This window comes from Styela clava, chromosome 2 (genome assembly GCF_964204865.1).
Source record: "Styela clava chromosome 2, kaStyClav1.hap1.2, whole genome shotgun sequence".
Classification (NCBI taxonomy): domain Eukaryota; kingdom Metazoa; phylum Chordata; class Ascidiacea; order Stolidobranchia; family Styelidae; genus Styela; species Styela clava.
In genome coordinates this window covers 471042-531472 of record NC_135251.1, presented here as the reverse complement: position 1 = coordinate 531472, position 60431 = coordinate 471042, and the positions used below count along the sequence as shown (strand labels likewise).

The 60431-nt window shown below is 37.3% G+C and overlaps 4 protein-coding genes across 4 annotated transcripts; 2 read left to right on the top strand and 2 right to left on the bottom strand.

The window, feature by feature from the left end:
* Positions 1-10032: 10032 nt before the first annotated feature.
* On the bottom strand, positions 10033-16307 carry LOC120335778 (uncharacterized). The gene is made up of 7 exons (XM_039403399.2): positions 16170-16307; positions 15518-15618; positions 14221-14302; positions 13019-13235; positions 12460-12511; positions 11710-11852; positions 10033-11121 (listed from the first exon to the last, which is right to left on the bottom strand). Exons 1-7 carry the CDS (start codon positions 16260-16262, stop codon positions 10982-10984), a joined length of 828 nt encoding a protein of 275 aa, XP_039259333.2. The 5' UTR covers positions 16263-16307; the 3' UTR covers positions 10033-10981.
* A 2872-nt stretch (positions 16308-19179) lies between these two features.
* LOC120335754 (uncharacterized) lies at positions 19180-26183 on the bottom strand. The gene is made up of 10 exons (XM_039403373.2): positions 26048-26183; positions 25684-25804; positions 24215-24395; positions 23617-23719; positions 23283-23522; positions 22841-22980; positions 21847-21979; positions 20816-20992; positions 19723-19828; positions 19180-19486 (listed from the first exon to the last, which is right to left on the bottom strand). The coding sequence occupies exons 1-10, from the start codon at positions 26119-26121 to the stop codon at positions 19283-19285; spliced, it is 1479 nt and encodes a 492-aa protein (XP_039259307.2). The 5' UTR covers positions 26122-26183; the 3' UTR covers positions 19180-19282.
* A 9857-nt stretch (positions 26184-36040) lies between these two features.
* Positions 36041-48261, top strand: LOC120335756 (tryptophan 5-hydroxylase 1-like). Its single transcript, XM_039403375.2, has 12 exons — positions 36041-36196; positions 37670-37750; positions 38073-38244; positions 39574-39680; positions 40189-40256; positions 41367-41417; positions 41915-42032; positions 43726-43856; positions 44147-44306; positions 44753-44848; positions 46425-46558; positions 47289-48261. Exons 1-12 carry the CDS (start codon positions 36104-36106, stop codon positions 47455-47457), a joined length of 1380 nt encoding a protein of 459 aa, XP_039259309.2. The 5' UTR covers positions 36041-36103; the 3' UTR covers positions 47458-48261.
* Positions 48262-51698: 3437 nt separating this feature from the next.
* LOC144420000 (uncharacterized) lies at positions 51699-57562 on the top strand. Its single transcript, XM_078110292.1, has 3 exons — positions 51699-51815; positions 56464-56534; positions 56786-57562. The coding sequence occupies exons 1-3, from the start codon at positions 51733-51735 to the stop codon at positions 57508-57510; spliced, it is 879 nt and encodes a 292-aa protein (XP_077966418.1). The 5' UTR covers positions 51699-51732; the 3' UTR covers positions 57511-57562.
* Positions 57563-60431: the final 2869 nt, after the last annotated feature.

Sequence of the window (60431 nt, the reverse complement as noted above, 5' to 3'; positions counted from 1 at the left end):
TTTCTATTGCTCCATTGCAGATAAGATAAACCGGAAGTCAGCTGATATCCAACTTCCTGTGAGTATGACGTCATAAAAATTATTTGGCACACGCTTAAATAATTAAATCCTGATAAAACATAAAATATTACCGGGTTTTTGTGGTAAAACTCTCAAATAATGCAATGGTGCTGTAGCAAGAGTGGAGATGACTATTGCTTGTGCACTATGGATGTTTCCCCGCGCATCGATTTCCTTATTTACGTTCGTAACATTGGCCAATCAGCAAAATTATAAATGTGACGTAACAATGGACTTTTTCGAATCCGCTCAGACACTTTTGTCACTCAGACAGATTTTCAGTCGTGGTTGTAAACATTACCCCGTTTTTGGAATTCTGTTTGTTAGTTTTCAGTTGTGTTTCGGAAATTTAAGTATGGATCAAATAATTCAATGATTATTTGTCTTCTTGGGAGTCTCGGTTTAATTGCAGTAATCAAAAATTAGTGTAGATATATATAGCTGTGACTAGGCTAGAATTTTCTACCGATACTTTCAAAAACAGGTTGTTGAATGTTTTGAATCAAAATGAACATATACCCAGTTTACAGGCGCCAACTCGCGAAGCCACTGATAAAACAAAGTACTAAATTTTTTGCAATGGTAAAGCATAGGGAGAGTTTTCCGGGGGTCAAAGGTCGGGAAAACGTCCATACTGGGGGATTCGAGAGTCTTGCTGCACACTAACATAAATAAAAATATTTTTCAATAACTCTGCAAACCTAACTATTTCATACTTCTATTCTTTTGCGCCTGCAAATCCACATGCGTATAATGTTAGGTTACTGTAGCAAGAGTAATGATTACTATACCAAGGGAGAGTTATGCTGCAAACTAACACAAATGTAATTATATATCACTGCGGTTCCAACTGTAGGTGTATTTATTCGCTTATTAGGCGAAGATTTTATAACAAAAATGAATATGTCCTCCTGTGTGATTCAAGAGTCTTGCTACACACTAACATAAATATATTTCCGCGGAATAAACTTCTTAACCTTTATGAATCAATATGTATATAGTGCGAAGATGATGTAGCAAGAATAAGCATGAATATAATCCAAGAGTCGCTGCACACATACACGAATGTATTTTTATTAGATCTCGTGTCAGGCATTTCACATTTGAGAATCAGTTGGCTGTTTGTCTGCAGCCTTGCTCAAAGTGATGGCGTTTAATGCCCATAATAGATTAATAGCATAATAAAACAAGTCACTGTGATAATGATAGCTTTGCCGAATAACAGCTCAATTAACGCAGACGACACCATAGAATGATCGTATTATGATATAATAATATGATTAAATCGGTTTAAATGATGTCATAAACAACGAAAGGTACTAACAAAGGTCTCGTGCATAAATCAAAATGTCGTCTGAATGAAAAACATTCGGGGATCGAAATTTGGGTTGATGGCATTATCAATCAATTTTATTATTGAGTCTTCCCACTCAGAATAAGGCTCTTGTTACAACCTTGCTATTTCGAGAACGAATCGATTTTTAATGCTTCGCGCAAAAAACTCTGTACGTGCAGCCAAGGGGGTTGTTGGCTCTTCTATCGGAACTCTTTTCAATTTTAGTTGAGGAATCGGAACCTTGCTCTGGGCAAATTTGCAACCCTTCTATCAGTACTCTTTCCACTTTTAGTTGAGGGCTCGTACCTTGCTATGAACAAACTTCGAATGATATATCGTAACAACCAGTGAAAGTCTAATAATCTTCCGATCGATACCGTCAACGCGATGGGACCAATAATTCCGCGAGTGAACAATAACATTGATTTTCAATACGATAGATATTAAAAATGTTGGGTTTTCAACTCGCATTTATGTGTTACTTGCGTCAATATATTTATGTACTGGTAACGGATATATACACGGTGTAGACAGACGGTGTAAACAGGCAATCTTACATTGTGACATAGAAAATAAATGAAAAAAAACACAATAAGATACTTCCTAATCGGTGTTCCGGCTCGTACGGGAATACGAGTGAAAAAAAATAAACGATGCGACTTTAATTTAGAGACGAAATGTGTACATAAGACCATGTCAACCTTAAACACAAAGGTACGATTCCAAACTGCCTCGATCACACTTACTCAAACAAGCAGATTTCAACCTATACCGGTATCAAATACCTCAAAATAATGGTTTGCAACTAAGACCTTCAATACTGCTCAGTGCTCCAAACATTGCAGTAACTGTCGTCAACTAAGTCCAACTGCCTCGACCTAAATTTTTTATCTAGTGAAAAATCAAATTAAGCGTCTGGAGAGATATGGTAACAATAGTTCGTTTCTACCTACGTGATTGCGAGCAGGTGTTCTGCATGGCTTGGTGGTTCGCCAGAGGATTGAGCCGTCTCATGAGTTTCTATTTCTTTGTAATACTTTCAAATACCGAAAAAAAATTGTAAAATGTCAACATCCGCTCTTTTGTCTCGAATTTCACGAAGTGTGGTCTCATGTAAAAGAAACCTTGTGACAGCTCTAACTACCTGCTAGCTTTCTGCAATCAAATACGTCATTCTGCGTTCAGAAGCCCAACCCGGTATCTATCACTTTGAAACAAAGACTGACAAGCGAGAAAAACCATGAATAAATAAGCAGTCTGTATCACCTTAACCCTTAACGCACCGATCGAATATATACAGACTTTGCGTGAGCGGAACGTATTTCATCAGTGATGAAAGGGTTATCATCGACGTTTCAATTGAACATCTGCCGACGAAATATGACGACGACATAAAGGTAATTGAACAAAGAATTGAAAGCAAAAATATTTTTTAGTTCTGGATTTAGCGGGGTCCAAGTCCGATCCATACATGATCGAAGAAAGCATTTATAATTTCTCATTTTATAGAAATGTACGATTTACTGCGAACTTCCATTGGGGAATTAATGTATATTTTCTCGGCCAGGAATGGCGTTGCCTAGAACAGGATTTCTCTCCCTGTCCGCGGTGGGCTCTAAGGACAAAGGTACCGATCGCGATGATTACTATGTGAACCGACGGTGTTTTTTTACAGTGGTGCGATATACTTTTACTTTCGTTTATTGACTTTTTAATATTAAACGTGGCGCATAAAATAACCAATGAAAACGCGTTAAAAGCAAAACTAGATTTTTTGTTATAAAAGACCGAGTGTTTCGAATCTTCATAATTGGACTACGTTTAATTAAAGTTAGATGAAAATGGTTAGATCATGAATTCTCATTTTAGGTTAAGTAACCACATGTCAGATGAATAAATTATGCGGTATTTCCTCGCCGTGGCTATATTCCAATTAAGCGAGAGTACCAATAACCACAGTCTAAATAAACGCGCCTTACAATATTTCGAAAGTTGACTCATATTATTGTACTTGAGAGCTTTGTTCTGATTGAATTTCGATAATCGACGTTTATTAATTGACAAGAACATTTCCAAGGATAATTTTTCTAAATTGTGTTTTCGCTGATGTTGTTGCTGTTGGAACAATCGATTTTTAATCCGCTTTATTTGAGGATGGAAGAAGCTCTACGGGACCCGATATCACCAATAATTAGTTGCTGTTTCATTTTAAATCATGGGAACACGTTTTAGGGGTACTTTTAATTGGCTTTCATGTCCGTATCTTCAAGCATTTTGCTCTTGTCATATTTATAATGCTAGTTCAGTGCCTTGTTTTCTTATTCTTCTCAATGTTATTATATTTCAAATTTCCTCTGAATCGCACGAGTCCACTATTTCACCTAAAATTTTGCGGTTTCATTTGAAGTCACGCAAATTCTTTTATTCGGGTTTCGTGTCCATATATTTGAGTATTAATCACAATGCTAATGTTGTGAAAAAAATCTTCGGAGCATCGAAAATGGGAGAATCACTCGAAGGCCTTTTTCAATTTCCTTTGAATTCCGATATTTTACCCAGAATTTCGCTGTTTTATTTTAAACACTTTTATTCGACTTTCGTGTCGATAGCTTTGTGCATCGATATCTTGCTATACTTTATAATGCTGGTTTGGAGCCATGTTCGTAGCAATGTGTTGCGCAATCGATAAAAGTATCTCGAATCAAAATAGCCTCGGTTTTATGTCGCGGCTCTCATGGTCATTACTGCTAGTTTGAAGGTCATCTAGCGCGATGTTTGCAAAATAGCGTTATGACGCATAAATATAAAACACATTGATTCATTATGTCGTCAACAATTCGTTAATCAAATTGTCATCAGCAAAATAGAATGTCATTCCGATGCGTTCGTGATTCTTCTAAATTCTGAAGATTGTATAATTGAATAATTCATATTATTTAGAATAGTTTATTGTGCTTGGAGTGGACTTTTTCTGTGGTTAAAGATGTTCAAATTCTTAGATAGATTTTGCGCAAAAGTACTTTTACAACAAAGTTTTGAAAGTTAATTGATCCCAATACATATCCCAACCCAAAAGACAGCATCAATATCAATTTACTGACAAGAACTATGCTTCAAATTTAGCTATTCCCGTAGAAGTACTGCTCCTGAATTGATAGTATGTTAAACCACCCGTTTTATGTCTTAGCGAAAATGACTTCTATCACAGAAATTGGAAGATTACTAAAGCCATTATATCGAGTTTTATATCTATTCTAACACTGAATACATTAAAACCAATTTACCAACATCCGTACTGCGAATCGGTAATTTTTCTGCGAAGTTGGGAAAAACTTACAATCGACTCCGAATCAAAACAGCCCTGTCCTGGTCATGTTATTGAATACGATATATCCAGCAAAGATGTTTTAGGACCTGTGAGTTTCACTTGACCATGCTTGGCAAGAGCCAAAGTGACTATAACACTTTGGCAAGAGCTATGCTCACGTACTACTCCGGCTCTCACTTTGTATACCGGATCAAAACAACACTTAAAAGTTTATGGCCAGCACATATATTTAACCAGAACATATCACCGTAATAGCGTAATCATCAAACAAGTTTCTCCCATGGCCATTGCCTGTATCGAACTATGACATCGCTCAACAGTTTACGGTATATATTACTACTATAGTAAACCACAACAATGCAGCATACCCTTCCCATATGTCACTGAATTTAATTGCCCGATACTGCCATACTGGGTACGTATACTAAAGCATAACGGCTCATGCTATATATTACTATCATAGAAAGCTATAACAGTGGTAAGGTTATACGTATACCAAATCATAATTGATCATTACTATGATGAGAATTAAGCTATAACTGTGTTATACTACACATCCCAACGCAGCACAAACCAAATTTTTTTGGTACAATTAATATGCTCCAAATCAGCCGTTAGCACACAAGCACTGCGATCGTTATTATTACCAATAGCAAAGCATAACAGGGCTGAACGATAACTTTGACGCTTGTACCGACCTTCATACCAAGTTCACAGCAGTTATAAACAACAACAACAACACCTCGTTAACGACTTTCTCCTTCGCTTCCGTACGAGTTTTACATCAAACTGATTGAATAGCCTAGCGCATAAAACTTAAGCATCATAGATTACACATCTCTGTTTCAAATCTCATGACTGCTTGTATTGTACGGAACCGAAAAGCGCAAATAAGCGTCACATAAAAATCTCAATCAGGGAGCAATAGATCGAGTTAATTTTAATTGAACTGGGGTGATGCCAGACATACCAAAATCGCGGTAGCACCCGTTTGAGTATAACCTCATTACCAACATCTTGTCGTAGACCAGATTCATAGCGTGGCGTTTGGCAAATAGGTTTAAACTGTCTCAGCGTCGTGTCAGGGGTCTCGTTAAACCCTGAAACTACTGAAAGACTACTTTAGATCTAAAACACATCGATACAGGGGTCGCAATGGCTACGTGGCTGTATTGTGGAGAAAAATTTTATCCCAGCTAGACTCCGGTTCATTCGGGATCCGGTGATGGGTAGCAAGTATTTTGACTCCGATTCTCTATGTACATAGGAATAAAAATAATATTTTTCTAACTCAATATTAGAAGGTGCCAGAATCGTTTGATAGTTGTAAAGAGTCGCAAAAAGTTAAGAAACGCATCAATATGCTATCACATCTGCAAATAAGCTTCGGAAAATTTTATATTGATTGAGCATTATATAAAAACTCATTAAATCACCAATATAAAGGTTCATCCGCCTAATTGCCAACGCTAAGTTCAACTCATGGTTCAACCACGTAACCTATGATTAAGCGAAATAATCCGACATCACGGCGTCGTTAGGTATTCAATTACTATTCTCGGGATAATTTGCTTGAAATGTGGGAATAAAAATAAAACTCGACTTTTTTTAGCATTACGAGTACATAAGGAACTGATATATTTGGAATTACCGGAATCTTTCCGTTTGGCATTGTCTAGTCGATTAAACTATTCTCATTCCCGATATGGACTAGTAACCGGACGAGAGGCCGTAGTTTGCTATATGATTCATTTCATATTACATCATTTTTAAATAAGGGAAAGCATGCCAACAATGCCTCATGGTTAGTTCGATATGCCGTCTTATCGGCTTTTCTCTCAGCCAGATTCCATCACACAGTAGATAACTGTTCTACCACCTGCACTTACATCCTACCTCACACCAAAAATAATCATCTTATCGGCGTCTTATCTCTCCACAGAACTATAGAAAAGTATATACCAGATTCAAAATAACCGCATTATCAACTTACGCGACACATATGTATAATATCGCTTAGTATACCGTTCTATCAGCATTCCTCTACCTAACATACATACTACTTAACCCACACAATGTATGGGGGTTCTTGGCTTTGGCTTTTCTCGCCCCAATACATATATATATATAGAGAGAGAGAGAAAGTGGGCCTGATTATTATTGCATATGAAAAATCACCTCATTCACACAATAAATAACAGTCCTAACCGTTTTCCTTTTCTAAACCAACACATATACGAACTGAAAAACATCCAACCTAAAAACAACAGGCCTGAACCCTGGCATTTATAAAAACATCCATATTAATGTATCCATATCCATTCTAGATGCTTAGACGGCAGTAACCGTTGCCCGGGGCTATTTTAGAAACTTTCCTATAAATGACGCTCATCACGCGATCGTGATGTATCGTATTACGATTAAAAATACGCGGGTGCGCCGGTATAAAGTACTCTGCGTATAGCCGCCGCTGTATTATATATTCTATTTTTACGATGCGTTTTCTCTCCAAAGAAAGTCCAGTACAAACAGCCACTATTATGCGTAATGGATTGAATATCTTCTCTGTGGCCAGTGGTCGCGCTTAGTGCAACACTCCTAACAAGGCACTGTACAACTGACAAGCTGATAAGCACTTTTTTCGGACCTCCGGAAGTATGCGCACCAATATGGCGCACAACCTGAACATAGTATGTGCGTACCGGTTAGGATTCAGGCTGTGCGACATCTTCTGTATCATACATAGCAGATTTCCATAGCTTGAAACGTTCTTTAGACCCCAAGTCTCTTAGAAACCCACGTTTTCCGGACCCGCTAGCTGTTAACTTGGCAATTAGAAATTGTTGGCTTCTTCCCTGGTTACGCCCTGGCACTGATATGTCTCCCGCTTATACAAAATTTTGCCTGACTTTTCCATGGTATGAATTTCGCCGTTTATTTTAGTACAGGTCACAATGAAATGGACTTGTTACTCTAGGCCAGGGTAAGGAATACAAATTCTACTGGAAATTCAAATTTTCAAATCAGTTCAACCTTAGCTGGATATTTACTAACTTTTTATTTTAAAACGTGGCGGTTGTGCTTTCGCGAATCTCACTTTTTTGAATTAGTGGCGAGGCCTTTCTATAAAATACCCATTGACTGCACGTATGGTTTTGATGCCGGATGTTACATTGTTCTTGTCGCATTTGTCTATTTCATTTCTACACGCCGAAAATTTCCCAACATTGTTTGTTTATCCCATTTACGTCACTGGTATGTTTTTAACCAGCGCTTCTGAGTCATCGATTTTAATAAACGAAAACAGAAAGTGCGGTTTCACAAATACGCGACAAATAAAAATGATGGACAGAAAATTGGTTAGCTTATTGGGTATAAATTTGTAGATTAGATATCGGGTTCGAACCCCGTGCGAACCGCCTCACTCTGGGTGTAAAAAATTGGAGAGGGAATGCTGACAAGAAAGATTTCAGTATTTTCAAAAATATCGTCTTCTTAGACATGAACGAATATCAGTGGCCGCTTGTATAAGGCATTGTACAGAGCGGAAGGCGTGAATAGGCGTTGCATGAAAAAATATTGATACTCCCGTAGTATGCGAAACAAGACGGCTGACACCGGAACGTAGTATGTGTATCAGATTAGGGTTAGGCCATAATTTCAGGTACACATACTATGGGAGTCACTTGGCTTGTCCCCGAACTCCTAATAGAACTAAAAAAAGGGAAATTGGAATAAAATTATGGTCTAACCTTAACCTGGTACACGTACTACGTTCTCGTATCCGCCATCTTGGTTCGCATGATACAGGACTACCAAGTTATTTGATTTCCATTATTTTTCGGCAATCGGCATAGATGTTTGGGTATAAGTGTTCAAATCTATGATTTATAGGTTTTATATAATTCTTGTTCAGAGCCTTGTTCTGAGAGAAGCCCGTTCTCGCGACTTTTTGCCTTTTCTAAAATCTCGGATGTCAGTGATTTCTAATCTGTACGTCCCAAGATATCGTCGAATGCGTCACGATTAGTAAAATTATCGAATCCATAAATTAACGTTAAGAGGGGAGTACGATGGCATATATCAGATTTAGCCAATATTGATGGTTTGTATGCAAATAAACAAGCGCTTGTATTAAATACGCGCACGTTATATAACTTTTCGACGTAATAAATTGTAATGAAGGCAAATATTCGGATCTTTTGTACCAAGCACCCGCTATTATTGCAAAATGTGTGAGATTTGAGAAAAGCATCCCCGCCACGTTCATAACAAAATAACAAATTAGTGATTATCCAGTTCGGGTACGATTAGGAATGATTTGATGGGGGATCTGTACAAATGATACCCAACCTCCAACCCAGTGTGTCACAAACACGATAGCCCATTCCGACCCGAAACATTTGGATGTTTCCAGAAACATGCTTCCGCATATCAGTGGTGTCTTGTCTTTCATTCCAATGAATTCTAGCTCAAGCCCATTATTGAGTGATGAGTGGGAATTTCAACAATTTCTCTTTTTTGTATCGCAATAAGTTGGACAGGAAATGAATGTATCTCACTGAAGAACGGGTTCGTTGAATATCCCAGGTTCGCACGCTAGGCTGAGCCGTAAATTGCCCACCTCTGTTTTTGAGAGTCACCGGTTGATATCACTTTTTATCAGTAATGCATTTACCTTTATTGATAGCTCGCTAGATTGCTCCAGGAAAATTACATGAAATCAGTATAAATACTGTTAAAACCGTGATTCAATAGGGATAGTAAAAGGTTCATGTCGAATCTACTCCTTTTTAGAACTCGGATTCGCAATCGCGTTCATACTGAGTTCATACTCAATTCTGATTTCGCAAACTTTATGATTACTCCCTCTATTGCTATATTTCGCTGAATTCTATCGCCGGTCTCGTCCCATCTCTAGTATTTTATTACAAATTTCGGACCTTCTGAAGTATGCACACCAAGATGGCGCACAACCTGAACTCAGGTTGTGTACCAGGTTAGGGTTCAGGTTATGCGACATCTTGGTGCGCATACTTCAGGAGTACCCGAATTTCTGTATTTTAGAATGACTAATTTTGGCAGCGAAAGTTACTTTTATTTTCGAAGCCAAATACTCGGTATTCTACAGTTTTAGTCGAATACTAATACAATATATTACAGTGTTAGTATTGAGAAGTTCCGAATTGGAATTATAGAGTTGGAGAAATTTGAATTCGTGAATTTCCTTTCGCTCAGTTCTATGAACTTTGCTCCCCAAAAAAGAATTTTGTTGGTTTTGGTGAGAAAACACAAAGACTTCTTCGTAATCGGTGCAGTTTTATTATTTATTTTATTATCATCAGTGCAAAACATATTTATACACGCAATATAAATTCTTCAGAAGCCAGAGTGCAAATGCGTAACACTCTTGAAAGGTTGGAAAATTAAAAAAAGTTTATATGCATAGTTGGGGAGAAAAAACAGTTTGAAAACAATGGGCAAAGGAAGGAATATATATCGAAAAAGATTGAGAAACGCCTGCTGTTTTCCTGACAGTCTTTCCTCGAATTGTGTCCAGTCCTGAGTCAGCCTCTTGGCATTTTGTTTAAAGATTACCATCTCGAGATTACCACCTCGCCTAGTTGGTAAATCGTTTGACTCGAATACACCAGACCCATGCTCACCACCTCACGCAGGGTGTAATAAAGTAGACTAGCAATCCGGTTCCGGTCCTTCCAAAGAATAGTAGATACTCAGTGGCCGCCTATGGGAGTTGATCATGAAAGATATCCTAAGTAAGCAGTGTCGAAACAGATCTTTTTAGAAATAGCAACTTCTTACGTATTAGTGTGAGATTTTACAGGGCCTTGTGCTGAGTGAAACGCGCGATAAAGTGTCGCATTGAAAATAATCTTAATAAGTGTTATCGACTCATAAATTAAATAAATACTTGTAGTGGAAGATTAATACAGTGTGTATGTTCCTCCCATTTTAGTGAAGTGCAATTATTGTCATGTATAGTTGCTGGCGGGAGGTGTCAACATAAAATAAAAAATCAACGTCATATATTCTAAATACCAAAAATATTTGACATCATCAAACAAAGGGCTAGGTCACAATACTCATTTAAATCGTGGCTCATTTTCACTGATCAGCTGTAAACTGGTGGACGCAATTTTCACACAGTAAAGAATTGATTCTCATACAATCCTCATTTCGCATGTCTTTGCTAATAATTTTCATGAATATTCACATGACGTCATACATTTGTGACGTCATTCCTTTTGCAACAATAACACAGTCAATATAACAATAATTGTAAGAGCGACAGCAGTTCCAACAACAGCTCCTATTATAACGTACTTCCGCTTTATTCCTGATTCCCGGACAGGTTGAGAGCCTCTCTTCAATGTTCCTGAAATCAGAAATTGAGTTCAAATATTTTCCATATCATTCTAAGATAGGTGACCACAAAATTTTTTGTCAGTGGGCCATATAATCAACCTCAGACATTTATCTGATCCACACAAAAAATCTGTTTTTTCATGTACGAATTAATATAATAAAGGCACCGGACAAAACGGCGGAAGGTTTAACGCAGCGACAAGAGCAAAATACATTATGTACTCTACCCACGTGAGTAATTTAAAGCTGTCAGATTAGGATTTTATGCTTGAAAGAGAAAAAAAGAGTGTTGACACGGGACACACACTGAATGGCTTAGGTGTCCGGGTTTTGGCCTGCGGGCTGCCTGTTTCACACCGTTCTACTTCGGTTTCCAACTCATGTTCGAAATTTTTTTGACTTCAACTACTGATCCCGTCTCCGATTGAGAAGAAATTACGACTCCAGCCGGTGATTGGCGTATTTGCTGGTATTGGAGCCGAATTAATACTATTTATATTTCAAACCCAGAGTCGAAAATTGTCAATCCGGAGTTGGAGTCGATTATTCCATGAGATCGTATCCGGAGTACGGCACCTCACACAAATTGCTCATATACCTGCTAAACTGACAGCCGTATAAACCTCGCTATTCTCCTCGTCGGATATCAAGTCTATCGCTGAATCTCTCAGAGCTGTTGCTTGTTTTATAACGTCATCGCCGGTTGAATGACGTCGTTTCACGATGACGTCAGCTGATGTTCTGTTGGAATATTAAACAAAATTGTAATATCAGTATTAATTATTAGTGGCATTGGTGACCTTTATTGTCTTTCGACATTATTCTCTAGTCTAGTTCACAAAACAGCGCTATGCGCAAAAAACGCGACGCGGAAAATTGCGATACTTCCAAAATTATAGTTGCTCCTTCTAAAAACAAAAAAAGCCGGAAAAGACGAAGTCCAATAAATAGAATACTACTACGTACCATAGTCTATGCTAAGGTTTCTGCCTTAAAAAACAGTAGCATCTCACGTATCGTATCGGTGTCTGTCTATACAAAGACATTGTCCATGCCAAGGTCCCTTTATATTAAAAAACAGTGGCACCCTTACGTATCAGTGCTTGTCTATAGCTGTCTATCATTCAAGAGTGGAAAAACACAGTATAAAAAATAAACGTGTGCTCTATGGCCTAGCTGGTAAAGCGTCAGACTCTACTGTGTTGCCATGGTAGAGTAAGATGTTGAGTTCAAATATCACGCTCCACACCTCACTCAGGGTGCACATGACCTCATTCGCAGCGAGAATGAACGTCGTATAAAAAAAGTCAAAATTCGTTGAATTTCAAATGCTGTATCAAAAACTCACTTTCTTGTGGCTCTCAGTGATTTGCTCTTGTTCATCGCTGCGACCCGAGAAGCTGAAATTGAGAAAATTAGAAGAGTGAGATATAGAATCCTGGATATATAGGTTTATATATACGGGGCTCAGTCTTGTCTTTTGCTCCGAACTAGGCTCTACACACGCAGCAATGATATCTAACGCTTGATGTGGAGATACTTATTAATAACCCTAACCCGATTTATTACACCACGGAAGAAGGGGTGGCATGTCATTTCAATCCGATATGTGTAATCCGAGACGCCTCAACCGCTAGGTCATCGCGTCGCTCTTAAAACGCCACGTTTAATAATAAAAAAAATTTACAAAGGCAAAACAATAAATGCAAAACAGTCAAAGAAAGAAACAAATAGCGATTAATGTACTTCCAATTAATGTTGTCAGCAATCGTGAATGGTGCCCAGTGAAGGTTTCCGTGGCTCGTGCCCCCAAAGAATCCCCCCCCCCCCTTTTAGGGGGCAGAGTGTGAAAAAACGTGAAGTGCAAGGCGTGAAAAATCATCGAGTAGAATATTGCAAACACTTACCAGATTTTTGTCTTTGTGTAGCGGATTCTTTCTTTAGTGGCGTCATTTTTATAGTGACGCCATCTCTGGAGTCTGACTGCTGGTTGATTACAAGGTTATGTTCAGTCAACTCGGAATCACTTTCCGATTCTGACGTAGACCATCGCGACGACGTAAACAGATTACGTAACGAGTCGCTTTTTGAAGGCTCAACAGTGACATCCGGTTTCGAATATTGCTGTTGAAAAAAATCAAACCTATTTTATATAATTTTGTCGCATAACTGAACCTTATTTGATGTTTAAGCCACTTCTCTGTCCTGTGTGTTTGTCCATTTTGTGCCATAGGATATAATTCACATATTTATCCCGGGGGAGAGGAAAGTTGATAAGACGGCTTAATCATATAGCGAACCACGGCCTCTCGTCTGGTCACCAGTCCATGTCGAGTATGGGATTAGTTAACTAAATATTTTGTTTTCAGATGCATGAACTTGATGGTGGAAGAGCCCGTAACCGACCAGCGGTTACGTGAACCACCCTACGGCGGCGAGGAGTCCAGCAATCCTCTCGCACATAATTATCCCCGCATGAAATTCAAACCTGCAAACCCAGGCATGGTAATCAGAGGTGCGGTGGCGAGAGTATTCCTAACGCTTAGCACGATGCGCCACACCTTTGTGGAGATCAAAGTAAGTTATCTAATCTCTAACTTTAGAAAAGATCGCAAGATCATTTATTTAGAGCAGATAATGATCACTTCTTAGTTAAACATTAGAGTTAATTATCTCTTGTTCATATCCCATACCCAACGCCTCATTTAGAGTGTAATGAATTAGTTAGGTGATGCCGAACCTGGAATATTTTGTGGCGCTCCAGAAGTATGTGCACCAATATGGAGGGAACTAATTTCGTTTGCCTATATAATATCTAGTTGCATAAAGGGACTGAAACTTATGGGCACGGGTATATTCACCTGGCTAACAAGGACAGTCCCCGAACTCGTAGTAGAGCTAAAATAAGGAAAATCGAAATAAAATTATAGCCTAACCCTAACTTGGTACATATACTACGGGAGTACCTGCTTCCTACAATGTCGTTTTTCCGTACATATCGTTACGTATCTTTGCTTACTTTTACAATCCCTTGTTCGAAGCGAAAGGCGTGAATAAGCGTCGTATAAACTAAAAAACCGAGTTCAAAAGTCAAAGGTCATGTACTTACGTCATGGAGGTCAAATGATATGGTTCGCTTCCTTCCTTCTTCTTCATCTTTTAGGCGAGTCAAAGAAGACTTCAACGAAGATCTGGAATTTAATTTTATGCGTTAGTTTTAAACTCTCCGGAGTTGAATTTAATATTCCAATTTTTGGAGGAATTTCAGACTCTTTACACGATAATATGGTTAAATTTTGAAGCTCCCGAAGTAAAAACTGGCGCAAAGACTGTTTGCTTGACTAAGCATTTCTAACAGTAAATTAGATTGGTTCTCAAACTTTCTAGGCCGCACACCTTTTTTACAATTTGTCAAGTCTCGCGCCGCAACTTAAAAATAACTAGCCAACATTAAGCTACAAATAATAGAGGTGAGAGTATGTTTTATTCAAAAACACGTTAAAAATACCTGGATGGAAAGTAATTAATTAATGAAATAAATGAAAAGTTTTAAAAACATGGCGGGTAAGATTAAATGTTTTTATTTTTAATTGCACTACACCCCGTCTAAAAATTTCCTACGCCCATTAGGAGGCGCGCCCCAGCGTTCGAATACCACCAAATTAAAGCTCTCACATAAGTTTTATTTTATCATGATTTGGTTTTCTCAGAATCGGAATTAAAATTTCCCTTAATTTCAATCGTAATTTTTGGCAATCCAAGGGGGAGCCAAAGTTTTCTTCTATGCGGTGGTATTTTGAATTCTCTATGCAGTGGTTGTCGAGTGGGGTTCCGCCAGTACAGTCAAGGGGTTACGCAAGTTTCAATTTGAATCCGAGATTCTATATTATTAAATGTGAATTGTTCAAATAAAAAGGCTATCAGGTTTGCCACTATTATTAAACTTGCTACATTTGACAAACATTGTATTTTGCCATAATTGCCACGGAGCGGTTTGTGGACACTAATAGCGTGAATGAATGCGCGATGAATACAATGAATTAATTAAAGTAAGTTGATTGTGATTTATTTGTCTGCAAAACTTTATTTTTCGTTTTTTTGTGTTTTTTAATATTTATTGGTCGCAGGATGGTTCACGCAACCGCTCGCTCGTTGGTTACGGCTTCCCCTACAATCAAGTCCATGCGTCTGGAACGAATAACTGGCTAACTAACCCCATGCCCGACATAGAATGGTAACCGGACGAGAGGCCATGGTTCGCCATATGATTAAGCCGTCTTATAGGCGGCTCCCCCACGGGTTAAATGTGTGAGCCCTATCCTAATGAGGCGCATAAAATAACTGATGGATGGATACCTGTTTAGGTTTTTTAAAAATAGTTCGGGAATCACTGACTATAATATCACCTTCCTGTTTCGCTTCGTTTGGTTTGGCTTATTTCGTCACAATCGAGTAATTTGACTGGAACGTTGTTGACACATATTTCCGGTGTTTGTGACGTTGTTACCTGCGTGAGAAAGATTATGCGATTTTAAATGATAATGATGCGACATGCATTTCAAAAATGTATTTAAAATTTTCGGATGAAAGATATATTGCTCCAGAGTCGGATACCCGTTCACAAGCTCCGACTTCATAGCCAGGGTTTAAAAAATTGCATGTTCTGCGTGCGACTTTCAGACATTTTTCGAAATTAAATATTTGAATATAGCCCCGGAGTCCGACTCCGGTTCACAAATTTTTCATAACTCCAACACCGGAGGATGAAATAATGACGATTACTGCTATTCTCATCCGCAGTCCGAATCCGGTAAACAATCTTCGTCTCACACTCCGGAGTACAAAAATTGACGTCAATTACTCTTAGTCATTATTTGAAACTGAATCGTAAAATCATGGACGACAAAAAACATATCTCTAGAGTTGAAAAAATTTCCGTCCAAACCGGAATGGCTAGTTTAGGAAAACAAATGATTTACGGATCCGGATTGAAAAGCTTCGACTCCAACATTTAGGTTAGCAAACCTAGCGAGCAGGCAAAAATCTTTGAATAGTTACCATGGTTTTTGATGACGTTTTAATTTCTCTGACGTCAATAAAATCAGGTTCAGAATCTTCTGTGAGGTCATTAGTTTCGCCACCATTAAACATTTTATATATATTTATTCATTAAGGTAATGTTACTATAATGGTGGTTTTATACATAGTTAAAAGATAATAAAACGTGTAAAGACCAGTTGCTTTTCAGTTACAAAATCTCAATTCTCAGCTAAAATTCTTATTTCGATTCAATCGACAGGCTTCGCCATAGGTAACCGGGGAGAAATTTCTCCCCAGCGAGGTTTTTGCCGTTATAAAAGAGGAAGTTTGCTTTGTATTCGATGTAGTATTACTAGTATTCTTTAGTTTTTATATTATTATCATAATACTAATCTTGCAATCAGAATAAAAGAATCGACCCCGACTCCAATTCAGCCAAATTTTGTCGACAATAGGTTTGGCGTTTGCATACCTTCTTACATTATTTTATTCTCGTAAATTCCGAAACCGACTCTCACTTACTAAAACTCGTAACCTTGACTTCTTCGGTTTGGTTCAAATTGCGAATCCGACGATAATTCTAAGAGAATATAACTTTGGCTTAACCTCTAGGCCAGTTTTGTCAAACTGGGCCCATGTCCATCCTATCCCAACTAAGCCATCGTTTGAGGACCACGATCACTAAGTACCATTCGCCATAAGTACATTAATTAGGTTAATTGACCACGGGTTGTTAATTCCTTGACCGTAATGCATTCATTTTTAATACTCCCGTAGTATGTGAACCAAGATGGCGGACACCGGAACGTAGTATGTGTACAAGGTTAGGGTTAGGCCATAATTCCAGGTACAAAGACTACGGAAGTCACTTGGCTAGCCCCGAACTCGTAATAGAACTAAAATAAGGAAAATTGAAATAAAATTATGGCTTAACCCTAACCTGGTACACATACTAGATTCCGGGATTCTCCATCTTGGTTCACATACTACGGGAGTACCCATTTTTTCGATTTCAAGTGTTTACTTCTTATTATTAAACATAGCGACTAAAATAACCGATCAGACATCAAAAAAATCTGGCGTAAAAGTATCAGGGTTTCAGTTGACAATCAACCTAACGCAACCTGACAATCAGCCTAACAAAGCCTTGTACAGAAGCTACCATAATTCCATAATCTTTTCACATCGGCTTTGCTTACTCAATTTATTACATCATAAGTGAGGTGGTTGGCATGGGATTTGGACTCGAACCTACGACGACAACTCAGTTAAGTCGAACGAACGCTTCAATCACCAGGCAAACACACCTAACTTATAAACCTGACATGGGCTAATTACTGAATCTGGCCTGTTGGGTAATTCAATCCGACCCACCTGATGCGCCACGACCAAACTGAAACTAAATTTTGATGGAGGCTTATCGTTTACTACTTTTTGCTTTTGTAACATTGTAAATATTGTTCATAAAATGTAACTTTTACGTCACACTCACATGGCACGCCAGTCTAGGTGGAACAATTCTTGGCCCCTGCTCCAAAAACCTTGTCCACCCCTGTTCTAAAGCCTAACATCTGCAAGCTGCGAGGCCACTACGTAACCACCACCGGGCCCTACTCTGCAGTACTAGGCCATAAGCCACTTCCTACCTTCCAGCCCTTTAAAATAGCTTTTCGACGCTTCAACTGTCTGCGCGAAAGTTATGAGTAATAACTGCTATGCTTGCTCATGATTTCGGAAATTACGTCATTTTATTGAATTCCCAGACGATTATTCACGGCCTCATAGCGCCACCTTGCGGAAGCACAGTCTGCAATGCCGCAACAGGTCTGTAAAGTTGAATCGGACTCGACATTATGAATCGGAATTTATGAATTTAAAGATGATAAAACAAAACTTTCTATTAAAACTTAAAAAACATTAATTTTATTGAGCAGTCCATTTAAAGAGGCATGTGCGCCCCAAAATGACTCGAATAAGTGCACGTCGCTTTACTATTCCCAAATGCTATACGATTTCTCCATTTAATTTCAGTATCTCTCGAAATTTTCGTTGTCGTCTGTGACTATTCTTTTTTCTCTCCGAGTACATGTAACTCACCACCATAACTACGTTTTGTTCTAGTAACTCCTTGCAATTCAATGGTCGCCCCCTGACTTTACTCAGAGATGAGTCTTTTCTACTTCTGAGTGAGTGCGCGTGATACAACGCCAATATTCAATATAATTTCAGTGCCTCTTGGCATTTCAAAGTTATAAAGCGTAACTCATATTCGACATAAACATAACTTTTGTGCAAAAGGTCCTGGATCACTCGAACTAATGGGTACAATCATACACGAACAGAAATTAATGGGTTCTGATTTGGGTTCACTCGGTATATATAGGTTGTAAACCTAATATATAGGAATAAATAGGTTTTTTACACAAATCGTGAATATAAATTCGTAGAAACAAGATGGCGGGTTTCCTAGCTCAAATGACCTTTGCCCCCATCCTAACCAATCATAGATCCCGAATGTTTTTTTTTTCCTTTTATTTACAAATTATTACTGGTGGTTGAAAAACAATTAAAACATAACTGTTAATTCAATTAAATTTTTAGGTAACTTGAAATTCGCGGCAAATTGAATTTTGACATATCAGGACTTTTTAATTGTTGGAGTTTGGAGTCAAAATTTTGTTCTTTCCGGAGTTGGAATTTCAAACTCCACAAAGCAGTCAAAATATAGTTTTAAAATTTGAAATGAAATTGCTAAAATTATAATTTGGAGATCATAATTGTGAAATTGAGGTCTAAATTTTGGTCTCTCCAGGGTTTGAATTTTGAATTTTTAAAAGTGGACTACGAATTTTCCATCAACCAGGGATTGAGAGTGAAACTATCGCAAGGAGGATTGGACAAGTTTTAATAGGTAGTATAGTGACTTGGTTGATAATATGCCGTGTCCAGATGTTGAAGGTTTCTTAGGCAGAAAAATTTAAAAATCAAAACCCGACCAGAAGGAAGGAAAAGGACAAAACTTTGGGGGTTTTTATGCAAATTTCTAGCACGCAAATTGAAGGGTAGGGAACCAAATAAATTTAATATTGCAACATTCTTCGAAAACGTGGAACGAGAGATCGGATAAAGTTTTAAAAATTGAAGTCGGTGTCAACGGGAATCGAACCCATCTTCCTGGTTTCATCAACAAAGTACTCGGGTCCTATCTCGGCTGGTTCGTAGGTGAAGATCATCAACTTATTGGATGCGACCACTGGGACAACGATCTCGTTGAAGCCATCGTGGTTCAGATCTTCGATTGATATGGCGCCAACAGCTCCTCTTGACTTGTAGATCTAGAGATATGGGAAATGATTAGCACTGTGGTTAAAATTTCTGAACGCCAAGTTTTTTTTACTTCTGTGTAATTGAAGAGTCTCGCAACACAAATGCATTTACATTCGTTTCAGTGCGCATCAATACTCTCGAAGTAAAGAAAACTTGTTTCTGAAAGAAATTGCTAGCGAACGCTGACACTATTGGAACTATATACAGTTATAGTCGGATAAAACGGACAAAGAGTTATACTCACGGTGTGCTTGGTGTATTTCCAATCATTAGTCTTTGGCGAGTCAGGCACAAGAACATAGACTTGTCCGTCGTCGTCACCCGACACCATGATGAACGGTTTCTTCTTTCTAAATGAGGAAAGGAACAGGTATTACGGCCTAACACAGTAAAATTCCGGTGAAATTTTTTTTTAATCCATTTACAAATTAATACTGACGGTTTAAAAACTATCAAAACATAACTGATACTTCAATTAAATTAGTAATTCATTTTCCGCCATATTAAAATACACTTTATGAATGAACAATACAAAAAACAGAAAAATTTTCATCAAGGTAAAGGGAGGCGCAATAAACAATGAGGAAAATACTAGTTATTAGTGTTCAACCGATTCCAGTCTCACCCAGTTGTTCGCTGATTTTTGGACACAAAGACAAAGTGCTCCTAAATGTCATACAAAATTGTTCCCGTGGATTAAAAATCGCAAAACTTCGGGTCAAATACCAGGCATTCAGAATAAATTTTGTCTTCCCCTTTTACCCGTCTAATTTAATGAAAGAATGGAAAGCTTCGATCTTGAAATTGTTATATTTATTAGATTTTTGAGTCATACTATTTGAAAATCACAAATTGCCTCATTTTTAATATTATTTTTGTTTCACTACACCCGGAATAAAATAAATGTTCTTTTTTTTTATTACCAGGATTCCATGTCTACTAACAGGATAAAAAGCGGTGGACATAAAACTTGTATAATAGTCAATTCCAAGTCATACTGTTTGGAAAAATATATTATTTTTTCCATTTTACAACATTCAAGATAAAATTATTGTTGAACTTTACTCTCCCAAACTTTTAAGTCTGATAACAGGCTGAAAAGCATTAGAATTGAAATTCCTCAACAATTTTCAAACAAAATTTATCTCATTTTTTTGTTATACTACCCCCGAAATAAAACAATATACCCCATTTACCCGTCCAGGCTTCCATGTCTAATAATAATATAAAAAGCTTTGCGATCGAAGTTTCGATTTTTAAGATGTACTGTTTGATAAAGCACAATTCCCCGCTTTTGCTTTATCTACACGCGGAATAAAAGCAATGTTCTCCTTTACCTGTCCAGGCTTCCATGTCTAATAACAGGATGGAAAGCGTTAATTTTTCCTCCAGATCCAAGGTCGGGAAGATCAGATGCAAGTCCGCCATCTATGAGGATGTGCTTCCTCCACTCGTCCCGTATGAAGTCACACGGAATCTCGTAGGCGATCACAGACCCTTGTTTCGAGCCGTGGCTGAAATAGGAAAGATTTGGATTAATAGGTATCTAGCAGGGGTGTGCAATCTTTAATACCGGAGGGCCAAATAGAAATAACTACTAATGAAACCGCGGGCCGCAACATTATTCAACATAGGTAATCTAGTAGTTGCACGCACGTAACCATAACCTGGTACACATACTACGTTCCGGTGTCCACCATCTGGATTCGCATACTTCAGATGCACCTCAGACTCAGGTATACTCAGGCCGCGCATCATTCGAAATTGGCACAATTCCGCGGGACGCAAAAATTTTCTTTGAGGGCCGTATTTGGGCCGCAGGTAGCACACCCCTGAACTAGAACTTCAGTTAGTAGTTTATTTAACACATGCCAAAACACATTGTACATACATTGTACATAAGTAGGAGAAATACAAAATGCATTTCAGTGTGAGGGAGACTCGATAAACCAGTGATAGGTATCGAGCAGCAGGGGTTCTCAAACTTCAGTGTCCGTGGTCCCCTTTCAAAGACTCTCAACTTTGAATAATTTTATTTCGTAACGTTCTGCTGTGTTTTAGTACAGAGTAATCAACTAATACTCTAGTATCAATCACTTCAAATCAAATCTATGCTTCTGAAAAACAAATACCTAACTAACCCAATACCCGACATTGACTGATAATCGGGCGAGAGACCGTGGTTCGCCATATTATTAAGCCGCCCTAACGGCATTCCTCTATTCCGGGATACATATGTAAATTCTATCCTAAATCACACTTGCATATTTTGTCTTTTGGAATAGTCTGACTTTGGTCAAATAAATGTACTGCTTTGAGCAAACACTTGTTATGAAAATATCATATTTCCCAAAATGACAGCGGTTACCTCCACGTGGATACAAGAATGTCATCTCTTCCATCTGCGTTAATATCAGCGAGTTGCAAATCAAAGAACCATCCATGGTTGTCAATGACCCTTTCCTTAACTTGTTCCGGGTCAGTCCAATCTTCTTCCGGGTCTAAAAGTAGAGGGTAAAGTTCATAGGATTATCATTTTTAATGAACTTTTTTTGAGATAATTTTCTCATAGTAAAGTGGCGCGTAATCTCTCAGGAGTAAAAAAAGCTCATTTCTAAGACAAATCGAGGCCGACCACCAAAACGCCAAGAACTATTGAAACTATATAGATTTATGGTCGGAAGAAACTGTGGGCTACCACCAAGAGGTAATATGTAAAATTACGACAAAGCAGTGTGCACCAGTGAATACTGTTTAACTCGAGCAATTCAGATATGTTCGGGATAACAGGTATGACGTACAAGCAAGGTTCCCTCTAATGTGCGCTATTGCGCAATACCACCAGGCCATTTGCGCAGTAAAATCTCATTCTCGCGCAACATCACGTTTTCGAAGCATGGCTCGTCAAATTTTTAGCGCCAATCTAGAATGCCCGTTTCGTGTTTCACATGTAGTTTAATTGCTACTGTTCATTGTGATGTCACACAGGTGTCTGTTGCGTTCACATACAGCACCTTGTTATCTCTGGAATCATCTGTAACGCGCTATTATTAGTCGATCATACAATGCCATCGCTGTCCGATGTCGTATTTCAAGGAGCTATTAGAGTTAAATTTGTACTTTGTTCGCATTCTTATAACTTATTCTACTGTTGTAATATTTCACAAATTTTGTAAATTATTTAGAACTCTGTTCAGCCTTAGAATATCCATGCTCATTGAAACAAACATTTGCTCAGTGTAACTTTTCCTTAGAGGGAACACTGGTACGAGTTTCCAGTTCAATCTCTCACATAACATTGTCGAAAACAACAACAATTTAGCAACAAACTCCATTTTGTATTCAATAGGACTCGTACATACCGTCGGTCCAGACAACGTACAGCTTGTTATCCCAGTACCCAGCTCCGATCAGAACTTGTCTGCTTTCGCCACTAGGTAGCGGTATACGGAGAACTTCAAAAGCGACATCTGGTCCGTGAGTAATGGGGTGAGAGCGCCAACTAGAGGAAACAAAATATGGATATTAATTTATTGACAAATGTTATAATAAGGAACATAGTGGAAACCTTTTGCAGAGCGGTGATCCATGTATTAAATCACTTACACTTATTAAGTCACTTACTCTTCTCTTGCCTAAGATACGATACAACTACAGCAATATTCGAGAGTAAAATATCAAAATGACGTCATAACATTGATTGCGTCACATACTTCCTTCTTACTGAAGATACGATACAGCGATAGGCAGTACTCAAAATAACATAGCAATAATCAAAGTCATAGTATTAATTACGTCACTTACTTTCCTCGTACTGAAGACACGAGATAACGATAGCCCGGATGTTCAAACCAAACCAGCTCAGATATTTTGATTGATCCGGGCATACCACGTGATCTTGACGTCACAATATCAGGCCAGCCGTCTTGGTTCATATCCACCCACTTCACCCCGGAGTAATACCAATTCTTCCCGTTTGTTCCCGATGATATGTGAATTGGATTATGGGTAATTTCTGTTCCGGTTGGCAGCTCCGTCACGGTCCTATGAATATAAATATATAGGATCGTGCTAGTCCTATTATAAATAGATTGAATATACGTTATCCAGTGAAACCCGACACATAACATTTTCTCACCCGTTCAATGGCAGGAAAACTAGTCTGCCTTCCTCTTCTTGGGGAAGATAGAACACCGTACTCGCCCACCAGATGTCCTCAGTGCTTCCGGGCATTATACTCCCTGAAATATTAAAAAAGACTCATCTCAGAACGAAGTTACAGGTAATCACTGTAATGCCAAGAGTTGCCGGAGTCATATGAAATCTCGAAGACACGTTGCGTTTTATCGTTTTATTAATCAATTGACACGATATTTGAAGCAGTTTATGTCAATAAGGCCAGGACAAATCTATAACAGGGGTGGGCAATTGCTTCACTGAGTGGTCCAGTTACCTATAATAGACTTGATTACTGGGCTGAAGGCTCAAAACTCAATGTCAAAAACTAGGAATAAAAAGCAGTTCATTTACAACAGCTAGGCTAACGTTCATATGATAGTAAGAAGCACAATGTAACAAAAGAGGTCTGTAGGCCGGATGAAACACTTAGGTGGGCCAGATCAGGCCCGCAGGCCGTAATTTGCCCCCCATGAAGAAAAAGGTTGTGAATTCGACAAAAATATATTGCTGGGGAAACGAATATGTCAGTTATTATTTTGAATATATTTAATATTCACCTTCTACTTTTCCAACGGAGTTAGGCCATCCAATGTTTTTACCCACTGTGCTTATCTTGGCAGGTTTTTCATGACGTAACCACGGCGTGACGTCACGTATACGTAACAGAGAGACTTCATTCGTGGTCAAGTTGTGCATGTTGACTGCAAGTTCCACCTCGTTACGGGGTCCCTCGACCATCTGAAAAGAAAGCCATTCGTTTAGAAGGAAGTAAGTACAATGAGTGATAAAGTAATTTTAAACTTGTGTCTCACGAGTCACGAGTCTTCTTACTAACACAAATGTATTTCTGCAAGGTTTACATTCTTCAGATTCATGAAATTTAAGGATGCTTTAGTAAGTTTGTTTATTTGTAATTATTCAAGAGTCTTGCTACACACTAACACAAATACATTTCTGTAACGTTCCGTCTAAGCGCGTTCTGACTTTTTCGGGCAACCATATTTAAATGTGAAAATCATACTAAACGTTACAAAAGAGCAACCCTCGAACCACTCGGAATACAAGCGCGTAGCCAGCACAAATGTTTTTTTTTGGAGGGATTTCGATTTTTATTCAAGGACGTACTACGACGCTTACTCGTGACTTCTGCTCCGTACAAGACTAAAATGAGAACTGACACTGATATCTAACAATATTTAAAGAATCATTTAACAGACTTACTTTGCTGTTGAAGGTATACATGGCATATAAGCGCGCATTTTTCTCTATCTCGGTTGGTTCATTTTGTGAAAGGATTATTGATAGCAAGCCATGATAAGTTAGTTTACAGGAAATCGTTCAAGAATAGAGTAAAATCGTGTTGGAAAGGCGTGTGAATTTATGTCTCACTGCAAATGCTGCTAAATTGCATTTAAACAATAAAGTATGTTGAAAATTGGGGGGGGGGGGGGGCATGGCCCCAGGCACCCCCTGGCTACGCCAATGTTGTACTAGTTATCTTTATTCTACAGCATTTCAGCCACTGGGAAAAAAATATGGATAGGTACCGATGGTCAAATTTTTTGCCATCATTTTTATTAGATTAGTGGTTATCGGTCTTTATTCTCTCGTTTACCATTAGACGAAATTTGAGGAGTGAAATTTATCTCACCCAAATTTTGTACGAAACAGGAAAATAGTAGGTTAGATTTGGTAGGCCTCTCTCAGTGGGAGAATACTAAATCTAAGGTGCAAACAGGCAGGTCTTTTTGTATTATGACGTGACGTCACTGTATTATGAAGTTTTTAATTTTTTTGAATTCCTACTTCTGCAGATTTTCTGTTTTCCATAAATAGGAATAAGGCACCTCTCGAAATGTGAGTGAAAACCGCCCACCGCGCTGATCACAAATATGACGTCACTTCTTATTGTGACGTATCTTTTCATTACGACGTTAAATTTTCCTATAATTACGTTATACTTTGTTTTTTTAGTCATGATTTTCGTAATTCTTTCAACACTCTCTTCTTAAAACTTTTTTCCCACCTGGACAAATGTAGGACTCCCTTCAAGATGAAGTTCAGCAACGAGGCGTGGTCTGAGATTCTGGTCTCGCATTCTCTCCCAGGATTGCATCCAATTTTTCTGCATTCTGTTCAGGAATTTGCTGAATGACGGAAAATACATGAAATTAGAATAGTTTAAAAAGACTTGCGCCCAGATTTATACGCATTCTAGAATAGGATAATTAATAAATTCCAAGTTCAAATCTCATCAATTCAACCAGAGTGTAAAACCGGAATGATTTCACCTATGAAGTAGTTTAGTAGATTTTTACAAGAAGCATTTTCAGATTAGAACTTTGTCTTAAGAGACAGCCATATCTAAAGAATTCAAATTTTAAAAATACCTGAAATAACAGGAACCAGGAACCACAAGGAACGCGGAACACAGGAAACAGATGAATATAACTGAATTCCTCATTTTTGAATCTCTTTGCCAAATATTGAAGTTGATCAAATATGGTTTATTATCTAACAATCTAAAGTCAAAAAGCATACAAGTTTGTTTAATTATTTTTCCTCCATCGAGTAGAATTGCGGGCCACAACCCGCCCGCTAAGCCATTTAGTATGGCCCTTATCAACACTCAGATTGTTCCCCATCAAGCATAAAATCTTAATTCGACAGTTCGTGTTCAAAAAGGCACACGTGGGGAAAATAAATAAATAATAAATTATAACTTAATTGGTTGTGTACACCGAAAAACCAATTTATTTTCGTGGTTCAGCTAGATGGCTGAAGTTGATAATTTGACCCGCCAACATAAAATGTCGCACAACCCTGCCCTCTTATGGTAAGCAACATATTGATGAATAAATGAAATGGTGTCTTATGCATCAGTGGCTACTTCTTCATAACCTCGTTCAGAGCGAATATCCTAATCATTATCTTCGCCTCTGTTTTAGTCCTAAATCCCTCGACTAAGCAAAATGCTTTTCATAGTTCGCTCATAAACACTTCTACTCTATTTCTACTGTCTAATCACAATTTGCTGGGCATAATTGCATTGTTGCGTCACAGATGAACTTTGGACTTAAAACATGCTATGCCGCGTGCTAACACGGCGGACGCCACCGAGAATATAAGTGATAAGAAGAGGCCGCAAACGAAACGATGTTTTAGAAAAGGAGTTAATATAAGATGTGATATTATTAATGCAGTTATAAAAAGTGTTAAGTTAATTGGCATTTGCAAGTTACCAGACTGTGTACCGCTGTTACTTGGAAACTTTTATTATTATCGGTGTAGTAAAGAATTACAGTAAGATATTTTATTTTTTGAATGGGGAGCATATACTAGACCTGGGATGGACAAAGTATGCATTTTGTGCGCTCTTGAAAAAAAAAACGGGTTTACTATATTTCAATCCGTTTCTATTTAAGTTTTTTTTTTATCTCATTCAATAGAATTGTAGGAGACAACAACAACAACTTGTATGCATTTTGCGCGCTCCTGAAAAAAAATACAGGTTTCCTTTATTTCAATTCGTTTCTATTTAGGTTTTTTTTCATCTCATTCTATAGAATTGTAGGAGACAACAAACTATATATGATATTGATGAATTTCATTTTCAACTTAAACAAGTTTAGTACTTTATGAATTCCTGTGCCATATCTGAATACTTTGCTACAACTTTAAAATGGCAGATACCAGACCAGACCTGCGGGCTGCATGCGCCAACCAAAACATTTTGTGCGCTTCCCTTGCTCTTAAAAAAATATTTCGTCTCGTACATTTGATAAATTCTTGAAACTTATTAAAAATATCGAAACCAAGAATTATTAACATTATTTCGATTTTTTTTTTCTGGTAACCTAATCTAGTTATATGAGCCTTACTATTTTGTCATTGCCACACCGCCATAACTTTCCAAGGTGTTTTTCATTGAATAAGTTGTTTAAATAGAAAATGGCCGGAGGTGACCCAATTCGGCACTATCGCCCCACCACTAATTTTTGATAAGTGAGGAGATTCTGTTTAGGTTAGGTCAGAATAAGTTGCGCAATGCCCTAACCTAACGCATACCAAAATCTGACTAACTATATTGGGTAACCCCCCTCCTCTTCCAAAAAACTGTTAGGTAAACCCGGAACTTCGATATACTATGAGATGACCTTTGATCCCAAACGATATGTAATACCGTTATAGTAATTATAAAAATCAAATCGTAAACGCACTATTTGCTTTGCTACTCAACCAAACACCTCGTAAACATATGACAGGCTGAAATAAATGTTTGCGCAAAACGATCAGGACAAATATCGCGTGACACTAAATTTATATTAAACAAACAAACAAAACTGATTTGAACTTCAATAAACTTTCCAACTCAACCTGATGTAACCTGAGAAAAAATGTTTGAATTTTTATTACGACGTTTCAATTGCAGGAAACAATAGTAACAATTGGCCCAATAGTTGCGGTATTGTTACGTAACTATCGACCTTATTCGGTGGCGGGAAATTGGTCTTGTGTGAAAAAACAAGTTATTGACTGGTTTTTGATCAGAATTTTTGAGGAAAAATCTTTTATCAGCTAGGATAACAAAAACAAATTAAATATTCGGATAGATTCGAAATTCGTTATATTAGATATTAAAAATTCGGTACTCCTGAAGTATGCGCACTAAGATGTCGCACAACCTGAACCCTAACCTGGTACACAGCCTGAGTTCAGGTTGTGCGCCATCTTGGTGCGCATATTTCAGGAGGTCCAAAAAGTCTTTAATGCTGGAATGATGTAAAATATAAAAAAAAAACATTTTGTGTAATTCGAGTCTCATTATATGTGATATATTATGTACATGAGCGGTCCCCAGAAGGGGGCCTGTGGCCCACCAAGAAATCCACGGAGCGGTCGGAAGGGGGTAATAATGCTAGACGCATAAACAATTTTAATTTTCTCTTTCACAAGAAAACTCCCCATTCTTCATAGTTTCATTGCTTGATAAGATTATTTCACATGGTGTTGAGCATGAATTGTTTGAACATAATGGAATTGGGAATTTACCAAACAAAATAACACTCTGAATACCACTAGAACAGAGGTCGGCAAACTACCGCCCGCAAATGGTTTAATGGCGCAGGAAATATTCAAATGGTCAGTCTTCGCGCGCTGCTTCGAATTTAACTTAAATCTATGTGAAAAAGTGCGATTCATTGGTCATTCCCTCGGTTTTTAACTTTCCAAAAATATGTGCGGCCCGCCAATGACTTACAACCTTTAATTTTGACCCGCAAACGACAAAAGTTTGCGACCCATGCATTAGAATGATAAACAGGGGGCCATGCGCGCCCAAACCATCCGGGAGTGGTCCACGAGCCATAAAAGGTTGGGAACCACTGATGTGTATATTACGTATGAGTAATGTGTTAGGGCGATTTCCAGTTCTGGTTCTCCACAGCTTTCACTATCTTAGTAAAACTGTATGTTTATTTTTGTCCCATGCTTCTTGTAGGATATATCTGGTAAAAAGAAAAACTTCATTTATTCAGAAAGTCACCGGACTTTTTCAAAGGAAATATTGCGGTGTTACGGTCAACTGTATCGAAGTACACGGATTAGGATAAAATAACACCGTAATGTATAAATAAGACTAATTAGACACGAAACGTACATATGGACCATTTTGTTAATATGTTTCACCTTGTTGTTGTTTCCTGCGATGGATCATAATTCACTTCAATGCATTATCAACTACACCAGGGGTGTGCAACAGGCGAGCCGCAGTTCATACCCGGCCCGACAAGCCATTTAGAGACCCCTTGTTAACACTTAGATTCAACCCACCCATCACATAGGTGAATATACATAATTATTTTTGCTCTCATCGCTGGGTTAAATATTTCACCGTTTTGACCAGTGCCATTATTAATGTAAGGCTGAGCAATAGCCGCTTTCTCTCGCCTTTCCCGCATGTAAAATTATTTTATGTGACCCTGCTAGATGTCTGAAGTTGGTTATATGGCCCATCGACAAAAATGTCGCACATCCTTGATTTATATCATCACTAAAATTATTTTTACAAATGCATTTATTAACTTAATTATGTTGTTTCAGGAATTATCTTATCTCGATTTGCAATATAAAAGATGATGGGAACACTTCATATCACAAGACCGCTTGTTTGCACAATAAATATTTTAAAATCAATTGAAACCTTACAATGTATATTGCAAATAGTGTTTACCATATGCATCACATGCTAACTATGAAAAAGGTGCGTCAAATTAAACTGTATTTTCGCAGTAAATCATGAATTACATACGGTTATATAAAAGCTCAGCGAAATTGCAAAAAGAGTTAATTTTTCCGGGTGTTTTTATTATTGTGCAAGTTATGCAAGGTAAAATGACTGGGCGGTTTTTTAAACCGATGTTGAAAGAATTATTTTTCATGTTTTGTCGATTGGAATACCGCGTGACTAAATACTTATCCTTCTTTTATGCCATTGCGCTGTTGGATCCGTATAATGCAAAGATTCTGTATCGGGAATAAAGATGACTATCCTAAGTGATTCAAGAGTCTTGTTGTGCACTAACACACATATATCTCCTGACTACGTATCTTATTTCTATGCTTTTGTATTGGTGGATCCGTACGCGTATTTTCAAACGATACATGAATATATTTGTGCTGGTGTGGGGCCAGATTCTTGAAACAGTAAGAATTTTTTTCAGTCAAAAGCTTTTTTTTTACTCAATGCAGAGATGTAGATAGTTTGGCTAAATTGTTGTAGTTAAAACATTTATTAAGTGCGGTTAAAGATGAGAAAATTCTCAAAAATATTCAATAGAAGGAAAGGATTTACATATTTATCCCGGGGTGAGGAAAGGCTATAAGACGGCCTAACCATATGGCGAACCGTGGGCTCTCGTCCGGTTTCGGTTCCATGCCGAATGGGGATTTAGTTAGTCAGGTATTTGTTTTCAAACAATCTTTCGACGGCAATGAGTCCGTTAGCACATGATTATCCCATCGGAATTTAAACCAGGGTGTAATAAATAAAGTAGCCAGGGCGAACCAGAAAGATTCCGATTTCTCTAATAGCAGCTCTTTATACAGCAGCGGGTGATTGTGCAGAGACTTCTTCTGAGCGAAAAACAAACGGCGCTCCCGTAATATGTTCACCAAAATGGCGCACAATCTGAACCCTCAACCCGGTACACATACTATGTTCAGGTTGTGCGCCATATTGGTACACATACTACGGGACACCAAACAAACTACTCATGCAGACTTTTTTATGGAGCATAAATTTTTATGGCTTTATTCTAGAAAACATTAGAATTATAGAATAACAGAAAGATTCTGCTCCTTTCTAATATATGGCAGCGGGTGCTTATGTACAGCCTTATTCAGAGCGAAAGCACCTTATAGTAGCCTTATTTTGCCTATTCCAAAGCAATTTCATTTTCTTTTTTATTAAGAGTTCTTATTGTGCTTGTAGTTCTCATTCATCATAAAATAAAATTTATTCAAACATACAATTGTTATAACTAAAAAACGTGATCGAGATTTTTTGGACACTCCGTATACTGGCTCCTTTCCTAGCAATAAACGCTTATACAAAGCCTTGTTTCGAGCGAAAGTTGTAAAAACGCTACCTTAGAAATGTTTTTTTTATTAAAACTGCTAAATGCCGGTATCTCCGTATCTATACCCAAAAGAAAATAAATTTTTAATAAAATAACCCATAAAACGTGACTCGATTTGTATTTATTGGCAATCGCTTTTGCTGACGACACTATATACACAATAAAATGTCAGTGACGTCATTATCGTTCTGATGACGTCACGTTTCCGAAAAGTTAAAAACGTTTTGAATTTTCGATAAATGGTAATGAATAATATTCCTAACCCGGTAAATCGATTGAAATATTTGCCCATAAAAATATGATGATTATTCGGAAACAATAAATCGATTATTTCCCAACAAAGACTGAAAAAGGACGTCTGTGATGCGACAGTGATTTTATCACAACAAACAAAATTCCATTCAGCCATTTGTTCTGTGTTGACATTGTAGTAATTGTGAGGTCACTATGCCATTAGTTATAATTTCCCGCGCAAGATGATTTAAAATATCTCTTTCCGTTTGCGTAAATTAACATTGTTTATCATGTATGACGATATAAGTAACGTATATTACGAAATAATGGTAAAAGTTTGTTACGTATTTACCGTTCCGAAAATGTATTATTGTTATTGCTATATATAGTGTTTCATTACTAATACGGAATGAATCGATTTGCTAAATCATTGTTGTTGTTGACAAAAATCGTTTTTCTCCGGTAACTAATAGAGCATGGGTGAAGCCATTTCGTATGGGTGTTTTCAACACTCAATTTTTCCCATCAAGCATGATATCCTGATCGGACAGTTTATATTTAAAAAGGAATGCTCACAGGGGCAAAAATACATAAACGCGCTGCGTTAAATCTTTTGCTAATTTGCTCGGTGCATTTATAACTGTCAGGCGATAGCCATTCTATTGTGAGATTTTTTTAATTCCTTGTGAAAATGAAAAAAATTAATTTTGCGTACTCCTGTAATAGAGCAATCAGTTTCAAATTTTCAGTAATTAAAGATTGAAGTCGTCGCTAGAGGGATTTTTCATTTATTTTATTTTTTCAATTTTAGTCGAGTGCTATCTGCTTTCGACGGCGATCGACTAAAATCTTCAAAGTAGCTCGCTATCGACAGATCGGTAATAAGTTCATACCCAAAAACGAGTGGGTTTTGAATGTGAATATAACTACACATCCTATACAAAAATTTCCCCGCTGCAAATAAGCTCGGGTCTGTGGGCGCATTCTTAATGAAACCGCCTCAAAATTTTTTTTTTGTTCCATATAGTAAATGTTCCATCATTTATTTAAATTTATTCAAATAATACAATTCAGACATAAAGCAAGATGTTGAAAATTGAATTTATCAGATTATTCTTGGAGTGAGACAAAAACTTTCGCATACTGCAGGAGGTATTGTAGCTGTAGAATCGTTTGTCAGCGAGACACACGATAATCCGCACGTTCATTTCTAAACCTTGGCAGCGGCTAAACTTGCATTTGTTACGTAATAATATTTCTATCGGACTTGCCCAGACTCAAATAGTGTATGTGTATATCGTATTTTGCGCATACAGTACTGTATTCTTCTTGTTTTAGAACACGCAACAGGCGCTGCATGAGACTGGTTCAAGGCAATTTTTTGGGGTATGTTAGTGAATTCACTCAACATCAGACGCGATCAATTACTCGAGACGTAGCGATCGACCGGTCGACGTGTTGGCCACTCCTATTATATTTCAACTAAAATTTTGTTGTATACACAAATATATTATAGGAGAAGTTGATTTATGGATGGTTTTGTTGACAAAAATTGATTTTCTGTTACTAAATAGGCCGATTGATGTCAAATTTTCAGCAAATAAAGATGAAAGAAGCCGCTAAAGGGATATTACTTTTATTTTATTAACTTCTGGTCGGTTCCTACGAGTCTACGACATCCAAAATGTTGCTATTTTTCGTATATTCCCGCCATGCCAGTGCACTTTTTTTGGTACTCCTTTATTATGCGAGCCAAGATGGCCGACACCGGAACGTAGTATGTGTACCAGGCTAGTGCCATAATTTTATTCCGATTATTCTTGTTTTAGTTCTATTTCGAGTTCGGGGACTAGCCAAGTGACTCCTGTAGTATTTGTACCTGGAATTAGGGCCTAACCCTAACCTGCTACACATACTACGTTCCGGTGTCTGCCATCTTGGTTCATATAATCCGGGAGTACCGTATTTTATCAACAAACTCCGCGTTCAAGCTGAAACGATTCTCTCCGCCTCCTTTCTTCAAAAACATGGTGGTTACATCGTGTTATCTGCTGCGCGTATAAAGCATAGTAACAGAGAAACGATGGATATATCATGTTAAATTACACAGCACTTCGAACCTTAACGAGGCTAAGATTCGAACATTTCACAGTGATATATAATGATCCCTTTTTAAAAAAAAAACTGATCCAAAAAAAAGGCTGCACGTCATTTTATCAGAAACTAATTTATTGCTATCTGATAAATTGCCAATTCAACTCAAAAAATGTTTAATTCAAGAATAAAGTACGTGCATATGTACATTGCTCTATTTTTTGTTCTTATTTCTTTTTCTGTTTTATTCAGGCCGAGATATATTTCTATAGTGCTATTGGGAGCATTTTTATTTTTAATACATGGGAACACTTTTTATGACACCTTACATACGTGTCAATATATTCGAGCAATGCCCTTTTTTTTGCTTTCAATTCTTATTCTGTTTCATTCGGACCGACATAATATCCCACAGCGCTATTCGCATGTTTTCGCAAGATTTTTTTATAGTTTTGGTAGGTTTTTGATGGTTTTGGAAGTTTTTCACGGTTTTTAGTGGTTTTTCATTTGTTAAATAGAAACACTTTTTATGAAATCTGAACTACGTACTCTTTTTTGCTTTTATTTCCTAGTCCTATTCTCTTTTATTCACGTCGAGATATTGTCATTCAGATACGCTATAGATACGAGTATACAAACGGGATTTATGAGTTAATCGATATTTATTTTTATTTATATAAGACAATACCGTGTATAAATATCGACCCTTATTAACGCAATTGCTTTCGTGCTTCTGTGCGTCTTTCGACGGCAGATTACGTTTACTAGATTATCCTAATTGTATAAGTAACCTGTATACAGGTAGACGCTTTATAAGGGGGTTATGTTAGCGTAATTTTTACGCCATCGAAAGTTGATAATTTTACGAGGATGTTACTTTGAGATTTTAGTACGTTTAGCTGGTTTTTGTTAAATTTTGACGATTGAAATGAACAATTATGTGTCGTAACGCCATTGTTCCGGCCTGAATATGCGATATGTGTCGTTCGCTGTATATAAGGCTTTGGGATTCGGTAGGAATGTTCATTGAGATATTGACAGGTCGCTGATAAGGGGTCTTGGAATTTTAGAGCCTCAAAGTTGGGTCTTCTTTAATACCGAGTGAAAGTGCATTACATCGTTTTGAGCACATTTATATAAAATAAAGGTACTTCCGTAGTATGTAAACCAAGATGGCGGACACCGGGACGTAGTATGTGTACCAGGTTAGGGATAGGCCATAATTTCAGGTACAAATACTACGGGAGTCACTTGGCTAGTACCCGAACTCGTAATAGAACTAACATAAGTAATGTTGGACTAAAATTATGGCCTAACCCAAACCTGGTACATACACTACGTCCGGAGCCGTCTTGGTTCACATACTACGGGAGTACCGAAATAAATGTATATTTTGTAAAATCGGACAAATGTTCCATTTAGAGATTAGTTCAGAAGAGAGTGGATAAATAACCGACAGACGGCAACAAGTAGTTGGAAATTATGATCAAATATTTCGAGTTGTTGTATCTTTAAAACCCCGCTAGCCCATTTTAAGATTAGCTTGGGCGAGACTGTGTGTTTAAAGACCCACAGATAGCCAATTAGTAGGGAATTATGGTTAAAAATTTAAGGTGGTTCATAGAGATACTGAATCGTTGCTGAGATTCGTTGGACAGGAAGCCCATTTCGAGATTGGTTTGGGTGAAACTATGTGTGGAATCCTACGAAAAGGCTGAGTTGTTAGAACTTTTGAATTTTGACATTCTTGGATCAAATCCCAAGGTCCTTCTAGATCCAATCTTTTAAACAGGGGTGCATTTTCAACTAAAATGAGGAGGATATGTAACAAATTTTTACAATAATAATGTTGCGTGCCAGGTCACGCTCGAATAATTGTTGGTATAGTAAACGAACTTCCGTAAAAATCATGAAGATAATACACGAGCTAGTAATATAAGTGAATGAACGTGGTTGTTAATGTTTATTCCGATATAAACGTGAGTTATTAGGATTTATTATTTATACATTTAATATAATCACGAAATCGTTCGATTGCCACGCGTGTTTGTCCAGTATGTTCCCCAGCTATTCATTTCGGTGGGGCGCTTCCAAATTCAGGGAGTGGTGAATATTTTCCTACTAGTGATAAAACTATTTGTAACTCACGAAAACGTGTGATGTAATTAATTATCTGCACTGGTATATACACTTTCTAGGTACTGAAATACAATTATATCCACGTTACAAATTCAAAGTGTGGTGTCACACCTAAAATTTGAGGGGATTGTTTGAATTTTTAGGGAGAGGGGATCTTCACCCCCATATAGGGGGATAGTAGGGAAATCATTGTATGTACCCCTCCTTTAAAATAGTGATTTATGTCGAGTATGAAATCGCCATGTAAAATTTTAATTCCAAACATTTCGCAGATAATTAAGGAATATATTTTTCCTTGTAATTTCTACGGAATACTATTTACATATCCAACATTGTATAATGACTTCCAATTCAAAATATGACGTCAATCCTGTCGCTACGTCACTTGATGACTTCATGAACGACGAACAAAAAAGAAAGCAACAGAAAACGGTTAGATAAATTAAATTTTATTCAATAAAATTGTAGGTATGGAACAAGGCTCTGCACAAGCAGTCACAACAAATGGTGATCACGTGACTTAAAGTTAGTCAAGCGTTCAATCAATTAAGTAAAATTTCCAGAGAAAGTCATTTTTGGGTCACAATGGAAGGAATAGTACAAATTGTTACACCATTTCGAAGATTTGGCATCATAATACATAATCGTTACGTCATAATGAAGAGATTTGATTCCACGTATACAAATACGTGACGTCATAATGAAAACGTGACATCACAATGTGAGATCGTGATTTGAGGGGAAAATGACGTCATAGTGCACAAAGTAAATGTCATAATAGCGTTTTATTGGCAGATTTATCGCCTGAACACAGTTCTTTTTAATATTCCAGCCCGTTCTTATTGACACGTTTCTCGTAAAATTTTGGTTTTCGATTCAACAAATAAAATTCCTGCTTACATCGTGTATTTACTAGAAATGATAAATTTCATGAGCAAATATTTGAGTGTTGTGTAAACCCTTCCGCTTGACGTGACCTGATGCGGTTTCCCCATTTTTTTCCCGAAATCGGAAACATGGGCACCAAGATGTGTAACCTGCGATGTTACCATAGTCACGTCTAACGCTTTAACCATTGAGACATCGCGGCCAGTCATCCTCGATCATACCCAACGAAATCTGTAAATCGCAATACCATACTTTGGATAACTGGAAGCCAAGCTACTAGAATTGAGATTCCATACAACAATGCTGTGATATTTACTAAGCGTGATTGGCTTTTGGATTTCAAGGAGGATAATTACTGATAGATAAGTTGCGATCAATTAAACAACGTTGAGAGTAAATGCTAAATTTTAGGCGTTCCAGAAGTGTATGGATGTAACTAATTTTGTTCGCCTACTTTACATCAAGTTGTGTAAAGTGAAAAGGACTAAAGGGCAGGGGGCATATTCACTTGGCTTACACAGTTAGTCACCAAACTCGTGAAAGAACTATAATAAGGAAAATCGGAATAAAATTATGGTCTAGCCCTAATCTGGTACACACACTACGTGAGTACCTAATTTTGATGTTGAAGTGAATATAGTTACTTTCGAGTTATGTCAAGTCAAAACTGTGGGCTTTTTTAGTCAATTTGAAAGATAAAAAGAGATAATCCCTAATTGTTCTTGACAATATGCTTATTTGATCTGATACTTATCTACCGTCATATAAGTCTAGTTCCCGCCACTAGTTTTTGATTAGCTTTTATTGATTTTATGGTACTCCTGAAGTTTGCGCACCAAGATGTCGCACAACCTGAACCATAACCTGGTACACAACCTGAGTTCACGTTGTGCGCCATCTTGGTCCGATTTTATTTATTTATTTATTTTTATTTATCTTAGGTTACGATAAATAAGAAATATTCTAAAACCTATTACCCATCACCATATAAACTCAAATTGAATCTTGTTTTTGCAGAAACTGTCTCTTGCTGACTATCGGATTACGTTCACAGTTGCGGGTGGTGTAAAATATGTTGAACTTCCCGAAATATTCAAGGTAAATTGTAACTATGACAAAAACGAAAATGAATTCAGTATTCAGGATGGAGGGTTAAAATAAAATTACACGTATAATATAAATATGACGTCAAAAGACAAAACTGGCTTCATCATATGAAATCATTCGGTTAAATATGACGTCATAATATAAAATCTGTCATCATAATACCATTTGGAAGCATTGAAAAGCCAGGAATTATTTGTTCAAGGTAATTAATCCGAAATTAGTCTCCTTTTGAGTGATTGCGCGTGGCCTTGTTCCTAGCAAACCTGCTTATAAATATGCTAAAGCTAACAGTAACTAACTTTTACATGCAAAGGAATGTAAGGTGACAATATTACATGACGAAACAAGAAAATCGCGCGAAGGCGACAATGTTGATTGTTACGTAGAATGCATCGTATCAGAGCCTATCGATGACGTCATAGCACAGTTGAATGAATTTGAAGAAATTTCGAACCTGAAATTTGAAATGATACCAGTTCTTAAAGGCAAGTATAATAAACCAATAAAATCTCCAAAAATAGATAAATATAAATGTAACAAATCGGAAGATTACAAAATTGAAGATCCTCTCATATTATTACACAGGACGGGCGGAAAAATAATTCGCCGTATTTATATAAAAACATTTTTCATTGTAGTCACAATCCATGTAATATAATAGTGTTGGCATGCTGAGTATCAATCACCTAGATCAAAGCTTTTTAAATTGGAGCCCCGGTAGGTCGCATAATGGCTCAATGGGGGTCCTGGTACCCATTATTGTCAGAACAAGCCATACATACTTACTGTTCCCCTTTGTATCATCTTATCTGCGTAAAAAATCTGTTTCGACACCAAATTATGTTAAAATAAAATAGCGATAAAATTTGAAAGATTTTGATCCAGTACTGAGGCCCGCCATTACCGAAATAGAGCCGAGATTCAATCCCACTTGCTAGAATACGCAAGTACATTGGTCGGTACTCCCGAAGTATGTAAACCAAGATGGCGGACACCGAAACGTAATATGTGTACCAGGTTAGGGCATAATTTCATTTCGATTTTAGTTCCATTACGAGTTCGTGGACTGTCTGTGTTAGCCAAGTGAATATACTCTCTGCCCATAGAGTGCAGTCTCTTTACACAACTTGATGTAAAGCAGGCGAACAAAATTAGTTACCGCCGTATTGGTACACATATTTCTTCAGGGGCGCCCTGATAAGAGTTTTCGAGGGTCGCAAAAACGTAGGTCGTGATTTAAAAAAGTTTTAGGAAGACTGACTTAGATGCTTAATAGCATGTGAAATCCTCGATTATCTTTCATTTAACAATCCGGGCTGGGTATTCGCCAAATACAAAAAAAAAACTGAATATTGGACACGAATTGCGCATATAGATCGTTTCACTTTTGTTGTTGTTTGAAAAACTGCTTTTCTCTCAACTATTGTATCAATTGATAAACGCATCAAGTCCTAACTTAAATATAACTGTGCATAAATATCCAGAAAATGGCTTATCCACCGGTGCACAAGAGCTCATGAATATTCTGAGGTGGGGTCTGAAATTTCTAATTGCCAAATTAGACCGAAACAGCCAGCGGGTCCCGGCGGAGGTCGAAAAACGTGGGTTATTTGGAGTCAGTGAAATATAATACATTTTCATAAGGTACGAATAGTTTTATCGCTAATAATAAAATGTTTACTCCTTAAATACGAAAACACCTATCTCCCTAAAATAAAAAATAAAATGGGTTCTCACATTGCTAGTCATGTAGCTTTCTCATAAACGTATTAATTATCGTCCTTTCTTTGACAACTTTATTTCTTTGCCTGCAGGCCCTCACCCCGATACCATTGCTTGGTTTCCGAGATGTTTGGCTGATCTGGACCACTGCAGCGGGAATGTCATACTTTGCGGAGAACTGTTGGATGCTGATCATCCGGTATGTATTTGGCAAATAAAAATTTTGATAGGCGAAAAGGGGAATTTAACGACAAAAGTTGGAAACCATCGGCCAAGCGGTTAAAACGAAAAAATACCGTCCTTTCAGAAATAGTTGCTTCCCAGATATCATTAAATATCACTGGGTGATTTTAGATCACCCTGCATGTATGTAGCATGAAAGTGTTGATAAAAATCTTATATTCATCACGGGAGAGAAACAAACTAATGAGTCCGCACGATGGCCCAACGGTTTGGGCAAAACATACTGTCCTTACCTATTCGCTTTTTATGTATCTTACTTTCACCAAGGGTGTATTCAATTGGATCAATAGGATGTCCATAAAATTTTGAGAAAATTTTAAATGACATAGGGGGATATATCGATATCCTATACTGTTTTGGCCCGTATTAATCGATATACCGCTGACTTATCTAAAATTTCCCCGATAGAGGTTTTATCCATTTTTTTATAATCTATCAACGGAGATATTTTCTGTTTCTAACAGGGCTTCAAAGACACGGAGTACAGGAAACGAAGATCTTACTTCACAGAAGTTGCCTTGAATTATAAATAGTAAGTTATATTTCATAATTTTGTTTAAAATTTTATAAATTCAAAAGCCTATCGATGACGTCATTACATGGTTGAATGAGTTTGAAGAAATTTCGAACCTGAAATGATCAGGTGATACCAGTTCTTAAAGGCAAGTATTAAAAAAACGGTACTCCCGAAGTATGTAGCAAAGATGGCGGACATCAGAACGTAGTATGTGTACCAGTTAGGGTTAGGCCCACATTCCAGATACAAATACTACGGAAGTCCCTTGGCTAATCCCAAGTAAACTCGTAATAGAACTAAAATAAGGAAAATTGGAATAAAATTATGGCTTAACCCCAACCTGGTACACGTACCACGTTCCAATGTCCGCCATCTTGGTTCGCATACTTCGGGAGTACCAAAAAACTAATAAAACTTCAAAAAACGAGAATATCGGTCGGAGACCGAAAACTTATCAATCGAAAGTTAGTGTCTAACAGTTGTGCTTTTCTCCGAAACTAATCAATCGATGTCAAATTCTCAGTGCTTGAGGTGGAAAAAACAAATCATTTACATAAAAACTCCAAATTTATCTTGGTGCTTCGAGTCCCGTTCTTCACCTCAATTTAGGTGTTTTTTTTATTTCGTATGTCATTTTTTATGTCATATGGGACACGCCTATTTGGCATATGAAAAAACTCTTATATAATATATAAAAACACGTTTATATGGCCTATGGGAATCCCTCTATATGACATATGGAAACACGTTTATATGGCACATGGGAACACTTTATATGCCATGTGGAAATACTTTTATATGACATATGGGAACACTTTTATATAACATATAGAAACACGTTTATATGGCGTGTGAAAATACTTTTATATGACATATGGGAACACGTTTTTATGACGTATGAAAATACTTTTATATGGCATATGGGAACACTTTTATATGATATATGGGAACATTTTTATATGCCATTTGGGAACACTATTATATGGCATATTTGAACACTTTCCTATGACAAATAATACCACTTTTATATAGAAACACGTTTATATGACATATGGGAACATTTTGATATGACATTCGACCATTGTGTTCATTTGGTAAAGTTGACCATTTCTCTCTTATTTACAGTGGTGATCCAATACCAAGAATTGAATACACAACAGAGGAAACAGAAACTTGGTGAGTAACATGAAAGTCTGTGGCAACCTAAAGTGCAACTCGCACAGACTACGATCATAATCTAACAAACCTATTGTAGGGCCAGATTGAGTCATCCAAAGGGCCGTCTTTGGCCCATGTCAGGGTTGAAGAGTTAGACTTGACTGGTGGAATCACAAGTTACCCAGTTCGGGTCCAAATCGAAATCCCACCTCATCCAGAGTGTACTGAATTAGGGAGGTTGTGTCGAACCGGAGGTAGTAGTAGCTTCGTACATATCGTAGGATATTGGTTCTCAAACTTTCTAAGCCACGCCCCTTTATAAAATCGCGCCCACGTCAAAAATAACTAGCTAACAATAAGCTACAAATAACAGATAGTGAGGCAAAAGTAGGTTTTATTGAGAAAGCACGTTAAAATACGTGATTCTTATCTTCATGTAAATCATTCCCGCCCCCTTTTTTGTTGCATCAAGCCCCACCAAAAGAAAAAAAAACGTTGTTTTTAATCATTTCTAGGTGCAAAGTGTACAGTGAGTTGATGACTCTTTACCCGACCCATGCCTGCAAGGAACAGCTGGTAAACCTTGAACTACTGAAAAAGAATTGCGGATTCAACGGGGATAACGTTCCCCAGGTAATAAAACCTTCATTGAAATTTCATTCGCTTTAAAGAAAGCCCTGAACAAGCAGCCATTGATATCCCACGATACGTTAAAGGTAATTTTCCCTCGTGTCCGGAAATCTCACTGCGGGAAATTTCGCCGCATGAGTTAGGGTATGCTCATGAATAACAAATCTTTTTTAAGTAGAAAGGTACTTCAAAAACTTAACTTTTTTTATCACAAATACATGTTTTACAGCAAAATGCCCTTGCGACGATTTTTTCTATGCGGCGAAATTTCCTAGAACCACTTTTCCACTAATAGAACCGAAATTTTTTCAGTTGTTCAACTAATTTATTACTTGTGGCCCATTAAGTTTTTCATATAAAGAAAAACAAACAATTCTTTCTGCAAAAGCTGACAATTTCACTTTAATAATTAGAATGAAAATTGTTACCCTGTTGCAAAACACAGCATCATCAATCAATGCTATTACCATATCACTCAACTTAACTTATTAACAAGTCAAAACTACAATAATAATTCATTGTAATGTAAGGAGTTACATTTTATTTGGGCGACCGAAATGTTTCGTTCTTCGGCATTGTCTACCTAATATATATTCATCGTGGCACTATGTTGCTCAATGAAATCCTTAATAGTTATTAAAGCAGAAAATACTGTATCACACAACTATGTAGTTTTTAACAGAATATTTTCTCAAAGCACTTGAATTCACACATAAATTGGTACTCCCGTAGTGTGCGTACCAGGGTAGGGCATAATTTCATTCCGATTTAACTCATTTTAGTTCTATTACGAGTTCGGGGACAGCCAAGCTAATATTCCCCTGCCCATAAGCTTCAGTCCCTTTACACAACTTGATGTAAAGTAGGCGAACAAAATTAGTTATCTCCATATTTGTACACACACTTCTGGAGCGCCCATCAATTACATTGTCTTAGTGCGGCATTGTGCGTTAGTAATAACAAGTCATTAGGAAATTGATAGTCCAGTTTAGGTTTATTTTTTCCAACCAGTAAAAAAATCTTACACAAATTAAGAGAAAATGATATTTAAACAGTTTTACTGGTAAGGGAAGTCGCAGAGAGTTATATTTGGTTATCGATAGTCATAGCCAAGTTTACTTTTTCCACTCAGTGCAAAAATAACATACGAAATAGACAAAAAATAAAATTAAACTCACATTTTTACTGGGGAAAGGAAGCCGCGGGAAACCAAAATTAGTTATAGAGCAGCGAAACCCCAGGTTCTAATATCTAATTTAATAAATTGAGAATTGTAGAGTTTCAAAATTACTGTTATTGATTATGAGTCCATATGGGCGCTCAAGAAGTGTGTGTACCAATATTGAGATAACTAATTTAGTTCGCCTACTTTACATCGAGTTGTGTAAAGTGACTGAAACATATGGGCAGGGGGTATATTTACTTGGCTAACACAGACAGTCCCCGAACTCGTAATAGAATTAAAATAAAGAAAATCGAAATAAAATTATAGCTTAACCTTAACCATGTACTCCACATACTACGGTAGTACCCTATATGTACCATACGGATTAGTCAATTACCATCCATAATGTCCACTCAAATTGAAACCCTCACCAAACCCTACGGAACTCACAAAATTCACGGAACCATGTTAAAATGCACTGGTCTGGCGAATGAATTGAATATATTTATAACACAACTTTCGTTTTTGCAGCTGGCTGACGTGTCGGCTTTCCTACAAAAGCGCACGGGATTCACACTGAGGCCTGTGGCGGGATTTCTGAGCCCACGTGACTTTTTGGCAGGACTTGCGTTGAAAGTTTTCAACTGCACGCAATACATGAGGTTGGTAGACTTTTATTGAAACGAAGTTGGATAGCTTTGCAGAAATGTGTTTACTGGGTTTATAGCATTCTTGTTGCTGTTGGTCGGTTACGCCTTCCTCCACCATCAAGTCCATGCTTCCGAAAACAAATAACTGGCTAACTAACCCCATACCCGACATAGACTGGTAACCGGACAAGAGGCCGTGTTTCGCCATATGATTAGGCCGTCTTATCGACTTTCCTCTCCTCGGGATAAATATGTCAATCATATCCTTCAGTTTTAGTTGTTAACGGTATTTGCATTTACAGGCATTCAAGCAATCCGCTCTATACACCAGAACCTGATGTTTGCCACGAACTGCTAGGCCACGTGCCTCTGTTTGCTGATCCAAGTTTTGCTCAGTTTTCACATGAGCTCGGCTTGGCATCTCTGGGCGCATCAGACGCTGATATTAAAAGATTAGCTTCGGTGAGTGAGAATCATGATTCTTGTATCCGAGAAATAAAAAAAAAACGATTGTCACGAATTGTTTGCACTGCTCAATAAACATGCAGTTTAGTGGCGTTTTCATGAAAAACATTTGGTAGCTCACATTTCCCATGCAATTTATGGCGTACAAAGATACTGATGTTTGAAAATATCCCCAAAAAATAGAGCCCGGTCATTTAACTTTTGCGCAAGGCGTCCTAGATTTCTGAAACTTCTGGGTATAATCACACACAAACAGAAGTTTAAGTTTCAAACAATTTTTCTTAATTTTTGGGGTACTAAGTTGGAAAATTTATTAGTTCTGTTTCTTGGTTTTCTTGCTTGCAAAAGTCATCCCTGTACATGTCATATGAAACCAGTTATAAAAGAATAGGATTTTCGATTGTTATGTCATAATGTACTTTTCATTTTTTGTTTTGTCACAGTGCTATCTATACACCGTTGAATTTGGTCTCTGCAAGGAAGAAGGGAAGATCAAAGCCTACGGTGCAGGGTTGCTGTCGTGCATCGCTGAAATGAAGGTAAAATTTGATGTACATTGAAACTGATGCGCCCCCCGTTAACAATAATTTTTTTATCGAAAAGCAGGGTGCGAACGGGTTTTCTATAGCAGAGGCGTGTAACATATGGCCCGCGGGACACAGAACGACCCGTTGGAATTATTTACGTGTCCCGTAATAACTTAGTAGCGAATTATTCTTGTATGCTATTTCTCATTTGTGACTTCACTATTGACATTTTGTACGTTGTGTTACGTCAAACTGAGATAAATTTTCGTTTGGCGATGATTCACTAACGCCGTATTATTCTATTCGTGCCGTGTTGTGTTTAGTTTTCGACTACCTGATGATTTTAGAATCAAATCTAATATTTTTTACGAATTGAATCTCAAATACTTTGCAAATTGTTTTGTGCTTAGTCCTTCATGCACATAGTTTACTGAAAACATGGAATTTATCACTCAGCCAGTCCGCTGAGCGTTCACACACAATATGATACATGTTTGTTCAATAACTCACTGGAAAAAAGAGTCATATGTCAGAATTGCATTTTTAAAATATGGCTTCGATAGAAAAATTGAGGAATCCACCTCGACCTTTGGCGTCCAAATAAAAAACACGATGCTATTTGAAATTTTCTTTTTACATTCGCTAAGCGCAAGACTCGTAAAGTAAAGTTGCAATAATCGTGATTTTGTACTCAGTCAAAATGGAATGGAAAAATGAATTTATTTTCTATAGCAAATTCTCAATTTACAGGTATTATTCGTATCTCTACATAGACTGGGACTCGCGTTATCCGCATGGTGCCTCGTAATAATTGAATACTAGAACGCAAAACACGAAAATCGATGGAAATGACCAAATGCTGGGCTCCGTAGGTCATCCCCTATCAGTGAATCCTTCCAACTTCTATTAAAAAATTAAAATCAATTGTTCCATTTTCAAAAATAAAATAAAAATAAGACGACCCATTCAAATGCTCCCAAATTAAGTTATGCATCCCGGAACATCACTGAAGTAATTCGGCGTTACTTAATTGTCAGCTGGGAATCGAGTTTGTCCACTGGAATTCTACAATGCCACGTAGATAAAATCTTAAAACAGATTTCTTATTAATGAAAATGAAGAGCAAAATTTTAGGTGAAGTATAGGGTCCCGCAGGTTGCATAAAAAGTGGGAGATACAATAGTATGTGTACCAAAATGGCGGTAACTAATTTTGTTCGCCTACTTTACATCAAGATGTGTAAAGTAACTGAAACCCATGGACAGGGGGTATATTCACTTGGCTAACACAGACAGTCCCCGAACTCGTAATACAACTAAAATAAGGAAAATCGGAATAAAATTATGACCGAACCCTAATCTGGTACACATACTGCGGGAGTACCTACGTGTTGGCCTTCCACCTTTTTCATTTTCTTTTTTTAGGTATTGAAAATTGTTATTAGGTTGTATCATTAGTTGAGAAAGTAAATCAATTATTAGAAAACAATATTAAACTTAACAAAACGACACAAAGGTTTACTCCGTGTCCGACATTTAATTAGAGGAATTGTTTTTATACTAAAATAATGAAATTCATTACGTCACAGCATGCGCTGATGTCACCAGAAAAGATAAAAAAGTTCGAACCGGAAGTAGCAGCGAATACAGAATCTTACGTAACATCCTTTCAACCTATTTATTTCATGTCGGAGAGCCTCGAACAAGCGAAAGACAAAATGAGGTGAGTCTCTAGACCTGACATGTGCAAAATATGGCCCGCGGGCTAAGTCCGAATCGTGGAGTATTTCAATCTCACCCCCCTTGATGCTTCGACAACCGAACTAAAACCAAATTTTGATGTTTTAGCTAAAAATAGCTCAAGGAATCTGTTGAAATTGCGATTAAATTTAGCTTCGCCACGAGGCTTATCATTTTCCACTTTTGCTTTTGTAACACTGTAAATATTGTTCATAAAATGTAACTTTTACTTCGTACTTACATGGCCGCCAGTATAGGTGGGCAAATTTTTTGGCCCCGGGTCCAAAATTATTGCCCACCCCTGCTCTAAACAATCACTGCTTTCAGAGAGACGTTTGAAATGTGAAATGCGTGGAAAGCGGTAAATAAGTTTCTTGGGTATGGTTTTCATAACGTGTCGACGACATCAAATTCGGCTCCGACAAAACTAAAAAAACTTATTTTTTTGACTTTACTATCGCTTGTGTGAAAAAATGTTTGGTTTCAGTTTTCTCTAATAAAAATCTCGATTCACAATTCCAATTTATGATCTCCGACATGAAGACTCCGACATGAATAAAAACATATCAAAGTGCGACTCCTTTTCCACTCCCCGGGGCGGATGCCTCATGGAATCAGCACCGCCCAAATAATAACATATTGAATTCATTACCAATAAATTTGGTAAGGAATTTTATAGAATCAGAACCATTAATATTTATACAATTTCACAGAAATTTTGCAAGCTCGATCGAAAAGCCTTTCAAATTGAAGTTTGATGACGTCACCAATTCAATACACGTCATCGAAAACATGGTGGAAACAACGAAAAAATCAGACTTGATTGAGAGAGTTTTCATCAAGACGTCATCAAGCGATTGTGATGTCATCAAAACATTGTAGTGACGTCATTAAATACACGTTGTGATGGTTTTGAATAGATCTCTCAATCAAATCGTATAATTTCCTGTACAGCGTATAGACCCTATATTAGTTCCAAATATGTATGTTTGTGATTGTCCGTTATTTATTGCAACTGCTATAGCTTTACTCTTCTTAGAAAACTGAAATTTCAAGCAAAACGACGGTCATTTCTAATAGCTGCTTCCCTGACAGTGTGACTTGAATTATTCCACGTGCCAGTTCAGACATAAAATCCTAAATTCCCATGAAACGTTTTCTGAAACGATCACCGCGATTTCGCCTACCCTCTTCCTGACTGCGTAAATGACGGGACTAGGGTCATCTTTTCACCGCTAGCAATGCCACTGTGCTTTAGTGTTTACTTTCACGTAATAGATGCTTTTTCGAACGTTCATATCAGAAAACTCATTTCTGTAATTCAACATTGTCTTATTGGAAACGAAATGATCTAATTCTAATGGATTGTTTTGCCCAATTGCAATTGATATTTCGCGCCAAAAATCCTATTTCTCGCTAAATAATGTGACAATCAATTCCATATTTACTTGAAGTCGCTAGAATGTTATTTTTTTTCACTGGACCAAATAATCGCTTCAAAGTTAGCTTATGTTGCTGATATTGCACCACCAAGTAGCATCACGATTGGTCACTGATATTTTCAGCAAACTCTCAGTTTAGGCGCCACTGGTAACTTCTTATCCATATATTAAAGCATTGCTTTTTTGACCTTATGCATCGTTTTTCGTCTACTTTTTTTCAATAAATGTAAATTTTAACAACAAATTGCTACTATTTAACAAGATATCCCAACAGTTTTTGTGTGAAATTACCGCCTTAATGCGAACACCTGGACACAAAAAAATATTTCAGATTCAACTACCAAAAAGGTTAACAAAAAATCTACCCGACTGATTAGTTGTCAATATGTGCAGGGCGCGGCGGTGTGGCTCATCGTGCTAAGCGTTAGGAATACGCTCGCCACCGCATCTCTGTTTACCCTGCGTGGATTCGCAGGTTCGGATCCCATGCGGGGTAGTCCCATGCTGAACTCCTCGCCGCCGTAGGGTGGTTCACGTAACGGCTGGTCGGTTACGCTTCCACCACCATCAAGTCCATGCTTCCAAAAAACAAATAACTAAAACTAATCCCATACCCGACATGGACTGGTGACCGGACGAGAGGCCGTAGTTCGCCATATGATTAAGCCGTCTTATCGGCTTTCCTCTCCCTCGGGATAAATATGTAAATCATATCCTATCCTACTCAACTATTTTTACCAAAGATCACAAGTACCACAGAGTACAAAAATTAAAAATTATAGGCGTCAGGTCATTCCAGAAAATATATGTGCGCCCAAATGTAGTTCAGTGAGCCTAGCCAGATTTTTAGAAAAAATGATTGAAAGCGAAAAATTTATTAACGCGCATTGTCGTTCCCCGGTTAGTTAGCTAATATATAATCAAAATCGTTTTTGTGTTTGAGATATGAAATAATTGATCAACGTATGTTTAGATAAAAAAGGAATCATTGTTGCCAGATGGTTTACTCGGTTGGGATGAAATGTCCGAACCCGACACAAAAAAATTTCAGTTCCAACTAAACAAACGGTTAACAAAGAATCGAACGGCTGCCAACTTATCACGATGTGCAGGTTTACTCAACTTTACTAAAGGTCGGTGTACAAAAATTTGAAAATTAGAGGGTCCGGTCATTCCAGAAAATATATATTTCACAGCGCGCGCCCAAATATATTTCAGTAATCCTAGCTTCAAGATTAAAAAGTTAATAGAAGAACGATTTTTGGAAAACTGAGCAATCGCAAAAAATGTATTAACGCGCATTGTCGTTCCCCGGTTAGTTAGCCAATCATATATATTCACGATCATATTTGTGTTTGAGAAATGAAATAATCGAGCAAGGTGTGTTTGGATATAAACGAAAATATTGTAGGAATGAACTAAAACCCCCTCGCCTCTGACCATTGATGCCTTAACAATGGATCAAAATGACCATTGTCTTACCATTGTTATGCTGCAGATGGTAAACGCTTGACTGATATTCTGTTCCGACGCATTTCTTGTCGGCGAATGCATGGAAAGTAATGGGTGAAGTGACAACCATACTTTGTAAAAATCTAATGTTTTGAAGCACGATACGTGGGATATTTGATAGTAATGGGAAGTTTGTAACTTCAGCTCAATGATTTAGCTAATGAGGATCTTGATAAAAATCGGTGATCGTAAAAATTGATTGATTTTTAGAGGATGGATTCCCCTATAATTTCCGTGTATGAATGCTAGCGAAATGCTTGTCTTAAGCATGATTAGCCTACATTTTGCATATTATCCCGGCACAAAATGTCTTAAAAAGGGTCGATTAGACTCACGTTACAATACACACATTCAGTGGCGCAGCCAAGATTTTGCAAGGGGATGGGGAGATCAGAATTCGGAAATTTCCATGTAATGGGTCCTGAAACATTCGCGAATAGTCGGATCTTTTTAGATTTTCAACATACGTGAGGTCGAAAACTTGAATACTGCGTGTAGTGTTATTTGAGATGAATTTAATGCAGTGCTTGAATCAGAGATGTCAAATTCGAATGTAATATTCGAATATCGTTTTTTCGAGTTTCTAAGCGCACATATCCTAGCGCCGCGGACACATGCCAATTAAAAAACATTTTACAATTACTTTATTGGACACGTAGTGGACATAGCGATCGTTTCAATATTATGTTGTTGTTCCTGTTATTATTATTCTTCTCTATCGTTAGATGAAATAGCTTTTCTTTTCGAATACTGGACTAATTGCTTTGAAATTTTCAGTGGTTAAAGATTGATTTTTTTGCCAGAAGGCTATTACTTTTACTTATTTCAAAAATTTCTGTGGACTTCAAAAGATTCGTTTTTTATGTTTCAGAATGAAAAAATAGCGACACCTTGTGACGTGTTCATATATTTGAGCATATCTCTCTTGTTTTCATCGTAATCGAAGGCAGCCGTGTACGCACGGCAATAAATTGCAGCCACATAAAAAAAATTTCAATCAGCGCTGACTTGAATTGCTTATAACACGTCGAGGATATTTTTGATTGAAAATATTTTACGAATTATATACGAAATTATTATCGAAAATTTAAATTTAGTCGAGATAGTTTGTGCGACCTCGACAATAATTCTAAAGGCAAATTGTGTCGCAATTAATCGTTTTCATCCTCAATTTCGATAGTGACCGGACATTACGGGAAAGTTTTCATTTTTTGCAATTTAGAGCGTGTGGAATAGCTCTTAAATATTATTTAGTATCTATTGCGAATTTTATCGTTTTTCCGACGTCGTTGATGACAATCAAAAATGAAATCATAACTGCCGGCATGAAATATTTATAACATCACTGAATCGAGTAATAAAACACGATTTTCGGTCTTAATTCTCCATCATTGATGAAAATTCAGGAATCGAGTTCACTCATTTGACGGCGCCCCAGAAGAATGTAAACCAAGATGACGGACACCGGGACGTAGTATGTGTACCAGTTTTGAGTTACGCCAAAATTTTATTCCAATTTTCCTTATTTTTGTTCTATTATGAGTTCCGGGACTAGCCAATTGACTCCCGTGGTATTTGTACCTGAATATCTTTTTTTTTATCGCATCATCGTCTCTTCACTGAATTTCGCTAGCAACACATTGTATAAACCCGCGGGAAACAAACGTGCCAGATAATTTTTTTGGCGTGAAATCAAAACGTGTATGGTGGCGCTAGGATATGTGCGCCATATTCGGTATCTTTACTTTTTCAAGCAATGCATTAAAATAACCTAAATTAAACAAATATCATTACACGCGTTTCAAAGATTTTCGATGTAGAAAATATTATGTTAGCCGAAGCAATATTACGAGAAGAATTTTCATAGGTACACTCTTAACAGAAAAAGAGGATATTTGCCATTTCCACCCCCTCCATTGGGGTGTAGTGATAAATTTTCCGCCCTATTTCGTTGCATAATTTTATATACACCGTGCTAATGCATTCACAGGGTGTGTTACCAAACATTTTCTCCACTAAACTTGGTGGAAATGCATGAACGCGTCATGTCACGTGATATCGGGGTGACTGTGACCAATGACATATAACAACATGATGCGCACTACGGCTTTTTCTGCCGGAGATCGTATTCGACAGCACGCTTCAGTGCACATACTTTGTGCCTCTAGAACGAGTGGCTGTATCGCTCCCAAGGCATTTAGAGATGGAGCCTGTGCCTGCTTTAACAATCGTTGTCGATTTTGATAATGTTTTAGAAAGTGGAGTTGGGAAGGAAATCGCAAGAACGTAAGTAAATACAATTTTTGTATCCTACATAACCTACCGGCCTGGTATCACACTACCAAGTGCCTGTGCTGCAAATACCATAGGCCTACTAGTTGCTCATTTCTGCATTTGCCAAAATTGCTTTTATTTCGAATGAGAGGCTGACCCCTGGATGTTTCAAATAGTAGTTTATGTAGATGATAAGTTCATTTATACATGAGAAGTACGGTACTTGTTTATTCGGGAAAATTGCTTTTTAGGCTGACTTGCAATAGTTTATGTAAACATATTTATATTAGTGCTGCATCCTAAAACTAACTAAATGGGTAATATCAGTTTTTAAGCACACGGTCCACCTAACATGGAAAATCAGTCCTATAAGTTGCAGTTCTCTTACGGTATATAGCGGAGTGATCCAAGGTTGATGGCCTCGCGGGCCACACTATTAATTTCGTATTGTTCGCGGGCCACAATAGGGCCAAAAGCCTACCGTAGGTGAATATTGCAATACAAAACAAACACTTTTATTGTCCAAACACATTGATCATTATTTGTCTTTTATCAAGCTAAAACATTCCAAAACCACCAAAAACTCACAATATCTACATTTAGTATAAGATTTCAAACAAATGTCGTTTAAGATTGTCACCGACACAACTTGCGGACATATTGAGCAAGCATTGTGGTATCTCCCACCTCCTATCCAGTCAAACATCTGTTCGAATGTGTCAGCTTTCTTTCAAACTTAGATTTACAAATAAAATAACTGCAGATTAATTGATCACTGAATTTTACCAAATTTGAGATACAGGAGGGTAATTACTAAATTTTCTGACATAAAAGCAGCATTTTTACTGTTTAGGCTTGTTAGAAAAAACACCCGGCAGGAATTATATTGTTCGGCCATTACATTAGTATTTAATTATCAGGCATAGTTAACATAGGCTAATTCATAGATTCCTCATTCGATTTATAGTTTTATATTAAGCCTATTTTGTTGGCATATATTTCTGACCAAAAAATAGTTAAAAATTTAGACTAGCCAAACACATTATTAAACACAGCTAGCATTCACACTAGTCAATTCGGTGACATTCATTAGAGATGTAACAATATGTCGAAAGATTTTCCTGGTTATTTATATGACACAACAATACCAAATGCGATAATGGAGTGGGGGCCACATGTGGCCCTCGGGCCTGGGTTTGGACCACCCTGATATATAGTATAAACTTTTAAATACATATAGACATAATGAGTTCTACACCCTATTATAAGTTAATATTCTTATCCAAAATTCAGTAACATTTTTGTATATAGTATTGAATTATAGGTTTCGTCCAATGTCTTGGACGATATTCATCAACTTTTATATATTTTGAAACTGATTAAATCACTGTGACTCAACTTCTCCAAAAATCATGGGCCATATTCAACCTGCAATTTTTTTTAAACAACTTTAGAGAATATAATCAATTTATAATAAACATCCTCGGAGTAGGCTACTTATAATTACAAACTTGAGGGAGCTGAATGTGATGGCCACGCTCTAGTCTATAGAGGACTTGCACGGGTCACGTGACCTTGTTACTGGACGGCAATAAAACAAAAACGTCCATTTGGCTCCTGTCAGTTGCAAGTCGGATTATACGTTTCCGTTTTGTTTGGCCGTTGAAAATGGTTATTTCGTATTGTTCCGCTGGCTGTACGTATAGTATAGACAACGAAATGGATCTTCAGCTATATTCCACTGTTTTCAAAAGATCCGGAACGTCGCGCAATGTGGATATCATCTATTGGCAGGACTGCTTGGTGTCAAGTCCAGAAGCCATCTTACTTGTGTTTCACTGTTTGCGGACAGCACTTCGTTGATGGTGAGTCATGATGTGCCGTTATCAATTTTTTTAAATATTCATAAGCTCCCTCATTTCAATGGAAAGCAGATAACAAACTACTGTTATTGGGAGGCTTAGGCGTAGGCCTACTTGCAGACTTGACTCGTGTAAGGGCCTACTTGCAGACTTGACTCGTGTAAGGTATTAATCAATAATTGCCATAAGGTATTGTTTCCCTAGTTCTCTAGGTAATCTATTAGTAAGTGTGAAAATTTGAATAGATAACTAAAGTTTAACGCCAGTGCAAATGCAAAAAATAACCAGAATTCAATTGAATTCTCTATCTGAGAATACGCTCGCCACCACATCTCTGATCCCCCTGGGAGTTTCACAGGTTCCAATCCCATGCGGGGATAGTTATGTGCGAGGGGTATGCAGCTATCCTCCCACTAAGGGTGGTTCACACGGCTTACATGTCCCATCGATATTTGAATTTTCGCCATCCCCAGAGAAGAAGAGAATAGTTAAAAAAAAAAGGAGGATTTTGAAGAAAGGCAAAAGGCAGGACCATTTCAACAAATTCTGTTAACTTGTATGCGTTGCAATATTAATTTGCAATTTAATGTGTCTTTCGACTAGACCTACCACACTTTAAATAAAAAGCCGCCTACACCTCTTTTCACTAGAACCATAATACTGTAAAATATTTGATAGAAATTACCCCCGAGGCATCATATTTCATTTGAAAGAGCTGTGGAGGCAGATACATTTTTACTCTAAATTATGGAATGTTACTTCCAGGTTATCTTATCCTTGCTTATAGATATCTTGAGGTTAGTGACTCCAACTGACCCATGCATGCCACACTGAGAATTCTCTTGTGTACCCATAAAATAAGGCTGTTGGAGCCTTCAGACCTTGAAAACAGTCGAATCTGAGCACGATGGATTCATGTGAAACACGTAATATGCATTTAGAGGCAAAAATATCCCATCATGAGCAGCACCGATCCACAACCTCCTGCCTATGGAATCAAAACATTAGACAAATTGGTGTACTGTGCGCATTCACAAATTTTTGCGAATCAAGTGTGCCTTTTGACTAAAGAAAATTTAGCATTGAAATGGTCAATCTCAATATCAACCTAGTATCTGCAGATAAAACCAATTGTTTTTTAAAAATACATTTTTGATGTGCTTTATTTTTCAAATATAATTTATAATTACTGTAAAGTGTGTGATACATTTGGTACCATGAATACCATTTGCAAATTAGCTTGGGTAACACCCCTCTCAAATAAAAGTTTAGACTCTTAAGTCGTATCTAATAATATTCTTTAAACAAAAGGTTGCGGCTAGCCGGCTACCCATCAGAATTTCCTTTCAGATCACAAAGTCGCAATATTACGCCTCAAGTTTCATTGGCAACTGTATCTGGTTGTAGTATCGGTGTCCAACGTTAGACTGAAACCTTCACGACCAGACCCACCGAAACAATTTTTTTTTCTTGATAGGGTCGTCTTGAAGTTGATTTCGTTAAAGCACAATGGACACTTTATCTCCACCAATCCACAGTAATGACAAGTTACTTTGTCATTACGATAAGCATTAATAAATGGATACTGAGGATGTATTATTAAGTCACGCAAGCTGAGGTCTTGTGCCACTGTGGTCTTGTTGCAACTTACACTTTGCCATCCATCTATTCCATGGTCGCACCCATATCTGTAAGATAATGGATACAGATAAGAGTTTTCATAAAATCTAACGATCAAGGAGTGTGAAATTTATGTCCATGTCCCACCACAGCCACTAGTCGTAAATGAATTTGATTCCGGGTAGCATATCTTTTTTACCAATGACAATAAAAAGACATTTTGAATCAGTTGTACAAGCACCATTAGGATAGGATTTATCTGGGGGGGAGCCGGTTATTTGTTTTCAGAAGCATGGACTTGGATGGTGGGGAATGGTCGTAACCGATCAGCGGTCATGTGAACCACCCTTGGTGGGAGTGGAGCTGCAATCCTCTAGCACATAACTATCCCCGCATGGGATTGAAACCTGTGAAACTACCAGGGTGATCAGAGATGCGGTGGCGAGCGTATTCCTAGATGGCGAATTCAATTGAATTCTGGTTATTTTTTGCATGACCCCTGGTGTTAAACGTTAGCTATCTATTCAACCTTTCGCACTTGGTAAAAGATTACCTGCTAATTAGGGAAACAATACCTTACAGCAATTGATTATTAATTCCTTACTGTCTTACACAAGTCAAGTCTGCAACTGCAAGTAGGCCCACGCCTAGGCCTACTGATAACAGTAGTTTGTCATCTGCTTTCCATTGAAATGAGGGAGCTTGTGAATATTTAAAGAAATTGATAACGGCACACTATCACTCACTATCAACGAAGTGATGTCCGCAAACAGTGAAACTCAAGTAAGATGGCTTCTGGACTTGACACCAAGCAGTTCTGCCAATAGCCAATAGATGATATCCACATTGCGCGACGTTCAGGATCTTTTGAAATCAGTGGAATATTACTCTGAAGATCCATTTTGTTGTCTATACTATACGTACAGCCAACAGAACAACAAAATAACCATTCTCAACAGCCAAACAAAACGCAAACGTATAATCCGACTTGCAACTGACAGGAGCCAAATGGACGTTTTTGTTTTATTGCCGTCCAGTAACAATGTCACGTGACCCGTGCAAGTCCTCTATACCAAACACTATTGTTCTTGCTTCAATTTTTACTATTTTCACGACTGTTTCATTCATCAATTATTATTATTATAGTTTACAATTAAAAAAGCTTTCTCTATCTTCAGTTGTGAAAGTTGCGGGAAAACGTTTCCAAGTATTGGGAGACTCCTACAGCACAAGAGGCAGCATAAACATAGTAAGTATACTAATGATAAAGGGTTGGCCTACTATCTCTTGGCGGACACCGAACGTAGTGTGTGTACCAGGTTAAGGTTAGTCTGTAATTTCAGGTACAAATACTTTGACTGATCCCCAAACTCGTAACATAACTAAAATAAGGAAAATTAGAATAAAATGATGCCCTAACCCTAACTTGGTATACATACTACAGGAACCAAAAACTTTTAGCATTTCCGCAGTTTCAAAAATCACATTATTTATCCACAGGACAAACAGTAACAGAAGGGGACATAACAGACGCCTGGTGTAATGTCAGTAACAACAGTACGATCCCGAACAATGTACTTGCGTACTTCATTGATGTTTGCAATAGGAATAGGAAAACAACCAACGGAGGTTCCGATTTCATGTCATCGTTCGGCAAAGATGCCATAGAAAAGATACCATCACTTATTCCTGAAATGCCACGTACTCGTTTACTGCAGACCGTGCGCAAAGTTTTCGATAAACTTGCGATAAAACAAGCAAGCAAAGACACTGGGAAACTCAGTAGAAATATGCCGAACTTGAACAAGGATGAAATTTTCATCATTGAATATATAGGAGGCCACATCCTGCAGCGCATGAGAAAATTAACTAAAAACCCCGAAGAGTATGATTGTATATGCAGCCTTATTTGTAAAGAGCCACAAAACCCACCAGACTCTCTTATAACTGTATTGCAAAATAAAGATTATGGGTCGCTAACTACACCTGCGCCAGAATTGGTTCAATTTCTGGTAGAACTTGAGAAAGAATTCAGGAAAGGATATAAGCATAATAAAATTTTGTTCAATATTTTGGACAACATTAATCTAAATGATATGAGCATTGCTTTACGAAATATTATTACTTTGGATCAGATTGAAAAAATGTCGTTATATTATTTAAAAATCCGTTGCTACCAAAAAGCTAGAGTTCTAAATGATCAGTTCAACCACCCAAAAGATTAAAACATTGGCCTTCGCAAAGCGTTGAAGGCAAAATTGGGTGGTGAAAATCCATAATTTTTTATTCAATCAGCCCACTTGGATACTTCGTAGCATAAACCCCTGATCATGTGTGACATCTGGAAAATATATAGGCCCAAAAAAGTTTTGTGCATATTTTTAATGCTATATGTGAATGATCTCTCTTATAGGCCAGGAGCCTCGGTGACCTAACCCTTTATTGCTTAATTATTTTACTGTTTATTCAAATTTATCATAGTGCTGACATGGTTTGTGATATTAAAATCTCTTTCATTTTTCTTAAAGATAACTCTTTGTAGTACAGAAAATCAATGAGCATATATACAATGAGTGGAAACTTGCAAAGATTTGCTCATTTTGGTATTGTTCCCTGCATTTTTTACGTCGTCCGGCTAAATGGTTCGTTGCATATTAAGAAAACGCATTGCTCGCTGCCAAAATCCCTTGCTTCAGCCGAGTCGGGTGCGAAATTGGCCGTATTGAGGTCTTTAATTCTTCAATACATATTTGGTTTTGGGTTTCGAAGTATGGTACGCTGAAAGCATACAACTATGAGCATATGCTTATTGGGAATGCATATCTATTAGACAGAAAACGTAGCTACAGTACAGAATATGAACCAGTCGCCCAGTGGGGTGCGGTTATTTATGTATTTATTAGGATAATGAGGATAAGGATTTACATATTTATCCCGGGGGAAAGGAAAGCCGATAAGACGACTTATCCATATGGCGAACCACGGCCTCTCGTCCGGTTACCATTCCAAGTCGGGCATGGGATTAGTTATATTGTTTGTTTTCGGAAGCATGGACTTGTTGGTGGAGGAAGCCGTAACCGATCAGCGGTTACGTGAATCACCCAACGGCGGCGAGGAGTCCAGCAATCCTCTTGCACATAACCATCCCTGCATGGGATTCGAACCTGCGGACCCATGCAGAGTAATTAGAGGTGCGGTGGCGAGCGTATTCCTAACGCTTAGCCCGTTGAGCCACACCGCCGCGCATGGGATTTACATATTTATCCAAGGGTAGAGGAAAGCCGAGAAGAATGCCTAAATATATGGCAAACCACGCCTCTCTCAATCATAGCTCTGTCCTCCATATGAATCACATGGCTCTGCGAGCTATTCGTTTACTTATTAAAAATACTGATTTTAACTATTTCTCTGGGATATCTTGCCATTGAAAACAAAAGCCAGAAATTGGAAGAATAGCAGAGAATGAAATGTGTGTATTATGTAATGAAGAACCTGAGTTTGTTTCACATATTTTCATGTATTGTAAATTTACAAAAAATATTTATGAGGATTTTGTTTTGGATATATTAAAATTGATTAGAATACATTTTGTTATCAATATGATTCTTGCATATTATTTAATTTCAACGATCCTTTATATAGTCATATAGATACTGTTGATTTGGATGCAATTATACTTTTGTAATCAATAGTGAGATATAAAATTTTGACCATGAGAAATTCTATTATATTCGAAAATAAAACACCCCATTTTGCCTTTCTCAAAAAGCAGATAAAAATGGCCATAATATGTAGAAAAATATAGAGAATTATAGAATAAACAACCCATTTGAGAGGGAATTGAAAAATTTATGTAAAGCGTTATTTCAAAAAGAAAATGATATGTTTATGATATGTATTTTATATTTACTAATTTCATTTTTATTGTTTTATATCAATGCATTTATTAAAATAACCTAATTATGGTATGGATTACTACTGGAATTGAACAAAATAAATACTGAATCATGGATGCAACATGGAATATGAACTTATTTATATTAACCGTAATTAAAATCACTCAATGAGTGAACGAATGAGCATACTGTAATGCTTATTGGGAATACATACCATTTATTAGGCAGAAAACTTAACTACAGAACAGAATATGAACCAGCCAAGTGGTGACCTGGGATATTGTATTCATTGATATAGATAGTTTATTTTGAAAAGTCCACAATCTGACAATACAAACAAATAAAAAATGGAGAGTTCTGGAGAGCGAGCAAAACCTTTAAAAAAGTTTAAAACACGATGAGTATCATGTGCCCGCCGTGTTATAGCAAGTAGTAATGTGTAATGAATTTAATTCACTGTGGTAAATGAATTGCTATCTTTTTATTTGTTATGAGCACACTTGCTGGAACTCCATAATCTATTATTTTATTTGTTAGTAACACTTTTTATAAAAATATCAAATTGTTTATCATACTTGCATCCATATTTCGCCCTAAATTCTATGACACTTTCTCTGTATCCAAATATCTATGTACATGACCACATTATTTATTTTTTAGTAATACTTCGTTTAAAAGTATCTTAATGTTTATTATACTTGCTATTCTGGTATTTAATCAATTCTTTGCCTTGAATTTTATTCTATGATACTTGCTCTGTATCCAAATATCTATATGTATATGAGCACTTTATTTATTTTTTAGTACCGGTAATACTTATTTAAAAATAACCTATTGTTTATCATTGCTATTTCAGTATATTATCAATATTTCGCCTTAAAATTCATTCTATGATACGTGCTCTGTAGCCGAATAGAGATATGTACATGAGCACTTTATTTCATATATATATCTGCTGGAGAAGGGTCAAATCCTGATCATGTATTAATGTGTGTCACTATCCTCCAAATCACTTGCCAGTCATAATCAAGTATTATAATTTGATGTGTTCAAATTATAGTGTATAAAGAAATATACTCATGATTTCATTACTATTATCAAATGTTTATAATTAAAGTGCTATAATAATAGAATTTTCCTCATCTTTGCTCATAAAAAACCCATGTCCTATCACATTAATTTTTAGTAGACAAATTTTCCAAATAATAGGTATCCTTGCTAACCCATTTTTATGCAGTTGATATGCAATA

What these genes read in the sequence shown, in the direction of transcription:
- LOC120335778 (XM_039403399.2), bottom strand. Translation starts at nt 16,262, where the DNA reads ATGTTTAATGGTGGCGAAACTAATGACCTCACAGAAGATTCTGAACCT. An exon ending in AAACGAAGCGAAACAGGAAG is followed by an intron (nt 14,303 to 15,517) that starts GTGATATTATAG and finishes ATTAAATTCCAG; the next exon opens with ATCTTCGTTGAAGTCTTCTT. An exon ending in TACACAAAGACAAAAATCTG is followed by an intron (nt 12,512 to 13,018) that starts GTAAGTGTTTGC and finishes TCTCAATTTCAG; the next exon opens with CTTCTCGGGTCGCAGCGATG.
- LOC120335754 (XM_039403373.2), bottom strand. Translation starts at nt 26,121, where the DNA reads ATGAGGAATTCAGTTATATTCATCTGTTTCCTGTGTTCCGCGTTCCTT. An exon ending in CCTGGTTCCTGTTATTTCAG is followed by an intron (nt 25,805 to 26,047) that starts GTATTTTTAAAA and finishes TCCGTCATTCAG; the next exon opens with CAAATTCCTGAACAGAATGC. An exon ending in GGAAATACACCAAGCACACC is followed by an intron (nt 19,487 to 19,722) that starts GTGAGTATAACT and finishes CCATATCTCTAG; the next exon opens with ATCTACAAGTCAAGAGGAGC.
- LOC120335756 (XM_039403375.2), top strand. Translation starts at nt 36,104, where the DNA reads ATGACTTCCAATTCAAAATATGACGTCAATCCTGTCGCTACGTCACTT. An exon ending in AAAGAAAGCAACAGAAAACG is followed by an intron (nt 36,197 to 37,669) that starts GTTAGATAAATT and finishes TTGTTTTTGCAG; the next exon opens with AAACTGTCTCTTGCTGACTA. An exon ending in AACTTCCCGAAATATTCAAG is followed by an intron (nt 37,751 to 38,072) that starts GTAAATTGTAAC and finishes TTACATGCAAAG; the next exon opens with GAATGTAAGGTGACAATATT.
- LOC144420000 (XM_078110292.1), top strand. Translation starts at nt 51,733, where the DNA reads ATGGAGCCTGTGCCTGCTTTAACAATCGTTGTCGATTTTGATAATGTT. An exon ending in GGGAAGGAAATCGCAAGAAC is followed by an intron (nt 51,816 to 56,463) that starts GTAAGTAAATAC and finishes CTCTATCTTCAG; the next exon opens with TTGTGAAAGTTGCGGGAAAA. An exon ending in CAAGAGGCAGCATAAACATA is followed by an intron (nt 56,535 to 56,785) that starts GTAAGTATACTA and finishes ATTTATCCACAG; the next exon opens with GACAAACAGTAACAGAAGGG.